This window comes from Propithecus coquereli, unplaced genomic scaffold (assembly GCF_000956105.1).
Source record: "Propithecus coquereli isolate 6110/MARCELLA unplaced genomic scaffold, Pcoq_1.0 Scaffold9, whole genome shotgun sequence".
NCBI lineage: Eukaryota > Metazoa > Chordata > Mammalia > Primates > Indriidae > Propithecus > Propithecus coquereli.
In genome coordinates, this window is record NW_012155284.1 from 11,910,313 (window position 1) to 11,982,401 (window position 72,089).

A 72,089-nucleotide genomic window follows, 5' to 3' on the forward strand; every position below is an offset into this window, starting at 1 on the left:
TTATCATGAGAGCAATACCTTCTGCAATTATGTTCACAAAAGGTCACTCTGTGACCTGCTATTTACCTATCATTACAGCCTTTCCTAAGGTTCCTTCCTTCTCAAATGTCTGGAGCACCTGAAAGCAATGGTCTCGGGTCCCATGGTCCCACAATTCCCAGGTTATCTAAGGCAGCGGTCCCCAACCTTTTTGGCACTAGGGACTGGTTTCATGGAAGACAATTTTTCCATGGGGGCAGGGGGAGCCGAGCTCTGCAGCCCAGTCCCTAACAGGCCATGGACCAGTACCGGTCCACAGCCCAGGTGTTGGGGACCACAGCTCTAACTCTAAGGTCCTCCAAGAACCTCTGCCCCATTCTGCTTCTATCCCCTTAACGTAAGACTGTAGTAAACTCTTTAAAAGTATGTATTTGTTTATCTGCTCAATGTTCATTCTTGCTCATTTTCCCAAATGTCCAAATCTTATACTTCGTATTGACTTCATTTGGTGAGGCCACTGAGAGTCCTAGAATACTACAGCTTTTTAGAAACAATATAATTGTCAAACGTGTAGTTTTATTTCATGTTTATTGATAAATTTTCATTAACAGCTTCGCAACTTCTATGCTATTACAATCTCACTTGGGTTGGGAAGACATACCCTCAGTGCCACCATCCTTGCTAACAAAAACCATCCCTTACCTATGGTCTGGCTGCTAAAATTCCTGTTAGAGCTTGTTTCTTTAGATGAAAGCATTATCCAGTCTGTTAAAACAAATGGATAATCTGAAAACATGTAAGACTTAAGTTATCAATCATTCATACCATGATGGAAATGACTTTCAGATCTTTTCCAGTGGGCAAGTTTGGATAGAGAGAAACAGAGGGGAAGTATAGAAGATTGTTGAGCTCCTGGCTTAGGAGGGAGGAGGAGAGTTGGGGAAAGAGGTTTGGCTTTGCGAAGTTGACAGCTTTTACAGTGTCACTGTTCTTTCTTTCTTTTTCCTAAACACTATATTTATTCTTTGGTAATTATCCATTACGGTGAGTAAATTTCTGGTTAAAATTTGTGCTGTGGTTTCCTTTAGGCTATAATTATTGGAAAAATTTTGATTAAAAATAGTAACTTGAAATACAAACACTTAACCCTGGCTATGTAACCAACCACCCAAACAGACTTGCATCTATTCACATTTATTTTCTATTCAAATATAGAACAATATTTTAAAGGAATAACCTGCCCAAAGGTATCATTTGGCTAAATGGGAGATGCTACTTCGAAAAAAACCATTAGTTAAGTTCGACAGCAGCATGATTCAAGATGATTGACACTTGAGAGTGGGCATCCAAGTTCCTTTCATGAATAGCAGGGGGCGTTTGGCTTCAACTGCACATTTACTTATCAGTGTTTGCGCTACTGGTTTCCAGGCAGTGTATAAATTACTGCTCGCTTGCGTGTGGTACAGAAAATCAAGGCAAATTCCTTCTTCTGGGAGGAAACCAGCTTATACCTGATTTGTTAGATACGGTAACATTGGGCCAACTCGTGAGAGGGATCATATTGAGCCGTGACAAAAATGGCAGCTTTGTGCTAAATGAGGAAATCTCTGGAATTCTGCTGGTACATCAGGGCTCATTGCTCAGCTGGAAGGAAATATGCCGTGGTGGTTAGAAGGAAATGGTCTGTGTGTTCCAAACATGTCTCTGGCCACTTTGAAGTGGTTTGTAAAGTTATATTTCAGGCTATGCAGCTTCACACCAGGTGTTAACCCAGGGGTAACTATTCGTTAAGTTTCCTTCAAAGCCTGTTCAAGGACTTTGAACAAGTGGAAAGTGTCTGATGTTTGGGGACTGCCTACATTGTTATGAATACAAAGTGATTCATTCCCCCTCAGGAACAGCCACTTCTGGACAGAAAGAGGTAAAATGGGTCACTGTGTCAACGATAACCTGGGAACAGAGAGAAACTCAAGATGGCTATGCAGATACAGCTATCAGGGGGCCAGCTGGAACATGAGGGTGGTCGGAAAGTGTCGCTTGAGCTCTGCTTGGCAGGTGTGCACGGTGCCCGATGGAAAGTGGACAAGAGTCATGGGAACGTGAGACACTGATCATTCTTTCTTTCTGCTCCTTAAAGGGAAATGTTAGATCAAAGGAAAAAAAGTCCTTCCTTTATGTGGAGAGCTGGCCAATTGTCCCGTGTCCTGCCAAATGGAGCAAAGTAACAGCTAGTGCGTGTGGTGCGGAGTGAGGTGGAGGTGGGATTGAGGGTGGTCTGATCAGATAATCACTCTGCAAGGGAAGCTTACTTAGTACATTTGATCAAGATTGTGATGATTTTAAAATCATTTTTCCCTGCCCCCACATATCAATCTCCTGTTTTTCAACCAAAGCCTTATGATCCAGCCAGAAATTTTGCTTGACAGGCATTTAAAGAGGCCAGAGGCCAACGGCAGGGGAGTGCCTGAAGGCCCCGGCCTCCCTGCTTCCCTCTGCATTTTACAGAGCAGATCATCTCTGGAGGGGAATCAAATTCCTGTGAATCACCAATAACTATTCTGACTTTGTTAAACATACTGCTCATTTTCTGGTGCTGGGCCACAGCAGGCAGCATTGGAATGAGGGCAAGAGTGGAGCCTGAGGATTGGGAAGCCCCTGCGGTAGACGCCGCACCGGCGCAGGAAGCCAGACGGAGCCCGCACGCCGGCCGCTCCTGGCCAGCCGCACATGGCGCTGTCCCCAGGTAGCATGCCTGCCCTCGTGGCTTTCCTATTATGGCTTCCTGCACTGCTTCACCCCTCCCTCGAGAAGAAGAAAAAGGAGCCAGAGCTTATGAAGAGGTGGAAGTGGGTCTTAATGGGAGGGAGGCTCAGCGAAGCACCTCAATGAAGAGCAGAGAGGCAGGGGCAACACCGGCAGGGTCTTCACTGCCCCCATGACTCCAAATGCTCTTGCTCAATGTGCTCCACCCTCTCAAGCTCCTGCCTGCCTCCCATCGCCCCCCGGAAAGCTCCCATGGGTAGAATTTACCCTGTCTTCATAATATAAGAAACCTCTGGTTACTGCTTGGAATGGGACAGTTGAAGTTCAACCTGCTGTTCCTACTGTTAGGGAATCAAAAGTCTAACCAACAGAGATCTCTCCACATCAATGTGGAAAGAAAGACAACTGGTTTACTGTTGAGTGCACACAACAGAGCATATGCATAGAGGTAGCTGGCAAGAGGCTGCAAAGTCAGGATGAAATTTTATATGATTTATGCAGCAAAGCAGAAGAAATAACAATAGAACATCTTTCTCTTCAAGAGACAGTTACATCTTGAGATAGGCTCCCAGATTAACGCTAAAGGTATGAGTTTGCATTTTGAGGGGTCAGGAGGCCCACGACCTTGAAGACCTTGGCTGCATCTAAAACTGGAGACAGGGCTTATGTAGCCCCTGGAAAGACTCATTTACATTCCAAAAGCTTCGGGCAAGGCCTTAAGCCCATGATGTTTTCAAGGAGACTCTTACTACTAAGAGCAGCAATACCAGGAAGGATCTTAAGTATAGAATCCACTTCTAATCTACCCCTCTTATAATTAAGGGGCATCCTGTTCCTTTTCATACCTCCAGCCCTGAGGCTGCTTGTGGCCCTTCGTGGCTTTCCATGGCTTTTTTCCTTCAATGCAACCCCTCCCCTGAGTGCTTCTGTGTAGAGTGTGTGGTTGGGAGTCAGGCCACAGAGTGCGGTTTTCCCAGGTGACACCACCCTTTGGCAGAAACAGCTCCTTTAGAGATCAAGAAGCCCGTTCCCTGAGGGCGAGGGTCTCAGCAAGCTGAAAGAGGAAAGCAACTTGATCAAAGGAAGCCACCCTAAACTATGCCTGACAGCAGCCCTTCGCCCTGCTCACTAGAGCTTCCAGTGTGAAGACGTAGGGAAGATTCCTTTTAATCTCATGAATCACATGTTAAATCAGCTCTAGAAACTTGGATATGGAGAAGTATGTGAGATCTTCTTCCTACCACTTGCTCGAATTTAACTCCAAACACCCACCCAGTGCATCTCAAACTTAGTTGGATGCTTGCGATGCCTATTTAAAATGCCCACTTCTGGCCCCCTTGTCCAATTCAGCAGCTTTGGGGAGAAGCCAAGGAAACTAGATTTTTGTAAAGCATCCCACGTGATTCTGATGCTAGTGGTACCCAGAAATACTGATCTTCATTGTGCTGATACCAACAGCTACACAGGAGCCCATCTGCCTAGCCAGGGGCTCCTGGAAGGTTGAGGAACATGTGTCCACCATAACCAAGGCCCTCTTAAATTGTGCACCTTGGAAATATTTCCCAAAGTGTATTTTGGACTGTGGGGATCTGGTCCCATGAATAATACTAATAAGCATTAGAGGATATAACATGTCAGAAACTGAGTTAAATCAAGTTTAGCAAGTGTTTTTGCTGTGGGACTTCTCATACCCTTTAACATGCTAATATATTATGATTCTCGAGGAGAAGTATATAACATGTACAATGTTTCAAATTGCTATGGCCACAGAAACTTCTGCTAAATTTGGAGCACATCCTGGGAAAGGGTGATCTATGCCTCTTTAGAGATGCATCAGAGAAGCTTTCTGTTTTACATAAATGGCTACGGGAATGCTTGGTTTTGCTGTATAAAATAATGTTAGATATGTAAATGTGTGTGGGCTGCATCATGTATAATAAGTGTCACATGTACTATTTCATTTAATCTTCCCAGTAATCCTGTGAGGTGGACATCATTCTTCCTATTTGATGATAATGAGACTGGGGTTGCATGAGCTTAAGTAACTGTCCAAGATCACACAATTAATACACAACAAAGTGGAGATTCAAATCCAGGATTCAAACCCAGGTCAAAACTCACATTCTTTACCTTATGATCCACTGCCTCCCTAGCAACCCAGTAATCATTATGGTGGGATCTCACTTTCTATGGGGTTAGGTTCGAAAGTCAGGTGCAATCAAAGGTAAATTAGAAAAACCCTTAAGTCACTCATAAAGTACAATTATACAAGATTCGGGGCGTATAACCCTGCCTGGTATTATGTTTTTATAAATATATAATGTGTATATGTACATAAAATATAATTTTACAGCATTTTTATTTTTAAGTATGTAAAAGAGACAGAACTTGTATAGTTGAATTCATGTAAGTTAAACACCTATATAATGTCTCTCTACATATGCACATCTCTAAATGTGTGCCAGATTAACAGTGGTAACATCTGATAGAGTTATACAACTTTAGAGCCAGAAGGAACTTCTGTGATCAACTGATTTGCTTTACATTTAAGAGAACTAAGGCCCAAAGAGGCTGTCCCTTGCCCAACTTCACTGTCTACTTTTGTTGCCAACAAGTTTTGTGAGCCCGAAGGTCTGCCCCCAGCTAGGAGGGAAGTAGAGTGAACCTGGCCTTCCTTACTTTTTCCTGCTGTGGCTCTGGCTAACCTGACAAATGAAACACGGGGAGCTGCAAGGTGGTCGAGGTCTGGATGTTACATCTTGCAGGGAGGCAGCTCCTTTCTAAGGACAATTGGCTACAGCTTCAGCTTTTTACCTCAGAGCTGTCTGCCCAAGGTGAGGAGGTCCATAGCCAGCTATCTCTTCTCCATGCAGTTCCTGGGATTGTCCAAACTGGGGAGGGGGTGGGGAGCCAGGAAAGAGCCCAAGAGGTACATAAAGGGAGGGCATCTGCAGCTATAGAGCCCAACATGCCCCTTACACACACACACACACACACACACACACACACACACACATGCCCTCATTCCTTTGAAACAGCAAGAAGCCAAACTATGTGATGTAGTCAGCTGTTTGGACTTTTAATTAGAGAGTGTTGAATCTAAGTAACAGGCAAGTTGGCGGGAGGATAGGGACAGTTCCAGCTCTAATAGTAAGGATGAAGGGAGTAAGGATGAAGTGAGTGAGCAGACCTGGCCTTTGGCATGTGAAACCATCCCTGCCCAGGAGTCCTGTGCGATCTCATTAACCCCCTCCCATCACATTATCCAGGTGTTGCCTCCTTACCTGTCTTGATTCTCTCAGCTAGCTGCTGGGGGTTATAAGCAAGCATGCTAAGACAGCAGATGACGAAGTGTGTGAGGTGTACCCTCTCAGGGACTTAGCCCTTCAGGTGGGCAATCTCACTGTTCCCAATGCTTCCAGAGCCAAAGGAAAGCCACAGAAGGATGAAGAGTTAGGCAGACTGGAGAGACTGGGCCACACACCTTTGTGATGCTTTTCAAATCATAACCCAGGCCATGTCTGTTACTTTTGTAAGGAGGAGGAAGTCTGGGTGAGAAACTAGTGAAAACACCTCACCATCTGGCCTGAAGAACCTTCCATGTCTGAACTCAGAGGTGTAAACTGCCTGTCTGAAACACAAATCCTTATTCTGTTCTCATTTTCCAAATCTTTTTTATGTATGAAAATCTTTAGTTTTGCAGAACCACTGGGCCCCCAAAATATGGCCCAGGCCACTCAAACTTAAATATCGTCTTCCTATGCTTTTCCTCAGGGTAATTCATGCCATGACAGGTGTCCCCACCCCCAGAACCTTCACCTGAGGTTGTTGCAAGCAAACTTTCCAGTTCCTTTTCAAAAATAAAATGATAATCGTTAAAAGACACGGTGGTGAGCCAAATCACTAGGGTTAGCTTTCATTTGACAAAGGGACTTTCAGTGTCAGCTCCTCCCATTTTATTTAGCTGGGATGGTGACCTACATCCCATAGTATGAAAGGCCCAAAGCAATGTTTTAGGAAGGATAGTCCTAAGAACTACTGATATCAGAATCGCCTGGGGAACTTGTTAGCATGCCAACTCCTGGGCTGAGAATATGATTTTATGGTCACTGATGCTTTACAACTTCTGGACTAAACGTTGCTTTTTCTCTTGAAGTGGCAACTCCGTTTGAGTGGCAAGTTATCCTGTCAGTCATTACCTAGAGATTATATATAAATTCCCTGCATAGCAGGAAGGTCCACCACACTCAGGGTGTTGAGGGAACAGGGTGATGGCAAGCCTTTGTTCATTAGGGGGGCTCCTCACCCTGTGCAGTCTGAGGACCTCCCACTCACACCTGTACTCAGCTAGGGACACCAAAGCCTCATCCTGGCTGCAGGTAGGTCCTGGGGCAGCTTGGCTCTAAAAGGGTGGAGCCAACCTCTCCAAGAATTCCCCAACACTCCACTATTCTCTGCTCACCCCAGAAGCACATTAGGTTGACTGAGACACCAGTGAGAACATAGGGCATCCTCAACTACCTAAGACTTAACATCATCATCATCAGTTAGTTCTAAACAAAATCATATTAGGAGTCAGCATGGCCTGTGTACCAATTTCAAATCTGATATAAATAGCTGTGTAGTGGTAGGCAGATTACTCTACCTCTCTGTGCTTATATTTCCTCATCTGTAAAAGAGGGGTAATAAAAGAACCTGTCTCTTAGTATTGTTGTAAGAATTAAATGAGACAATGTGTACCACAATCTTAACACAGAGTGTGGCATATAAATGCTCAGCAAACAGGGCTGCAACTAGTGTGCAGGATATCTTTGTGCTAGTTAGAAAAAGGTGTCCTTTGGAAAGACACGTTAGAAAAAGATGCCCCTTCCTCCGGGGTGGTGCCTGGGCCCCTGTCTTGGGAGCAGAGTACCCTGCCCCCAGCTGGCCAGCCTTTGGACCCGCAAAACTGAAAGCAGAGGCCCAGCCAATAAATGGTTGCTATAGTAATTACGCATGAGGGTGGGACCCGCACCAGGACCCAGGAAGCTTCCCCTCCGGCAGCCCTTGCAGAAGCTAGTGCCTTCTGACTATGGGGCCCCTGGGAGGTGGTGGCTGACTCTGACTTCTCAGAACCGCAGTGGTGGGTTCAGCAGACGCTCATCTTGATAAACTTCAGCAACAACAAAGACATGAAGACATGTCGAATTTTCCTTTTCTGAGCTTGGTACCAGCTGATCATGCTTCCTGTTTCTCTAAGGGCTTCCCTGACATAGGCGACTTGCTGCTTTCAAATTTGGTCATGGCCCTCTCGCCTTCTTCCTGTGTGAGTCAGTGTGGCTGCCGCGGCGCGCGCCTCCGGCTGGGCTGTGTCTGTGCGGTCTGCGCCCTGGCTGCAGGGCAGGGGCAGGTGATCCCCCTCGGCCCGCCCCGGTGAGCGTCCCCGCCCACGCCCCCTGCCTGGAGACGTGTGCGCTGGGGCCGTGAGTCACAGCAGCCCGCCTGTCCCCTGCATCTGAAATATTATTGGAATGCCTCTGCACGCAGTACACGCCTGCCTCCCAGATTTCACAGGCCTGTGCTCAAGATGGGCGCACCACGCTGCTCAGCCCGAGATTTCACTCGAGTGATCACGAGGTGGTTTGTTCTAAGCAGGAACTTTTCTAAGAAAGCGGGTTTGTTTAGGCCAGGCATTCTGCATCCTTCAGCAAGTATGCACGGTGTCTCCAGCCTGTGCCTGGCAATGTACCTGCCTTCGTGGCTGGTACAAAATAAATCGTTCTGGAGCTCTGGATTAAGAGTAGAGGAGGACACAGTAAAAGGAATAGCAAGAATGAGCATAGCAAGTAAGAGATGTGGCAAGGGAGAACTCTCTGGGCCTGGGGAGTTAAACCTGGGAAGAACAAAAGGAGAAAGAGAAGTCTGGGAGAAGGAGCATGGAGAGGCAAGCAGCTTGAACAAAGATGCAGAACGGAGAATGAGTTGGACTTGTTAACAGGAACCTAAATGTTGAACTAAATTGTAATTTTGAAGATCCTTTTCTTTTTTCATGCTAGGGTGTTCAATAGCCTCTATTGTCAAGAGTGTTTACTGTTGCCAGACAGTAAGCCTGCTATGAACCCTACAAGGTGTACAAATCCTGTTTCCCTTTTACAGAGGACGATAACTGAGGCACAAAGACGTGAAGTCCTGAGCTCACAGCCACGCAGCCAGCAGGTGGTGAAATGCACACACAGGCTGTCTGCCTCTTAAGCATCAAGCCTAGGGTAAGAATAGATTCCCCCCCACCCCCAGGTGGAGATCTGAAGGGGAGGGCGTAAGTTTGATTCATTGATCCTCATTCTGTGAAATCCTAAAGCAGATCACAGATCTTGCCTCTTGTATGTTAGATCTTGGTTTATGTCCAGCTGGCTGGAATCTCAGGAAAGTTCCGGTGCTTGTTTTAGGTTGGATAATCTTGTGGACAAAGCATAGGTCCTAAGTCCAGGCATCCTAATTCCATGTTGGTCTGGCACTGGCTGAGTTCCTGAGAGGGACAGCAGTTAGCTTCCTCATTTTCCCTATTCAACATGGACATGAGTATATGAGAATAATAAAATAAAAATTTTTGGCTAGACCATTTTCAGATACTAAGAAATAAAACCAAAAAGGGAAAAGTAGCTTCTGGGGCAAAATGGAAGCAGATCCTGGAAGAGGGTGCAGGTGGGTGTGTGTCAGAAGTGCCTTGGCAGTAGAAGTACGGAAAGAGAACACAGGAGAGATACGTCCCTCCTTGAGCTGCAAACACGTATAGCATCCCAGGCTGCCTGCGAGGCCCCTCTGTCACTTCTTCCCCCCCATGACAATGGGAAGGAAGCCTGTGACTCATGTCACCTGGCAAGGTGGTGCTGGCACAGAGCACTTCGACGCATCAAGACCGATTGATCTTATTCTATTCCTAGGTGCAAGTCTTACCCAGAGTCTCTCTCCTTCTGCAAGAGAGGCCACCTCTTAAAAGTGAAGAGAGCACTGTTGCTGGGAATGTACAATATGCAGCTGCTGTGGAAAACAATATGGAAATAGTTCTTCAAGAAATTAAACAAAAAATTACCTTATGATCCAGCAATTACACTTGTAGGTATATACCCACAAGAATTGAAAACCAGGACTCGAGCAGATATTTGTACACCGTGTTCATATACCAGCATTATTCACAATAGCCAAAGAGTAGAAGCAACCCAAGTGTCCATCGACAGATGAATGGATAAACAAAATGTGAAATACACATACAATGGAATATTATCCAGCCTTAAAAAGGAAGGAAATTCTGACATATGCTACAACAAATGAACCTTGAGGATAGCATGCTCAAGTGAAAAGGACTAGTCACAAAAAGACACATACTGTAGGATTCCGTTAGTGAGATATCAGGAATAGTCAGACTTATAATGGATGGAGAATGGGGAATGGTTGTTTGATGGGTACAGAGTTTCAGTTTTGCCAGATGAAAAAGTTCCAGAGATTGGTTGCACAACAATGTGAGCATACGTCACACTACTAAACTATACACTTAGAAATGGCAAAGGTGGTAAATTTGATGTAATGTGTATTTGACCACTACATTTTTTAAAATTTAAAAAGTGAAGAGAAGCTTGGATTTTGTCTGCTACTTGAATGCAACTATTTGAGTTGACTTGAAGGAGAAAGGTTAAATTTCCGCCTTGAAGATGGGGCCAGTGTGGAGCTTGGGACTAGACAAAGGAGAAGCGAAGATTGGGAGCACCTCTTTATTTCTTCATCTGAAAGAGAAAACACATTTTTGTGGTTGTGACAAGCTGAGGGAGACTGGAAATTTCCCCAAGAGTGGGTTACTGAGTTCTCTCCCCACCTCCTCCCAGAGCTGTAGGGTCCTCCTGCCCCCACCAGTCCAGCCAAGCCCTGGTCCAAAGAATGAAAGGTACCTGTCTGGACCTACAATGGTCACATTGTTTGCTTACCAGACATTTACTCGGGCTTTACTGGCATTTTCCAGTTGTAATTCTCTCAGTATCCTTTCAGGGAGGTCCTGTCACTATGTCCATTTTTTTGGATGAGGAAACTGAGGCATAGATAGAAAAGCCTTTGGAATCCATTTTATTTAAAACCCGCTACTTTAATAGGCATTTGGTAAATCCACATCTTCAGAGATTAAATGAATTTGAACAAAAATGAAACAATTCATTTAATTATAATATCCAAACAACCAGCTCTATTGGGGTGAAGACTAAAAGGAATGGGAAAGCTCCCATCAGGGCAGTGTGTGGGTGAGTGATGAAGAAAGGTGAGAACCGAAGGGAAGTGTTCATTTTCCAGGGCATTGGATTGAACTCTTTCGTGGCTTAGAAACAGTGGGTTAGAGCCACTTAACCAAGTAGGGAAGAAACACTTAAAATTACCAGTGACATTAAAAGAACTCAAAACCACTACACTGTTTTTGGCAAAGTAATATAATCCTCAAACTCCGCTAAAAATTAGCCATTTGGTGAGGGGTAGGGACACCCCTGAAACAGAATTTTCTGCTGACACATCTCTTTTGTGTTCTGCTCTTCAGTTTTCCATTTCTCCAAGTTGCAGGAAAAGCGTTGCTCACATACTCTTGGGTATTTCAGACTTTTCGATGTGACCTCCCTGAAAACTTCCCCCACCAATCCCTCCAAAACACAGAACGGGAAACTGCTTCTGCCACGTTAGTTCAAAGTTCACATCAGTTAAGTTTTCAGAGGGTGAAATGGTGTGCTTTGTGTATAAAAAATCATTGTAAAGGAGATGATTTTGAAAACTTTGAAAAAGGAGGATCTGGAATTCTTCATTCCAAAGTGGACTGACAAACATTCTTTCAGTTCATTTTGTTTAAATAATGAACATCAGAAGCCTATTGTTCAGTACTTTTCACAAAAAGTGTAGCATTCCTGAGGTTTTTGTTTTTGTTTTTGTTTAACAGATCTACTTCACACTCCAGATATTCACAGACCTTCCCAAGGCCTCAACAAAATAAAACTGTGAAGAAAAACCTTGACATGAACCCCAAATAAAACCAATCAGCAATATTTTTAATTGAATTTTGAAACAAATCAAAATGGGTTCTTCCCCATAAATCCACCTATAAAAATAGTGCAGAATCAGAACTGAACCTATGCCTTTTCTTATTGAATTAGAATAAATGAGAACACCTAAATATTTTCCTAATTCATATTCCAATTAGTTCAAGTTTCTTAGTTTCTCTTTGTTTCACATTAAACATGAAATAGTCTCATGAGTCAGTAGCAAGAGCTTCAACATCTCTACGACTATTGATACTAAAGGACGGGGCCAGAGCAGGGAAGATGGCTGTAAGGTGATGCTCCTCTAGGGGGTGTCCCACCCAACAGGATAACCCCACGAATGCCACAGCTTTATCCTCTCGACACTGGAAAGTTGAACCTTGGGTTGGATGATCACCTCTGCTCGCACACTTTTGAGTAGTCACATATGACAAAAGGAGCTACTGATTATGGCTTTCTGGGCAAACCCTGGAAACAGAAGCGACTTTGGAACATAGCAGGGCAAGAGTCAAATGGTTTGGAAGAGAGTTCTGACTCTGAGGTGACATCTCCTTGCTTCTGTCACTCTTCCACCCTCTCCATCCAGAAACGGGTAAACACAGCAGGTAAAGCCATTTCCTCCAGAATGAGGATTCATATTTTAAACAGCCCTGTGGATGGGGCTTGAAGAATCAGAAGGCTTGGTTTGCAGTCCTCGTTCTGCTTTTCAGTGGCCTTGAAAGTTCAGGCAACTCAATTATCTCTCTGGGTCAGCATTTGTATCTGTAAAGTGGGGATAGTGATACCTGGCCTACACAGGGCTGTAAAATGAGAGATGGCATGGTGTTACTGTATGTCTCACCTTGGCTATTTTCAAACCTAGTTGATAGTACTACGTTCTCTGCTTCCTCTTGAACTTTTCTGCAGAGAGGTCTTTTAAACCAAGCATTATTCTCTCAGTGAGAGAAAGTGCTAACTAGACAGACAAATGAGAAAGACAAGGGGTGTGTGTGTGCGTGCGTGTGTGTGTGTGTGTGTGGCGGCGGGGGGGTGTTGGAGCACAGCCAATGCAGAAGCAGTCATTTGATTCCTTTAGAAAGGTGAGCAGAGGCATTTTCAGGATTTCAGGGGACAGGATAGAGATATGCGGAAGCCTTCTGAGCCAGTTCTTTATGGTGTGGTTTCATTATTTAGCACATGCTCATTCTCCTCCAAGGTAAAAATATGTATCTGGGGGTTTTCTAGTCTTTTGGATTTTCCAGGCGTCTGCTGGCCTCTGTCATCCCCAATCATTAGGAGGTCATGGGGTCGTAGGATGTCGAGGCAGCCAGGGGCATGAGAGACCCTCTGTTTGAACCTTTTCATTTCACAGGGGAGGGGCTGAAGCTCAGAGACTCAGAAGAAGGGCCCGGCTTAGGGAAGATGGACTTTAGCTCAGAAAAATCTGAAAGAAGGGTCTCCTCTGCTAAACAGGCTTGAAACTGCTTAGCAATATCCTGATTATTTCCCCTCAAGTTTCAATAAGGGTAACTATCCAGTGCCTTATGGCAGAATCCCCGATGCTGCTGCCTCAGAGCAGACACCCCTCCCCTGCCTGCCTGCCCAGGGGGGAGCTCGGGAGGTGAGCTGGGGTGTTGCTTCCTAGCAGAGGAAGACAGAGTGCAGCCCGGGATTTGTTTGTATGAAGGGGCAGAGATTGATGGCCCCGTACTGCTCTAGCTTTTGCATTTGTTGGAGAAAAAGATCTTGAGAAAAACAATAAGAACATCAGCCTGGAACGAAAGGAACAAATAGCATCCAGTCAGAGCCCGGTTCCCTTCCAACCCCCTCCCACACACACCCCTGCGCATATTTCATCCTCCGGCACTCGCCTGACTCGCTGCCTCCAGTGCTTATTTCAACATACTGAGAGAGTTCCACAGGACTCTGCCGTGCAGGCAAACTGTTCAGTCTCCCTTTTGAAGCCAAGGCGAGCCAGACAGAAACTGTGTTAAATTAGACAAGATGGAGAAAGGGAGAGGCCCCCTAGGCCTTCGCTCAGGCCCAGGAGGAATGTGTCACATCTGGCACAAGAGTCGCCCGGAAGGGAGGCCCCGGGCAGCCCACAGGCTTCCGAGGCCCCTGTCCCGTTATCAGCTTCTCCCTGGCTTCTGCCTGAGCTATCAAGAGGCTGCAGGCAGCCTGGACATCAGGGCTGTGCACACAGCAGCTTCAAGTCCGATTAAAAAGGAAGTTGGGCTCCTTCTTCTTTTCTACTGGGGCCTGTTTGGAGACCATCCTGGCCAAGATATGCGTGTGTCACTTAAATCTTTCTGCCCTTACTTACCCCCTTCCACTTCCTCCCTCCCACACACCTTGTGACAACTAGAAGGAAATAGGTTGGTACTCATAACTAAACGGATAGAGCACTTACAAGTGCAATGTCCAATCTATTTTTTCTTCTATCTGATCCTTCCCGTGATGATTTGAGTTTTAGTTCTGTATGAGAAAAAGTACCTATTTTGTGCCCCAGAATTTCTTAGTAAGTATTTGTAAAGCAGATGGCACCTTTCAGCTTGCAAACTAGAAGAAGGCAATAGATGCTGGGGTGGTTAAACGTCAAGGGCCAGGCTTTGGTGTAGCAAAACTTACGAAGCACCTGCTATTCGCCAGTCCCTGGGGTAGAACTCTGGAGACACAAAAATGAAGAGGCACACACCTGCTTTCTGTAAGTTTAAATTATTTTCAAACTTCCACTCAATGAGAGAACACAAATAATTTTAATCAGTGTTTAATTCCCAAATGATATTTTTAGAGGGATAAGGGTGCCTAAGTATCTGTGTACAACTATGCAAGTGTCAGGGATCTAAACGTGTAGCTGATAGCACTTAACAGAGAAGAACAAATCTGCTTTACCCAACTACAAGCCCTAAGCTCTCACAATGCCCCGCTTTGAGTACATGCTGTAAATATTTCCTAGATACCTATTGTGAAGTGCGGAACAAAGCAAGCTGTATTAGATATATGAAAAATCCAAAAAAAAAAAAAAAAATCTAGACAGTAGGAAGAGGATAAAGGGAGGGAGCGAGATCCCTGTGTCACCTTGTGGGGAGGCAGAAGGGATTTGGGTAGGGAGCTAATGAGCAAACCCAGGAAAGCAATGAGGAAACCTAAACGAAAAGGCAGACCCGTGATTGCTACAGTGGCATGTAAAAAAAGCAATATAAGATCTTCCGTTTATATTTATGCTTATTAAAAATAAAAAGCATTAAACTTCACTGATATTTAACAGATCATCAGTAGTACATGTGCATTTTATATATAAACATATACAAAACATGGCGAAGGAGCATGACTACCTGAGTTTGTGCTGTGCAGAAGCCTAAATTGGCCACATGGGCGAACAGAAGCCACAAGACGAGCACCTGAGCACCACACAGGTGTGCGAATCCGCCTTGGATCGTTCAGCCCAGCTAGCCACCACCCGAACACAGCCGAGTGCGTGAAGCCGCCGACACTGCGGGGCAGAGAGCTGCCTGAGCCCCGCCTGAATTCCCAACTCACAGATTATGAAAAAATACTGAACTATTGTTTTAAGCCACTTAGTTTTGGAGTGTAGTTTGTTTCGCAATAAAAGATAATAAAACAGTTATATCTTAACAGTTCAGGAATTAGCTCTGGAAAAAACATATTTATCAAGCATTCTCTTTTTACACGTTGCCACCTTAGACAGGAAAAACAAAATTCTGATGGCCAAGAGTATGTAGTCAGTGAAATCTTAGGGCTAGGCTGAGCCTGGAAGGCAACGGGATAGCCACCACAAATTAACAAAGTACTGTTTTACAAGAAAAATTGTAGATGGGTACACAACTCTTGGGGATTAGGGTATTTTACAATAACCAGGAATCCCTGCACTGGTGATCATTTTGCCTCTTCCTTTGGCAAAAGTTTTCTCCCTTGAAGCATTTGGGGTTGCTTCTTTAGCTATACATGCAAGCTTGTCTCGGGGACTGGAAGCCTGGAAACTACATTTCCCAGCATCTTTGCCAAAAGAATTCCCAATCTCATGCTGACGTGAGATTTAAAAGGCACAAGACAGGCAGAAGCCACATTATGCTCCATTGCAAAAGAGGACAGACGTGTGGGTTTTAGCAGATACCAGATTTCGTATTGGCTTCCAGACATTTCCCTGTGAATCATCCATGTCAGTGCTAGAAGCAGATGATATCATCACCAAGGGGTTCCTGAAGTCCCTGACACTTTCTGTCTCTGAAAGCTGGCAGGAAGTTTGAAAGCTTGTGGCTTTCCCTGACCTTTCACAGCCCTTATAGGAGTTTCGTCACATGAATCCAACTCCTTGTATGAAATTCCTTCCCTGTCTGAAATATCTATAATGGTTTCTAGTTTCCATTCCTAATTTCTCTAAGTCTAATTTAGACTTAATGAAAGTCAAGATAAGGTAGAATATCTCTTTACACACACACACACAGATACACACACATATTTTACAGACAGCTACACGTCTTTTCCGTAAACTCGAACACAAACCTAACAACATAACACAGTATGGAGGGAGATGCGTATGGAGGAATCATAGATGGAAAGAAGGTATAGTTGAGGTTCTAGGGCCAGGGTAATTAGCATTTTTTTCTTCTAATTAATCAAAGAAAGTCTTATAGATAAGGTCACCAGATTTAGCAAACAAACAATAGGACACCTAGTTAAATTTGAATTTTAGATAAACGATATAGTAGGCAGAATAATATCTCACAAAAGATGTTCGTGTCCTAATCCTTGGAGCCTGTGAATATATCAACTTACTTGGCAAAAGGGACTTTCAGATGTGATGAAGGATACAGACCTTGAAATGGCAAAGAATAGCCCAGATTATCCAAGAGGACCTGATCTAGTCAAATGAGTCCTTCAAAGTGGAGAACTTTTGCCAACTGCAATCAGAGGGGGATGTGACCAAGGAAGAAGGATCAGAGAGATGTAACATTGTGGCTTTGAAGATGAAGGAAGAGGCCACAAGCCAAGGAATGTGGATGGCCTCAGAAGCCAGAAAAGGCAAGAAAATGGATGGTCCCCCGCTGCCTCTAGAAAGGAAGGTAGCCCTGCTCACACCTCGATTTTAGCCCAGTGAGATCTATGTCAGACTTCTCAGCTATAGAACGGTAAGCCAATAACTTTGTGTGGTTTTAAGGCAATAAGGTTGTGGTAATTTGCTACAGCAGCAATAGAAAAGCAATACAGACAACAGATAACTTTTTAGTGCAAGTTTGGCCCATGCAATATTTGGGATATACTTATGCTAAAAATTATTTCTATTTTGAAATTAAAGTTTATCTGAGTCCTTATTTTACCTGGCAACGCATTTTGTAGGAAAGTAGGATTCCAGAGCTCTTTTACATCTTTATTCATTCATTTTTATATCAAGTTTAGGAACTAACTATGTGCCAGGCAGTAAACGTTTCCTCCATTTCATTTAATCCTCCCAACTCTTCGGTGTAGGCATTATTATACCTATTTTATAAATGAGGTAACTGAGTCTACAGGAGGTTAGATAATTTGTCCAATGTATGAAGGCAGTGGAGGAGCTGGGGTGGCTCGGGCCTGTCTCGTTTGCTAGGCCGTCACTCCATTTGCTTTCATTGCTGGGACCCCAAAAGGTAGCTGCCACTGTTGCTTCCACTTCCTCCCCACCCACTCTCCCCGGCAGATCAGACATCTGATGTCTGCTCCCTCCCCTTCTGCACCCTGGAAACTGCTTTCTCAAAGGTCATCGATGGCCTCTAATCCGTCATCATTTCTTAGTCATCCTTCTCTTTACCTTCTCAGCAGCATGTGACTCCGTCATCCCCCCACACACAGACCGGGCTTTTAGGTTGTACTATGGAGCCTCCTCTGCTGCTCTGATCACTGCCTGGGTCTCTTTACCCCACTCTTTCTTTATGATTGTCCCTGGCAGCCCTGGTTCTGTTCTTCCTCACTCTCATTTTTTCATTTCAAACTCCCTTGGAAATTGCACTCATGGTCACAGCTTCAACTTCCATCTCTGCTGATGATTCCCTGGTATTCTCTTCAGCCCTGCTTTCTCTCTCCCAGCTCTCTTCTCACATCTCCACAATTGCTGGCTGGAGGAGCCCGGGCCCAGCCCCCAGCCCCACCTGGCTCGCCTGCCCTACTTCCCTGGTACATGAAGGGAGTGGAGCTCTCCAGACGCAAGGCGAGGCTTGCCGGTGTCCTTGACTCTTGCCTCTTTCCCTATATGTAATAGTGTTTTGTTCCTCTTGGCACCTTTTGTGTTCCTTTCTTCCTCTCCGTCATGCTGCTCCTGCTGGCCAAGCTCCTGTTGCTGCACATTTGAACTGGGGCCACCTCCTGTCTCAGAGGTCCTCAACCTAGCAGCACACCTGGCAGATGGTACAGAAGCCTGGGCCTCACCCTCGGAACAGATCCTGCTGCTCTGGGATGGGGCCCAGGCATCAAATGTTTGTGAGTCTTCCCCAGGTGTGTTAGTTTCCTGTGGCTGCTATAATAAATTACCACCAAGTTAGTGGCTTAAAACACACACACACACTCACACTCACACATTCACTCACTCACTCACTCTTATTCTATTGCAGTTCTGTAGGCCAGAAGTCCAAAATGGGTTTCACTGGGCTGAAATTAAGGTGTTGCTCTGTTTGGAGGCTCTAGGTGAGAATCCATTTCCTTATCCTCCCCGTCTTCTAAAATCTGTCCAGTTCCTTCCTTCATGGCCCCATCACATCACCTTTTCTCCCCGCTGCTTCCCTGGTCACATTGCCTTCTTCCTCTTCTGGAAGTCAAATCTCCCTCTTCCTCCCTGAATCAGGCACTGCCCCTAAATGATTACATTTAGGGCCCACCTGGATAACCCAGGCTAACTTCAACTCAGGGGCCTGAGCAACATCAGCAAAGGCTCTTTGGCCACGTTGGTTAATTTTCACAGGTTCCCAGGATTAAGCCATGGATGCCCTTGGGAGCCACGGCGGCCTATCACACCAGATGATTCTGGTTTGCAGTCAGCCTGACGACCACCTCACAACGGAGCAACCTTCCCTCGGGCCCCTTTCTCCAATTCATCTCGCTCGCCACCGTCCTCATAGCCCATCTCTCTGGGGCATGCCTCTGACTCCTCACAGACAAGGTATGTTCTACCACTCTCCCGTGCGGACACTTTGCTTCAGGTAAGCTGGTTTTCTCAGAATATACCTGACGTTCAGATTGGCTTGTTTGTCCTGTTTTACTGACATGTAAGGCTTTCCTCATCCTCCTGTGCGGACTGAGATCTTACCCTGACACCAAGCTGCATTAGCGTCCTCAGGCTGCTGTCGCACTACCACAGGCTGGATGGCTTAACAGCAGAAGTAGATTGTCTCACTGTTCTGGAAGCTGGAAGTCTGACAGCAAGGTGCCAGCAGAGTTGGTTCCTTTTGAGGGCTGTGAGGGAAGGATCTGTTCAAGGCCTCTCTTCTTGGCTTGTAGATGGCCATCTTCTCCCTGTGTCTCTTCACGTCACCTTCCCTGTATGCATGTCTGTCTCCGGAGCCAAATTTCCCCTTTTTATAAGAACATCAGTCATATGGGATTAGTGCCTACCCTCATGATCTCATTTTAACTTGATCACCTCTGTAAGGACCCTATTTTCAAGTAAAGTCACATTCTGAGGTCCTGGAGGACAGGACTTCCTCATATGAATATGAGGGGTGGGGGACACAATTGAACCTGGAACACTAGCCTGTCACAGTGCTATTTGGTTACTGATGTCTTCAGCCTCCTCTGCACCCCAGACTGAAGGTCCCTCCCTCATCTGGATAATACAGCCATCCTTGTCTGCTCATTTGGAAAAATAACAACAAACCAAACCTCGATGGCATCTCCTCAGTTGTCATTAAACAATTACCATGTATGTGTGTGTGTGTGTGGACATGCACATGTGTGTGTTCTCCCCAGATGGAATATGAGCTCCTTGAAGATAGCTATTGTGTCTTATTAATCTCATTGCACTCATGATACCTGTGATATATCAGTAAATGTTGATTTTTATTTCAGAAGACTTGAGAGAGTTTAGTCTGGGGGTGAGGCATGGGCAGAGGTTACCCCAGTCATGGGAAGTGATCTGATGTTGCAGAGCATTGGATGAGGGATCTCTCCCATACCTCCATGGGAGAGAATCTAAGAGAATGTTGTCAGTGGCCTGATGCTGCAATGCTACAAGCTGACCAGAGAGAAAGAGGAGACAGATATTCAAACTAATTATTCTAAAACTGGGTGAGCCTGGGTTCACCGCACTTCACATAAGCTCCCTCACCCCCCGCCCCCCACAGCGCCAGCCCCCTTTTCAGTGGCAGCGCTGTGCTTGGGAGGCCTTACTGGGCTGACGCAGCTGCCCTGAATCAGGCACTGCCCACACCTTGCTGGGGGGCCTTGCCTCTCCCTCCCCACCAGGCAGGGAAGCTCTGGTCACTTCTACAGAAGCAGCGTACAAATTAATGAGCGGTGACCACCAGGTTGAGAAACGTAGAGGGTTGTCAACGTAGGAAGTGTTTATCTTCCTAACATGAGAGTCTGGAGCTCAAAATGGGGGAGTCTCCTGTATTAAAAAGAGGCACTGGAGCATGCGTGTGTGTCATCCCTGCAGAGAGGAATAAATGTGAGCCCCATTAAGAAAATGATAAAGCAGAGACTTGAAGCAATTACTATAAATAAACTCCCTTTACCTCGAAATAGCTCAGAACTGTCAACACCTGTATTTTACCTACATTATCCGGACAATTGCTTGGCTCCTCCTGCTTTCCACCCTGGACTCCATAGGGACCATGTGGTTTTTCCACATTTATTTGACATTCCTGGGCTCTATTTCCTGCTGCTTTAGTCTCAGTTTTGTTTCTTGTTATCATGCCCAGGTCACACCAGCTGTCCCTCCTGGTGTTGATGCTGGGAGAGAAAGGAGCCTGCTCCAGCTTCACCCCAATCTCCCCATAGGTGGGGGCTTTCCAGGGACTTTTTTTTTATCTCGGTGCCCCTGTCACTTTCATACCCTCCCAAGTGGAGCCCGAGGCCCAGGAATGGCCACCTCCTCTGCTGCCATTCCTGTGTGTTTACCAAGACTTCTGCTGGCCTCCTCCTTTCTTGCTGCAGCTGCCATACCCAGAGAGGGGAGAGGAATCTTCAGGCATTAGATGCTTACTTGAGTGGGCTGCCTTTCCTTCTCAGAGCTGAGTGTGGGCTCAGGCTCTTCCCCATGGCCTCTCGCACTCCTGGAGCAGCTGGTGGTTATTTTTGCAGTAGAGGCATTAAAGGAACAAGGAACGCAGTTGCCCAGGGCTTTCCTCCATGTGGGACTGCACAGGAGGTCAGAGGTTAAGGTGGAGAAGGGCAGGCTGAGTCAGCTCAGTGGAAAGTGAGCTGGGTTGTTGTCAGCTACGTCCACATACTTTCTCAAAGGCCCCTCCATCGACTCTTCCCTTTCAACCTCTATGCTGATTCCCAGGCGGACACGGGTCTGGATTACCTCATTTTAGCTCACCAAGCTGTTCAAACAATTCTTGACATTTGACCTTCAAGGATTTATTTGAGCCGATGACCTTCCCTCACCGTCTCTTATGTAGATTTGGAACATATTTCCATTCCCTGTTCTCTATCTAAGGGATCTACCTAGCCTTAGTATGCATGTGCTATAAATTCTTTGTTCACGGATAGATGTGATACCTCTTTTTGTATATTACTATATCTTTGGGTGATCTTCTATATCACTGCTATAAGATGGAAATTTAGCAATTTGCTTCATACCAAATTGCATTCTGTAATTTTAGGTTTGCGTGTAAGGGACAGAAAAATCCCAGATTAAAGGAATTTAAAGAAAATACCTCAAGAAAAATGAGTGAATGTCTCTCATGTAAAAGTGTAGAAGAAAGCAGTGCAGGCCTGGGATGGAGGATTTGCTCCAGGAAATCCTTAGAAAATAGCTCCCTGTTCTACTACCCCTATGGTGTGACCTCATCTTTATGGTTCAAGGTGGCATCTGTTTCCAGGCAGCAAGAAGGTGAAAGTAGTGAGGAAGAAAAGGCAAAGATCATGTGTCTGCCAACTCTCACATAAGGGTCCCAGAAGCCACTCTAATATTTTTATTTCTCATTGACTGGAACTTAGTCATACGACTACACTTAGCTGCAAGGGAAGCTGGATAACGTGATCGGTCTTTAGGACAATCATGTGTCCACTGAAAATTGTATTACCAGAAAATGTGAAAATGGATAGTGTAGCAGCCTCTGCCACAAGAATCTATTTTAAAATAGATTTTGAATGGCTTGTGGTAGAATGAAAGGTATGTGTTCCTAAATAGCACACCAAAGATTAGTCCCTAAAGTGAAAATTGTTACCTGTCTAGATATGTATATACAAACACGCACATTTATATATGTCAATACTTGAGTAACAGAATTATATCTTAAGTAGACAGAGCAAGGAAATGTATTGGGAACATTTTTAAGCTATTTCTGTAAACAGGAATGACTTGTTCTGGAATGTTTCCCCCAAGATTGCAATAATCCCTGAGCCATTAAGTTGGTTAGTGACTTTGAGCAGCTTAGCCAGGCACTCAGATGGTGAAATCTCTGAAATCACTGGGGTCTTAGTTGCCAGAATTGTTTCAACCTAATGCTAGGAAACAATAGCCCGTGTACTACCAAGGCTGTGTATTCTTTTACAGGGCAGTAGGTAGACTTTAGAACCTAAGGCTAAGCAAGCTGTGGGGAAAGTGTATGAATATGTGTGTGGGGACATGAACAGGCTGGAAATCTGTCTATAAGAATTAAATGAAGTACCAGATGAAACAGGCATTTAAGAAAGACTTTTTCATGCCCTTGTGGGCAAACATATCCCTTGAATGATGGTGGCCACCTAAGAAAAATCAAAATAATCTTTTGGGCTTTTAGGTTAACTTTTTTAAAGAAGCATAAAATACTTTTACTTAGTTTTGTTCTTTGTATAAAACAAATGATTTATTCCTTTTCCTCAGAGGTACTAAAATGCCATGAGAGAGCAGACTCTGGCTTGATAAGAAACATAAAAATTTGAAAATAGTTGGTTTGCAGATATGTTAAGTAAAAAATGTAATGTTAAAAAGTCATTACATTTTGATTTTTTTTAGTTTATTTTATCTAAGGCCAAAAAGTAAATATCTACTAGGAGTACTTCTTAACAAAAAAAATAAATAAATAAAATCTTTTTAGCTACAAAGATCAGATGCCTTTATAAGGCTTATTCCTCCACAGTCTCATAAGAGTGAGTTCTCTGTGAGTTCTACATTTCTAATAAATCCTTAAAAGTTAGTTTATTAATGATGTTTAGACAGGAAATCTATTAGCAAGGCCAGATAGTTACAGGCAAAAGAATAAACTAGGAAGATACCGTGCAAACATGGATATGCTCTCTGAGGTGTAGTATGTAGGATTTCTGTGACAGTTTTAGCTTTTCTTTCATACGTGTTACTATAAGCAATGCTGGGCATGAACCAATTACCTTGTAATTGAGTGCCACTACTCAATTTCCATGTCTGAATTTGCATTTGTGTTTCTATACTTTAGCACTACTGAAAACCAAAAGGCATCATAGCATGCTGACTGGAAGCAATGTCCACAATTTAAATGGGGAAATTGAATAGTAGAGATCAAATACCCTCAGCAGTTGGCAGCCTAGCTTAGCTCAAAAGACCTCAGTCGTGGCAGTCAGCACCAAGATTGTGTTGCCAGGAATCACATTAGTGGGCACTCATCTTTGTACTCAACCATGTGGAGCAGTTTATGAGAAGGTAGTACAGGGAGTTATAAAAACACAATGGAAAACTTCCTACTAATTTAATGGTTTTATTCCCCCTAGTATCACATTTTGGTACACAGTTTTAAATGGCCCATCAACTTAATAAATTGATGGTTAAAAATGAGTTAATTTTTTTAAAACAGAAAATAACAATGACTTAATACTTTATCAAAAGCAAAAGAATCAAGTACAAAAAAATGAAGCATAAAACATGCAAATGCACCTTTTTATTATTAAATCCAATCTAGATAATTTAGTTTCAGGCAAAACAAAGTCATCCTTTTCATTAAATTATTTTTTACTAATTTGAACTTACAGATTTTTGTACAGTTTTATAACTTACACATTTCTTTGTGATTTAGAGTTGCATTACAGGTATTATACATAGGTTCAGAACATATAATTATTGTAATTATTTAAGTAAAATGGTAAAATACTTCTCAATGCTGAAAATCCTGAGAGTTTTTTTTTTTCTTTAAAAAGGGACCATACAAAAAGTTTGCAAATTACAGAATCAGGAGGCAAGTTTTTAGTGTCTTCCTCTGTCCACATTTCAGTACCATCTCCCACTAAAACTTTCAGGCCCACCTGTCCCCTTCCCCCAGTTGTTCAGCACCCGAGTTGAACCCAACTAGCCTCAACCTTAATTTACTCAAGGTCACCCTTTCTGCAGAGGAGATAGACTTTTATCCTAATGAGAACAGTGAAATGTCAGAAGGTTAGTTCAATAAACAAGGTACAGTGAATGAAGAACATTAATTCATATTCAACACCAGAAAGCAAAGATGGAAGGGATGTCAGCTGACAGAGGGCCAATCCTGTAGAGCTATTAATTAATGAATTGGACTTGTCATTGTAAGAATTGCAGTATAAGAAGGGCTCTTTGGAAAGTTTCTGACAATCCAATTTAATGGCCCATTATAATTCTGAATCTTTCCTAAGGCTCATAAATGGAGTTTGTTACCCATTTGTATGTATATTTTACTGTCAAACAGCTTTTCATTTTCCTTGACTTTAATGGCTCCATCCTCCTCTCATTCTTTGAGTACATCTATCCCTACCTCTATTGTCCCCAAAGCCCATTTGCTCTATGTGTACACTAAGACTCTCTCTCACACTCACACTCACAAATGGTCCTTAGGGAAGGAAGGCATTGATAAAGTAAATAAAATACTCAAATCAACAAGGAGAAGCAAAACAAAAACTAGAGGCAAGATAAGAGAAAAAATTGAATGCATTTTTTTTTTTTTAGGTATCAAGTAGAAATTTTTAAAAATTACTCCAATTTTAGTTTATGACATTGCATTTCTCCTGAGCACAGATGTGATCGTTGAGCAGTTTTCTCTTCTCTCTCTCACCTTATTTACATCTTTGCATAACACAACCTTCAGCCCACCACTGCAAAGCCTATGCTGTCTCTTTTACTGGAGGAGATCTTGAGTCGTACGGGTTATGGATTGCAGAGCCAACATGAAAGAAGTTTTTTTCCCCCCAATCTCTCAGGAAGCTGTTACATTCTGACACTAGGAAGGCTGATTTATGTAAGTCCGTTGGGGAGGGATGCTCAGTTGACAAAGACAAGTGGAAAAAACAGAATTTGGCCCATGACTTGGTACTGAGTTTTGCAGTGAAGAAAACAGAATGTTTGTGTACTTTCAAAGACATTCCCAAGACACATTATCCCATAAATTTGCAAGCGAGTAATTTGTATTCTCAAAGGCCCTCTGAGGAGTGATCTACGGAGCAACCTTCAGGGATGTGAAGGCAACCAGGGACAGGCCGGATCCTTCAGAGGGCACGTGACTTCCTCAGCACTTTATCACAGTCTGTCAGGACATGGGCAAAACCTCCCCAATAAGTTGGCTTCTCAGTGTAACTTGACTTTTTTTCTTCCTCTCGACATTCTAAGGTTATCTTTTAAACAAAAATATGAAGAATAATTTTTAAAAGATTTTTCAAGCTTCACATTTTTTAGTCTGCTTAATTAGAGGACAAATAAGGAGTTTTTACAGAAGTATAGTAATAAAAACCTACAGCTTATGGCTAAGGAGCTCTACCATTTCCTATAGCAACAATTCAATAGATTGGTCTACTTTGTGTAGGAGAAGAGGAAAGGCAAGTCACTAAACTTCTATAAGGATCATCTGTAAATTGAAGGTGGTATCAAACTCAAAAGGCTGAGATTATGCAAGTAAATCACTTATTCCAGTATTGGCACATATGCACAGCTATTATGAATATAAGTGTATCCAGCAGCTATTGCTTACTTAGTTATTTAAGAAAACATTTGTTTAGCTTATTTAGGCTGAGTTCAGCTAAGTGGTTCTTCTGGTTTTAGCTGGGCTGCCTCGTGAATCTTGAGTCAGTGACAGATCATCTAGGTGTATCTGCTTCTAGGATATGTCTGGCTATTTCCTGGGACAATGGGACCAATGTCCATGTACCTCTCATCCTCTGAATAAGCCAATCTGGGCTTATTCACTTGGTGGTTTCAAAGCCCCCAAAAGGAAGAATAGCATGCAACACCTTGAGGCCTTGACCCAGCACTGGCAGACTATCATTTCTGCTGTATTCTATTGGCCAAAGCAAGTCACCAAGCCAGCCCAGGTTTAAGGGGTGATAAAAAGACTCTACCTCTTTCTGAAAGGAGTTGAAAAGTCATATAGCAAAGGCCATGGACATAGGAAGGCATGACTGTTTGTGGCCATTTATGTAATCTACTACAATAAGTACATATTATTTGTGTTATGTATTTCTTCACACTTTATTGCACAGTGAATTTAGTAGCTTATAGAAAACACAAATATAATGATATGGTAATATATACATAACGTTTAAAAAATAAAATTAGGAGTAATATGAATTAGAGCAGGAGGCCCAAACTAGGATTCTTATAATGAAGAACGTGCTAGTGTGAACAGTGAAGTCTTCATGGAGCTTTCAAAATGTTGAAGGGCCAGGCTTGGCCCAAATGCCTATTAAATAAGATGGTGACATGAGGTGATAGCAATGGAGCCCTCGAAACACTGTCTGCATAGCATATGCTGGGACCGGGCCAAGAGCTGAGGAATCACTGATGTAATTGTCTGGGTCCCTCTCGAACCCTTTATCGCTGCTACTCGGGCAACTCATATGAAGCTTTTGTGATGCAGAAGAAAGGGTTCTGGAGCCAGAGAGTCTGGAAGAACATCCCAGTTGAGAAGCTGGGATTTGAACCTTGTTTTGTGTGGCCTTCTCACTTTTCTCAAATTAAGGCTCATGATGTTTAGTAGATGGAACATACATCCTGTGAAGGAGGTATTTCAGATGTAAGTAATGCCACTTTCCTCCTGGTTCTTTACCTTCATTTACCTTGTCTCCCAAGAAATGTGAACAACTCCCTTTCAGAGGATTGATTCTCAACAATGCTTTCATGTTCTCATCCCCAGCACAGCATATTCATACAACTGAGTGAAATTGGTGAACATTCTGAATCTTGATCCGGTATGAGGTTTCCAAGAACAGTTTTCAAACCCAAAGCAATGGTGCTACCCAGTACATGGAGGAAGGCTGTCTGCTCCTTCAAGCCTTTTTTATTCTCAGGTCTCCAGGTGTTTCTAGGACTTTGGGACATTGAGAGCATTTCGTAATGCAGCAGTTCCCTTGGGAAGGTATGTGGGGGGTGGCGGGGTGCTCTTTACTCTGTGGCCTGGTGAAGCTACATCATTTGCATCTGTCTCTGTGGAAGGACAGGGGACCACACCACAAGAAGGACTTTCATGCCATGACTGAGTCATTTGTATTTTCTATGATCCTCCTATGTGTGTTCCAGTCTCTGGAAATATGAGCAAGAGAGACAAAGTTCCTGCTCTTATGGGAACCCTCTATGACTTACCTCTTATGGATTATAGTTTCCATCTATGGAAACCAAGGGGAAAGTAGATAATCAACAATTAAATATATGCACAAGATGCATTCAGATCATAATAAATGATATTTTTTAAAAAGCAGGGTATTGTGATAGAGTATGATAGTGTTGCTGGGAGGAGAGCTGGGAACTATTGGATTAGGTGCCATGGCAGGCCTCCCAGGTAAAGAGGTCTCATTGGAACTGAGATCTAAATAAACAGAAGGAGCTGACCAGATAGTGCTTTCCAATCAGAGGGACAGCAAGTACAAAGACCCTGAGGCAACGACAAGCTTGGTGTATTTAAGAAACTGCACAGACAGCTGACTGAAGGCGCAGGGGGTGGCAGTGAATAGGAGGAAGAAGCCAAAGGTGGGCAGTAGTCAGATCACGTGGCTCCATCCAGGCCCTTATAGAGAACTAGGATTAGTTCTTGGTAATTGTTTTTTAGTTGGAAGGTTTTAAGCAGGGAAATTAAATAATTTCATTTGTACTGATAAGCATAGTTTTGAAAAAGGCACTTTCTTAGATCACATTTAATCATTTTTTACTTTATCCAGGGAACCGTATGTTTGTCTATGTTCTGGTGAGAAATGTAAAATGAAGATGAACATAACCCTAATTCTAGCCAAAAATGTGATGACATGATTCCAAGGGCACAATGTGGTGATTGTTTATGACATCAGAGAAGACCAGTGCTGCTTTATTTTAGAGAAGATACTAAGGAGAGAGATTATTTTGAGACAAGCAAGAAGTTACTGAGGAAATCCAAAAATAAGAGCCTAGTGGGGAAGAGAAAAGTCTTAGTGCAAATATATACATTTAGCTCTGAGTTTCAAATCTTTAAGTTTGAAGATAGCTTTTTGGGTGTAGTTTACATCAGTGACTGACTCTTTGGTTCAAAGCCAGAGTATATGAAAGCTTTGTCTTCTTGAATTAAATTTCCAATATGCACAGCTAATTCATATATGATGGAAACATTTTAAAACATTCCTTGAAATATTCTGGAACAGAGGACCACAGGGCCTAACTGATAATAGTGACCACTCTGCTATGGAGTAAATACAGTATTAGGATAGTTGAGGACCCAGCTGTACTTATACATGATCAGAGACTTCAGAAATGCTCCCTTTGCTCTCAATCTTCCCTCTCCTCCATTATTTATTAGGAAATTAATACTTTTTAGTACAAAAATCCTGAGTGGGTGATTTATGTCAGTGACAGTGTATGCACCTCTCTCTATGCCATTTGTTAGACATTGGCTTGTAGATTCCTGAACTATTTATGATACATTTGCAAATTTACTACTCACACTAGTAAGCCCTCCCAAAATCAGTCTTCTGTGAAAATATAACTATCCATTAGGAATTGTGGGGGAGAAAAATAAATAAAAGCAATAATCACTGCATGCTTGTTAGAATGGCCAAAATCCAAAACATTTACAATATCAAATGGTGAGAATGTAGAGCAAAAAAGGCAGTCCCATTCATTACTGGTGGGAATGCAAAATGGCACAGCCACTTTGGAAGACATTTTGGCAATTTCTTATAAAGCTAAACATACTCTCACCATGTGATCCAGCATCATGTTCCTTGGTAACTTATATCCACACAAAAACCTGCACAGGAATGTCTATAGAAGCTTTATTCATAATTGCCAAAACTTGGAAGCAACCAAGATGTCCTCCAGTGGGTGAATGGATAAGGAAACTGTGCGTCCAGACAATGGGATATTGTTCAGGGCTAAAAAGAAATGAGCCGTCAAGCCATGAAAAGACATGGAGGAGTCTTGAATACATATTACTGAGTGAAAGAAGCCAATCTGAAAAGGCAACATGCCGTGTGATTCCAACTCTATGACGTTCTGGAAAAGCAAAACTATGGAGACAGTATAAGGATCGGGGATTGCCAGGGGTTGGGGGAAGTGAGGGATCAAAGGTGGAACACAGAGAACATTTTAGGGCAGTGAAACTGCTCTGTACGATACTATAATGGCAGATACATGTCATTATATATTTGTCTAAACCCATAGAATACACCACCAAGAGTGAGTCTTAACATAAATATAAACTTTGGGCGGTAACAGTGGGCCAGTGTGGGTTCATCAATTGTAACAAGCGTACTACTCTGGTGCAGGATGTTGATAGTAGAGGAGGTGCATGTGTGAAGGCAGGGAGTATGGGGTACATCTCTGAACCTTCCACTCAATTTTCTGTGAACCTAAAACTACTCTAAAAAATAAAATCTCTTTTAAAAAAGTAAATGAAAACTACAATTATCAGGTTTTATTGAGCACCTACTATGAGATAAGAACTGAAAATTTATTCTGGGATTCAATAATAAACAAGAAATTTATAACCTAATAGCGGAGACCAGAAGAAACATGTCGAGGTCAGTAGAGGGCTTTGCGCAGTAAAGGGTTCCTCAGTGATATAGAAAGAGAGATCTGTGAAATAAAAAGGAGTTTGGCAATGTGGGGGCCCAGGGAAAAGGGAAGCAGGCATGTTGGAGGAGAGTGCTCTAGGTAGAAGAGGAAACGTGGGCGAAGTTGTAGAAGGGTGTTGGAATGGGGATAAGGATCAAGGAATTGAATGTGGTTCAGGTTGGCAGGAAGTAGATGAAATAAATATTCATGACTTAGTGCTGGAATTTCCACCCATTTTGGAATTCTACATCTTTTCATTGTTTAATTTTAATTTCTTTTTCATCTCCTTCATGTGTCTTGGAATTACATACTTATTTCTCAAATATTAAGTGAGAGTAAATGAGTATATATTTGAGGATGCTTTAGACAAGACTGTGACACAAATCAAAGAAATGTATAATGCTGCAGTCCCCAACCCCCGGGCCACAGACCAGTACCAGTCAACGGACTGTTATGAACCCGGCTGCACAGCAGGAGGTCAGTGGGCGGGTGAGCAAACAAAGCTTCATCTGTGTTTATATCAGCTCTCCATCCTTCGCATCACGGCACAAGCTCCGCCTCCTGTCGGATCAGCAGTGGCATTAGATTCTCACAGGAGCGCGAACCCTACTGTAAACTGTGCATGCGAGGGATCTAGGTTGCGAGCTCCTAACAAGAACCTCATGGCTGATGATCTGAGGCGGTGATGCTAGCACTGGGGAGTGGCTGCAAATGCAGATTATCATTAGCAGAGAGGTTTGACTGCAGAATACGTGTAATGCACTTGAATCATCCCGAAACCAACCCCTAACCCCGGCCCGTAGAAAAATTGTCTTTCATGTAACTGCTCCGTGGTGCCAAAAAGGCTGGGGACCGCTGGTGTAATGTATGTACATGAAGTGATTGAAACTGAGATAATGAGACTGAGTGATGTACCCAGTGTCACACAGGTTCTAAATGGAGGAGCTGGAATTCAGACTCAGGCCATCTGGCTTGAATCTGTGCTCCCAGCCAGTTTCTATGCTGCTTCTGAAGTGTCCATGTCAGAAATACAACTGCAGCCTATTCAAGTCTCAACCCATATTCCCTAGAAAACAGGGCCTGAGTCAAAAACTTGTATGCTAACACTTCATTTAGAAGTGAAATCCTTATTGAGTTGCCCATAGCTCCCAGGAAAGCTACTGCTTGGTCTCGGAGGATGTCTTCAGAGAAACTGCAGAAAGATACTGCATCTTTGAATGGTCCATTCGATGGAAAGAAGGGAGAAGAATTTATCTGCTGATATCTGGCCCCACTGGCCAAAGTTTGTCCCAAAGGGTAGGTAACTCACCCACACTTTTTAGCTTATGCACACATGGATGCCAAGTGGGTCCCAAGGTATCCGATGTCTCAGCAACAACAGAAAAACCCCGGGGCATGAGGAAGGAGGCCTGAAGTGCGGACAGTGGTAAGATGCTGGTGGGCATGCCCGTGAGCCACTGAGGGTCTGGGTGAGCGATCACTGAAGCAGGCTCTGTAGTCTGCAGTGGGGGCCGAGGCAGCGATGACCTGGCTCTGTGAGCATAAGCTGTTGCTCCACTCAAAGCCAAACTCAAGGCCAAAATCAAAGCAAGAGGGCAGATCTGGTGTGATGCATGAACTAGATGGAGGGCACTTATCTTTCAAACTTGTGATGACATTAAATGGAAGGATATCAAATAGTGTATTCTACACTTACGTATAGCAGCATGGAATAGGTAGATCGGGACTTACTCCACAACTTGTCTTCATTCTATTAGCAATGGAGAAGGGTTCAACAAGGGTATTATCCTTCCTGACACAACTGACCAAAAAATTGCAACTTGACTGGGAATACTGGTAAACTGAAACTTGAGACCCAGGCCTGAGGCTCTTGATGAAGTCAGAACGTAGATTGTGAACCTTGGGTTATCCCCTAAAGCTACTCGACAATCCTAGGAGGTCATAAATAAAAGGATTTATTTAATCTCTCTATATACTCCCATAACACTTGTTCCTTATATGATCCTTAGAATCTGCCATATGTTCAAATTACTTAACTTAGAATCCTAGAATGCAAGCCCCTTGAAGGAGGCTCTCCTGTTTCATCTTAATCAGTCCTCATGCTGCTTGGTAAAATCAGCAACTCAATATACATTTGATGACTCGAATGCAATTTTGTATTCAGGACCAGCTACAAAATTTGCGGGGCTCAGTGCAAAATGAAAATGTAGGACCCATGTTTAAAAAACAGGAAAACAGTGCCATTAAAGACACTAAAATATAAACCATTTTCTTTAAAAAAATATTTTACTTATAAAACATAGGTGTAATAGTGACATGTGAGTAACAACAGAAACTTTCAAATTGCAAAAGAAAAAAAAAATTTTGGTACCATCATTTTATTTAACCAATAACTACAACAAATTAATGTATCTTGATCTCAAGATTTTTTTTTGGCTCAGTTTCCTGCAAATTTATTTATTAAGTCATCAAATTTATACTTTTAGAAACTTCATTTTTAAGCATATTGAAAATTCTGTCAGTCATCTTGACAAATTCAAGGTTAAAAATAATTTTTGATAATTAATTTTGAGAAGAATCTGCTAATGCAACTGTTACTGGAGTTAAGAGCATTTGTGAGACTATGATAACATTAGGATAAACTTCTTAAAATTTCAGAATATAAACAGTTTAGCACATCTGATGGTTTTGTGGAACAATTTTTCTAAAACGATTTAATTCTTCATGTAAATCAGTTATGGTTAAGGCTGAATTTATACATGTAAATTTATATAATACTTTTAGTGTTTCCTCTGCTATTTCCTGTAACTTGTGGAGGTCATATAAAAAACCACCAGTGACTTCATGATTTGTATGTAATCAAACACATATTTATGCATTCTATTGCCATATCTTCAATTAGAAGAAAATTTTTAATGTAAAATTGTTTTTCTCCTTAATAATTGGTTATCTAAAGCTTCATATGAAAATAGTGGTTTGTTTGCTTTTCTCATTGAACAATATAATATTTCTATTAATTCCTATGTCTAAGCCTGTAAAGATTTGCTTTGCAATGTTGCAACAATTTTCAAAACCACAGACTCTAAACGCTTTGAAGCATTCTCATAAACAAATCCCCGATGTGCTTTATTTTGATGTTCCTGTGTTCACTTTTGTTTTGTAATAATTTACTGTAACATTTACTGCATTTGCACCGGCAGTTCCTGTTCCAGCACCGAAGCGGAAGAGTTAATATTTTTGCAGGCGCTGCAGGGTCAGGCTCTGGGGACAGATAAGCAAGCTGGCCTCCCACCACGGGTCTCCTGGGTCTCAGCTGGCCCTGCCCCCAGGTGGAGCTCCTCCTTTTTCCTGGGGCTGTGATGCTTGTGCAGCAGCTTCTGCTGGTGCTGAGATGAATCTGAGCTCAGGTCGTGCCCCCATCCCACCCCTCCTCCCGTGGTGGTGCCCCGGACAGCCTGGAGGCCGCTCACGTGCTGTAGACCAGGCCAACTGCTGGGGCATGCAGCTTGCCATGGCCAGCACAGCTGCTGCCGGACTGTGATTTTGTGTGCTTTCTCTGCTCACGTGAATACTCAGAATTGTTAAGAATTCTATTAAATGCAATGGTAACAGCAAAGCATTAAGCCAAGTCTGGGCCTTTCCAAGTGCAGAGCCTTGTGCAACTGCACTGATCAGCTGAGCAGGTCTCACGCCCATGAAGCTGGCCCTGGTTTTATCTTAATTTTAGAAAGACATCTGTCTGCTACCAAAAATATGGGCTAGATCAGCGCTATTCGAATGTTTTTGATCACAACCACAGTAAAAAGTACATTTTACAATTTCACTCAGAGCACACACACACCTATATATCTCTGAAGCAAACGTTTCCTGAAACAATACTTCTAATTAACACGAGAGGCCCTCTGATATTTTCTGTTCAATTTTTTTTTAAAGACTGCTAACAATTCACTGAATTGATTACATACCCTGTTAATCAGTTGTGACCCTGCAGTTTGAAAATCGCTGGGTAGAGGTCGTGCCTTTCGATAGCTCAATGATGATAATAGTCTGCAATTTTACGTTTTAAAACTTTGCAATACGTCCATCATCTAACTGAAAAATCGTGCTCAAAGGCAGTTGATTGTAAGGATAGTTGTAAATAGGAGAGAAGTGTTTTGTGATACACCATAGGACCCAGTACTCAGCCCGGCCTGGTTGAACATTTTCATCAGTGACTCGGATAAAAACATGTTCTATTCCCATTCAACACACTAACTCAGCACAGCTTTTGTGCTGAGTCCCGTGTTCTGGCTGGGGTGGCACATAGTTGGGCGAGCCCAAACACGTGAATCAGTATGAGATTAAGTGCTGGGGCAGAGGTCGCCACCAGGGCTATGGCAGCACGCAGAAAGAAGGGGTGTACTCTTGGCAATGCAGACCAGTCAGGCGCTCTTGGGAACTTTGAGGGAAATCCCCCAAAATATGAATTATAAGTACAGTCAAAATGGGAAAACAAACTTCACATGCTTTTGCTCATCCCCAATACATAGAGACCAAAATGCCCTTCAAGTTAAAAAATGTTCTAAAACAAAAGATAACAAAAATAGTTTGACTTGTTGAGCAATTTAAGAGGCTCAGAAAAGACTTAGTGCAAAAAGAATCTCCTTTCTTGTCTTGATTTCTCTATTTTTTTTTTCAACTAGGGTTTACACAGTACTTTTTTTCCTATTTGTGATGGTTAATTTTATGTGTCAACTTGACTGGACCACAAGGTGCCCAGATATTTGATCAATCATTTTTCTAGGTATTTCGGGTGGGTGTTTTTTGAATGAGGTTAACGTTTAAATCTGTAGACTAAATAAAGCAGATTGTCCTCCCTAGTGTGGGTGGGCCTCATCCAATTAGTTGAAGGTCTGAATAGAACAAAAGGGCTGCCCCTCCCCTGAGTAAGGGGGAATTCCTTCTGCCTGACTGCCTTCAAACTGGGATGTCAGCTTTTTCCTGCCTTTGGACTCGAACTGAAATATCAAGTCTTCTTGGGTCACAAGCCTGCCGCCCTTTGGACTGGAACCGCACCATTGGCTCTCCAGAGTCTCCACCTTGCCAACTCTCCCTGCACATCTTGGGACTTGTCAGCTTCCATACTTACATCCGCCAACTCCCCTCTCTCCCTAAATCACTCTCTCTCTCTTTCTCTCTCTCTCCCCGTATATACATATTGTATTGGTTCTGTTTTTCCAGATAACCTTGACAAACACACTATTTTAAAAATGTTTCAAACTAAAGTTATTTTAATGTTCTTTTTTATAAAAGCCATGTAACTATTGAAATTGAGTGGAAGATAAAGGAAAGCAAAAAAGAAATGAAGAAGAGAGAAATGAAAGAAGGAAGAAAATAACAAAGTCAATAGTTTTACCAACTTTAGCTAACCCCTGTAAGAACCTTGGTATATATTCTTCTAGATTTTTGTGTATATGAATATGTTTATACATATATATAGTATTGTGAAAATTGAATTATATTTTTCTATAAAGTTTTCTTTATTCATTTAGTAATATGCAGTCAGCCCTCCATACCTACAGGTTCCACATCCATGGATTCAAGCGTCCATGGATTGAAAATGCAGTTAAGCCTACAATGCTCGTGTTTGTGCTGAACATGTACAGACTTTTTTTCTTGTTATTATTCCCTAAATAATATAGTAAACATTTACATTGTATTAGATATAAATAATCTAGGGATGATTTAAGGTGTAGAGGAGGATGTGCATGGGTTACATGCAAATACTACACCATTTTATATAAGGGACTTGAGCATCCACACATTTTGGAATCCGAGGCGGGTCCTGGAACCAATTCCCTGTAGATAACGAGGGACAACTATATTTTCAACCTGTTTCTGTGTTAGTAAATCTTTATCTTCTACATCTTTTATGGCTAAATAATATTCCATAATTTATTTTCTAATTCTATGTCGATATTTAGATTGTTTCTAGTATTTTAAAAATATAAACAATACAAACATCTTTAAAGCCATTCTTTGCACGTACCTGTTATCGTTTCCTTGATAAATTCCTGAAGTGGAATTTCTTGGACATGAGAAATGAACATTTTTAATGCATTTTGCCTCTTTTGGGGGAAGCATGAATTGCCTTCCAGAAAGAGTGCCTCAATTTACACTTCTGCCAACACGATATGAATGCCTAACATGCTTTCTAAATGTGTAACATCTACAGAAAATACAAACTACGAGAAGTAATATATTAGATGACAGAATAAAAATGCCCCAAAATCTCAACAGTTTTTATCTTGAAACGACTCAGATGAGCACCAGCAGAAATAAGTAAAAGCTCTTTCATTTAAATTTGTAAAAATAATTTTTGTGTATGTAGGTTGCAAAAAAACCTGTTATTCTGGTTATCTGTCGCATAAAAAAACCACCTCAAAATGGAGATGCTTAAAACAACATTTATTTTGCTCACGAATCTGCAATTTGGGCAGGGTGTGGTGGGAACAGCTCATCTCTGCTCTACTCAGCATCAACTGGGTGGCTTGCAAACTGGGGGCTGGAATCATCTGGAGGCTCATGCGTCACGTGCGTGGAGGTTCATGCTGACTGTTGCAGGGTCTTCAGCAGAGCTTGCCAGTCAGAGCACTTACATTTGACCTCTCCATGTGGTTGCCTGGTGTCCTCACAACATGGTGGTTGGGTTCCAAGGACGAGTGTTCCAGGTGGAAACTTGATCACCTTTATGACTTAGCCTTAGAAATCACGTAGCGTCACTTCCGCCATAGTAGGCGCAGGCCTGTTTGCATTCGGGGAAAGAAGGGAACATAAACCCCTCACTTCTCAGTGGAGGATTGTCAACATCGCATCCTAAGCAGAGCAGGTGGGATGGAATATATTGGTGCAGTCATCTTTGGAAAATACAATCTGCCACATGTCCTGTGAAGAACGTGTTTTAGCTTCAAGAACAATGTGAACATACATATTCTGTATACCAGATATAATTTTAAGTTGTTCTGAAGTACATGTCCCTGAATAGGGAAGCATTTATTTTCCCTTAAAATTACTCCTCAAAAAAAAAGAGAATGCCTTGTGTTTGAGTTTTTCATATAACGTGGTACTTTATTACCATTTGTGTAAAACATATAAACCTGAAACAAATTCAGTATTTGGGAATGTTTAGAGAGGTCATCTGATAAGATTAGAGAAAAAGAAAAATTTTGAGAAGTTTTAGTCATTATTCTTGAGTTGGGACTTCACAGGCATAAATGTTCCAGGCCATTGAAAATAAATATTTTAAAGATCATTTTAAAAAGTCAATGATAAGGAAAAACACTCTAATGTTATAGAAACAGGCACCTGTAGCTTGGGATAACATTTCTAGCATCAATATCATACATTTATCTCAAATAATTTGGACAGAATCGAACATGGTATCTTCTAGAAACTGTGTAAGATGATTCAAATTGGCCTAAATGAAGATAAAGTCAGTGATATCAAAAGTGGATATAAAAGATTTGAATAAAATTATTTTATAAAATACAAGGAAAACAAGGTTTTTAAATTATGTAATATATAATCAGGGTAGATATAAAATTAATAGATTAGTATTAGTAAATAGCTGACTATATCACCTATATGTCTATATAAATACTTGCCTCACATTCCAACATATACTTTATATTTTCAAATGTATTTTTAAAACAATGTTAAAAGAACATTTTAGTTCATTGGGTTTTAGTTTGTTGGGCTATTTTTCTATTCTTGACTATGTTCAATGTTGGATGATTTAAAATATTCCAAATGGCTTAAGAGCAACCAAAACTATATTTCAACTAATATCATCTTTGTGTCCTTGGTGCCTGAGACATACTGGGCCCCCGATAAATATTTGTTGAACTCGAATGGCTTTGTGATCTCCTTGGTCCTCCCTGTCATTTCGTAATTAGTCTGCAGGGAGAGGAAGAACATGAATGAGAGCCAGCATCGACTTCCGAATGCTTGCATCAAAGAGTTCACCGCCAACATACCACATGCCATGTATACACACTTAAAGTGCAGGAAGAGGAAGAATGAAAAAGAACGTCACGCTAACCTTTTGGACGACGTTACCTGCTATAGGAAAAAGAGGACATAAAATAAAATATTATGACAACCTTTTGGGGCTCAGCCCAAACTCTCTGCCAGGTCACCCCTTGCCTGGGGGGACTACTCCGAGGGACTCAGGCACAAGGCCAGTCCAAGGAACACATTTGTCTAGCTTCTTGAATTGAACTTTTTTGAATAATAGACTCTCAAGGCATCAGGCTGATGGTTCACCTGACCGGGCCGCTGTGCTATTGCACGAAGCTCACATTTGAATGACCTAAATTAGAAGCATCTCTGTTCTTGGACTTTGATGGCCACGTAGGGCTGCTGCAAGGCCCGAGTGGCCAGTGTTATGTGCTGCCAATACAGGGGCAACAGACCTAACACAGTCTGCTGGTGAGAAGCCCAAACAGCAGGTACCATCTGACAAATAATATTGACCAATGCTGAATGTGGAAGTGACTCCAAAGTCTGAACTGTTATGAACCACCTGGGAATTTTCTTTGTAAATCCATACTTGGAAACTCTTAATTTCTATTTAGTATTGAGACCATGATAACACCTTCTCCCATGATTTTTTATTTCCTGCAGTTTCAAGCTTTTGAAAAACTCTTTATTGCCTAGATATCAGATAGGGGAGTGTGAACTGGGAAAATAAAAAATTTTGCTCTGAATGACAGAATAGATATGGATTTCTATTGCAGTTTGATTTACTCTCAAGGTATGGTAAGGTAGTATATGATAAGAAGTATTGTGTCATAGGACTACTTCGAGATACTCCCTCTAATAAGAAAAAACGTGCCAAGTAAAAGGAAGGCCAGTCCCATATAAGGTTATTAGCTGGGAGAGGTCTTTGATGTGGTTGCTGATGGCAATGGTATAGATACTGGGGTGGCTCCTAATATATTCATGCATATACATGTATGTGTGTGTGTGTGTGTGTGTGTGTGTGTATATGTGTTGATTTTCTTTTTTTTTTTGAGACAGAGTCTCACTCTGCTGCCCGGGCTAGAGTGCCGTGGCATCAGCCTAGCTCACAGCAACCTCAAACTTCTGGGCTCAAGCGATCCTACTGCCTCAGCCTCCCGAGTAGCTGGGACTACAGGCATGCGCCACCGTGCCCAGCTAATTTTTTCTATATATTTTTAGTTGTCCAGATAATTTCTTTCTATTTTTTTAGTAGAGACAGGATCTCACTTTTGCTCAGGCTGGTCTCGAACTCCTGAGCTCAAACAATCCGCCCGCCTCAGCCTCCCAGAGTGCTAGGACTACAGGCGTGAGCCACCGTGCCCGGCCTTGATTTTCTTTTTAAGCTACAAAGCAAAATGTGTATAAGGAAAAAGTCAATGATATTGTTTGCAGTACTCCAACACCACAGAGTAAGCAATAGTAACAGTTTAGTGTGAATAATTTCATATACATCTATACCTTAGTTGGTTTTTTTCCAATAGAAATTTACAAAAAAAAAGTACTCACCCTACTTTTCTCACTTAGCGTGGACATGGTTAATACTCTGTGGTCAATACATAGAGCTCCAACTCCTTGTAACACCTACATAATATCCATGGTGTATCTCTACCGTATTTGAAATTGTTTAGTCTGTTTTCAGTTTTTTTACTTTTTGAGTAATGTTCCAATGAATATTTTCGTAGCCACATCCTTATTACTGACATAGCATAAATCACTATGATGGATTTCTAAGTGAAAATTATATATATTTCAAATTTTACTGGAGACTGCCTTTCCAAAAGGTTTTAGCAATGCTCATTCTCACCTGCATTGTTTTTAAGAGTCCACTTCCCCTACCCCTCATCTCCACTGAATGTTTTAGATCTTGGTTGTTTAATGTAGTAGCTATTGGCTACATTCAGCTACTGGGCACTTGAAATGTGGTATGTCTGAATGGAGAGGTACTGTAAGTGTAAAATATGTACCAGATTTCAAAGAGAAAAATATAAAGTATCTCAATAATTTTTATATTGATTATATGTGGAAATAATATTTTAGATGTATTGGATTAAATACAACATTAAAATTAATTTCACCTATTTAGTTTTCCTTTTTTAAAAAATATGGCCACTAGAAAATTTAAAATTACGTATATGATTGCTATTAATGCACACTTGTGGCTTCTGTTGTATTTCTGTTTAACAGCAGTGCTACAGATATTTAAAATTTTGCCAGATGACATCAAATCATTGTCCTGAATAGGTTTTTTTGCTTTATTTTGATTTAAATTTTGAATAGGTAATATATGTACGCAGCACACAATTCAAAAGGAAAAAAGGGTGTAAGAAATGCCCATAATATTAATAGTTTTCTATGGCTGCTGTAAAAAGTTACTACAAATTTAGTGGCTCAAAACAATATGAATTTATCTCTTACAGTTCTGGAGGTCAGAAGCCCAAAATGAGGCTCACGGGGCTAAAGGTCAGGTGTCAGCAGGGCTACTCTGAGGGGACTTTGCTTCCTTGCTGTTTCCCAGCTTCTAGAGGTGGCTGGCCTGCCTTCGATCGCAGCCTTGCATCTTCAGAGCCGTCAGTGACAGATCAAATTGCTCTGACCTCTGTCACATCTCTTTCTCTGACACTGACTTCTCTTCTGTCTCCTCCACTTATTTTTAAACAGCTTTACTGAGATATAATTCACATGCCATACAATTCATCCATTTAAGTGTGTGATTCAATGGCTTTTAGTGTATTCACAGAGTTCTTTATTCATCACCACAACCAATTTTAGGACATCGTCCTGACTCCCAAAAGAAACTCCATACTCCTAGCCACCACCCCCGCCCCAAGCCCTCCGTTGGTTGTAGCTCTGGCAGGCCATTAAGCTACTTTCTGTCTCTATAGGTATGCCTATTCCGGATGTTTCATACAAATGGAACTGAACAATGTGTGGTCCTTTGTGATTAGTTTTTTTCACTAGCATGATGTTTTCAAGATTAGTTTATGTAGCTGCATGCATCAGGACTTCATTTCCTTTAGTTGCCAAATAATATTCCATCATATTCCTCTTCTACTTTTAGAGATTCTGTGATTACATTGGTCCCACCAAGGCAGTCCAGGATAATTTCCCTATTTCAAGGTTAGGTGATTCACCTTAATTTTGTCTGTAATCTTAATTCCTCTTTGCCACATAACCTACCACATTCACATGTTCTGGGGATTAGGATGAGGACATTTTGGGGGGCTTAATATTCTGTCCACAACAGTGCTCAAGTCCATGGAATGTCATTCAAAGCAGAACATAAGTACCTTTCTCCCCAGAGACAACACTGTTACCAGTGTTTTCTGTGTCTTTACAAGATATTCTATGTGTATGCAAACATATATATTGTTCCTTTATATACCAATAATATCCTATATATGATAGTATGTACTGTATATGCTATTTTATACCTTATTTTTTAATTCTTAAATCCATCTCAGAAATTGTATTCTTTTCCTGAGGATACTTTAACGCATTACTATAAACTGAGTGGCTCAAAACAACAGAAATTTATTCTCTCATGACTCTAGAGGGTAGAATCCAAAATCAAGGTGTTAGCAGGGCTGCCTTCCCCCTCAGAGGCTCTAGGGGAGATTCTGTTCCTTGCTTCTTCCAGATTCTGGGGACTCCAGGCATTCCTTGGCTTGTGGCTTCATCACTCCAATCCCCTTGTCTGCCTTCAACTGGCCTTCCCCTGTGTGCTCTCACTGTTCATGGTCTCTCTTCTGTCTCTTAAAAGGACACTTGCCATTGGATTTAGAGCCCACACAGATAATCTATGATGATCTCATCTCAAGGTCCTTAACTTAATTACATCTATCAAAATCCTTTTTCCAAATAAGGTCACACTCACGAGTCCCGTGGTTAGGAAATGCACAAATCTTTTTGAAGGCCTCCATTCAACCCACTACAGAGATTATTCCATATCAATACATATGGCCTTATTCTTTTAGGCAAATGCATAGTAAGAATATATTTTGTGTAAGAATATATTGTGCTTAAACAAGTACCCTATTGATAGGCAATTGGTTTGTTCCATCTATGGCCTTTCTTTGCAATTTGTTGTCAAAATATTCTGAAATGGCCTACAAAATTTCATGAAAGTGTAAACTTTAAGAAAAAGGAGGGTTTATATAGACTGGGATGTGGGTAGAATTCCACAAAGGAACATGAGGGAAACTCTCACGTGTGCCCCTTGCTGTTGGCCTGGAGATTCTCTTAGTGAAGACGGTGCTGAGTCTGGAAACACTGCAGCGGAATGTTCTTCAGGCTCGAGAGGGAACCTGAGGTCACTCTCTGGCCAGGGAATAGGAGAGATTCCTTGATGGCTTTTTTCCCAGGATTCTTAACCACTCCAGGGGGCATGTGCTTGCCCGAATAGTGAGGTGATTCTTACAGACTGCTTGGGGGACCCTTGGAGAAAGGGGTGTGGCAGCCAGGAAGCCTCCTTTGGGGAACAGCCGTGTCTCTTTGGAAAGCACAGATGTCCTGGGAGCTGATGACTCTTTCATCTGGCACTTGCCAGTATGACACACGTCCTGCCCAGACACCACACAGTCCGTGACTGGGTGAAGCATGCTGCCTTATGGAAGGCGACGTTTAATTAAATCACCTTTCACATGTGATTTCATGCACTGCATGTGCCCGTTGCTTTATACCTTTACAAATTTTACAGATGAGAATTTTACATCAGAGTGAGTTGCAATTTGGGATTTACCTGCTTCCCTTCCCCCTCAACATACACACACACACACACACACACACACACACACACACACACCCCTTTAAAAGAAATCATGTCAGGTAAACTTGGGCTATCATGTTTCTCAGGTAAGGCTTTTTAGATAAAACCCGAGGTGAGACAAGACCTGCTTACAGTGGCTTCTAGCCCAGAAGTGGTTTGCACAGATTATATTACACAAAGGCATAATTCAGGTAGGGCTCCCAAACAAGGGTGTATTGTATTGTTGTCGCCTTGTTGGGAGTCCTGTTAATGGTTTACATGCACTGTGTCCTCCAGTTTAAACCAATACGTTCCCTTTGGTGGGAACAGCATGAGGATTTCTCCTGGCCATCTGTGTAGACTGAATTCAGGACACCTTAAAACTTGGGTCTAAAGGACCTCCCTTCCCTTCCCCCCACCTCTCCTTACTCTTCCACTGTCTGTTCCCTCCTGCTGGAGCCAGGCTGGCTTCTCAGGTGATTCTGAGCCTTGGGGCCCTCCTCAGGGCTCATGTCTAGCCCAGCATCAGGAGGCCTCAGAGGTGGGGGTGGGGGCACCCCAAATCTGACAGTCCAGAGCAGCGCCCTCGCCCACCCACAAGGAAGTAACTGCTTCAGTGGTTGCTAGGTGTGACTTTCTAGCTTTTTGAGAGCTAGGGGGGATTGTTGTATGTTCCCTACAGGTTGCCCAGTAAGACAGGTAATAAAATAACGCACTATCTGGTTCTTCATGCTGCCCGCAGGGGGATGCAAACAGTCTGCCTTCCCTCCCGCAGGTGGAGGAGAAATCTTCTCACCGCTGCACTGCATTGTGAACAGGGACAACACGAGTATGACACAAGCTAACATTCGATGAGTGTTCACTAATTTGTTCAGCCAACACCAGTGCCAGCCTCTTTTTGGGGATTATGTCAGTCAGTCCTCACAAGAACCCTGTGAGGTGGGTACCACGATTGACACCATTTACACAGAGGAACAAACTCGTCCAGGGTCACATCCTAATAAGCAACTTCAGGGTTAGTGCTCACGGGGTGACATACAGACAGGAGAGGAGTCTGGCCTCGCCACAAGCATCCCTGGTGTCGCTGTTGCCCCTGCTCTTCTTATTGGCCCAAACTTGTCCTGTTTGGGACCCACTGACAAGGGCTTGGAGGCGGAGGTGGGCGAAGGAGGGTGTATGAATTGGGGCCAAGGGGCTGTTTCTACTACAAGGGCGAAGTGGTACCTCACTGCAGCCCCATGCCTGTGAGGCTGGTTGGCGAGGCAAGTTCCGTAGAGGCTAGGAGGGACCACTGATCTTTTCTTCTCTTTGCAAACGGGCCGTTAATATTGAGGATGATAGTTTCTTTAACATTACCCTCACATTGAACATGTATGAAAAGAAAGCAAAAATGTGTCAGTTTTAAGGTGGACCCAAGACCCTCTCTTTTTGCAGCCATATTGGCCCCGTTCTCTCAGAAGTCAACACTGTCAAAAGCCTTTTCCCGAGTCCTTCATATGAAGAGATGGAGTCCAAATGAAGGCTGGTCAATTATTATTTGTGCTGGGCCTCCTGCGAGACTCCCAAGATTCCTTCCTGTAATCATTTATCTCTTTGGAATTTTATCCACTGTTCGGGGCAGTGACTAGCACCATTAATAGCCAAGTGCCAATCTACCCTGACTCTTGGATCAGAACTAAGTATTTACGTACAGAATTGTCTACATTGTGTGAGCAAAGGAGAGGTGGGAAAATCCTCTGTTCCTACATATTTCATCACTCCTTAGGGTCTCTAATGCTCTAAGATTCCACCATTAGATTCGATGTTTGGGTTAAGCATTTTCCTCCCCAGGTCTTTTATCAGTTAAGATTGAGTTTGGCTCCATGTAACAGAAACCCGGCTTGAGTGGCTTAACCAAGTTGCTTATTTTTTTTTAATGTAACAAGAAATCTGGTTATAACTAGTGCAGAATGGTGTACCAGCTTAAGAAACCACCAAGTACCCATTCCTGTTCCAGCCTCTTATTTAAGCACCTTTTGTGTGTGGTTTTTGGCCTCAAGGTTGTGAGATTGCTGCTGCTCCTCCTCCACCCACCGCATCTGCGTTGTCTGGGAGAGAAGGGAGAAAGAACAAAAGCAACAAAGCCTAAAGCCAGCTAGGTCTGTCTACTAGGCAAGCAATTTCCTGCCCAAAACCTCCTATTCCATCTCATAGCCACTTCTAACCAAGAGAAAGTTTGAGAGGATCAGTACTTTTAACTGGGTACGATGCTTCTCCCTAGACAAAGTTAGCAAGAAAAAAGTGGAGATTGGCTCAGAAGTAGGAAACTGGCAATGTCGGCCATGCCATCTCTTGGACAAGAATATGTTTTGGAAAGCTAGCATATCAAGGCATATGTAATATAAATTGGGGTGCAGTAGGCAAACATTGTTTTCCCTCAACTAAAGAAACCAGGTGCAACACAGGGACCCCAAACTCTTCCAGCGTTGGGTTGGCAAAAGGAAAAAGGTTAGGAATAGGAAACTAAAACTTTCTCCTCTTTACCAATTTGCTTAGAGTTGGCCTTGCTTCTAGGACATGGTTAAGTTTCCTCTAGTCTAGATTTCTAATCCCCAGCATTATTGACATTTTGGACTGGATAATTCTTTGGTATGGGGCTGTCCTGTACATGGTAGGATGTTTAGCCTGTCTTCTACCAACTGGAGGCAGATAGCACTGCCCCCCCATGAGCTATGGTAACCAAAACTATCTCCAGAGCTTGCCAAATTGCTCCCAGTTGACGGTCACTGCTCCACTCTGTTCTACACTATAAAAGACTGCTGACAGAACTCACCTTTCTCCTTATTTTGAGTAAGTATGGAATTCACCTGCTTAGCAGCCGTGGACCCTGGCCAAGAGGTACAGTGTCAGCAGCGCTTCCCAGCAAAGTTTGCTCTGCACATCTGCACAGCAGCTGGATTAGGCTCCTACTAGCTTGGCAGGGTCGGCACCTGCAGTGTAGCCTTCCCAGCCCCTTGTATTCAAAGCCCAGCATTCCACGGGTGGGACTGATGGTAGCCAGAGCAGGTTGGCCACAAAGTAGGGTTGACAGATTTGGCAAGCAAAAATGTAGGATGTCCAGGTAAGTTAGGATTTCAGATAAATAATAGATAACTTTTTAGTATAATTATGTCTCATTCAGCTCTAAATAGGAGCAATGTATCCACATTTTCAGTGTGGATAATTCCTAGGATCAGCTTCTGCTGCCAGACTACACGTCAGTTTGCACAGTCTAGCAAATACTTCCTGTTCCTACCACCAAGTGTGCTGGTGGCCAACAGTTCTGACGGAAAGTCATCAGACATCAAATGTGTGCCCTGACCTTGAACCCAGGTGGTGCCAAGCAAAGTCGCCAGGCACTCAGATTGCAACGCTTATTTTTACACTTTCAGATCTTGAATGCATCAAGCCCCTTTCATCTTCCCTGAGTAAGTGACCCCCTGGCTGTGTGCTGCTCCTTGTTCTCCGTATCAGGGTGGTACAGAGAGAGTGTTCCCTGGGCAAGGAACGGGACTGTGTTACCAGAGAAAACAGAGGTCAGCAACAGACTGTCCAGGGCCCAGCTTCTGGCAATGGGTAAAAAAAGTACTTTCCTTCTTCAGATGGAAGCACTGAAGTTCCACCCGAAAACACGCTGAAAGTGTTTCCAACAGAGTGTCCCAAGATGATTAGGCTCCCTGGGATACTGCAGGAGAGAATGCCTGTGACTGCCATGCACACCAGAGAGCTGTCTTAGGGAGTCACGGTGCATATTCACATGTTAAAATCTGAAGAAACCCTTCCTTCAACAAGCCTATCTGACTTTGTCTAAACCAAGGCTTCCCAAAAATATCTGACTGAGAGTCTTTTGCTTGCCAAGTAACTATCACCAGAATAAACTTGGGTGTTAATTGCCCACGCGGATAACCAAAGAAGTAGCAGACATTTGACAAACATTGATTGTTGTATATACTGCGCTGGGCCAAATGCTTGGGATGTGAAAGTTTTTCTTTCACGTCTGTAATTTTTAAATTAGTTGCAAATACTTAATGAACTATAGTTATTTGTTTAGCATCTGACTCCCCAGTAAAAGCTCCAGGGCAGGGAGGATGCCACTTCTATACCGTAGTGAGCTCCTAAAGGTTCTTGGCCCATTGTAAATGGTAAATATTAGTTGAATAAATGGGAGAAGGATACACAGTCTCTGCCTTTCACAACTTCCTGTCTACTTAGAAGGGTTTTCATGGGACTACAGAGCAGAATCATGGGAGGAAATGCTTGAAAATACAAATGTCTCGTCCCTACCACTGGAAATGATGTGACAAGATCAGGAGATAGCACTCAATAGACAGTTTAGGGTTGAGACAATGCCCTTCACTCTTCAGGAAACACACACATACCACACTTTGATTAGAGTCCTTTGTCAAGGCCTCTGTCTATAGAGACCAGCAAGTCTGGGCCTAGGTTATACCCCAAGAGGCCTGGGGAGAAAAGCCATTGACCTGGAAGCTAGGTGCTCACCAGAGGGCAACAGACTTCTCTTTTCAAGGGAGATGAATAAAGCTTATTTAAAACAAAAATAAAATCTAGAACACGTTGGTGTGGTGGAGATGGAATAGGAGGTGTTTAGCATCGGCTTCAACCTGCCTGTTCCTGTCATAAGTTCCTCACCCCTCATACATTTTCCTTTCGGGGGTGCTCAAGATGATCGTACAGGGCGTGCTTTTAGTTCTTGGGTTTTCTTGAAATAGAAAAAATACCTATTCCAGTCTGAGGTAGGTTTGTGTCTTCCCTGATTCCCACCTCCCTTCACTGCCCCTCACTGAACCATATACATAAGTCTAAATATAACCGCATCTCACACCAAGAGTCTTGGATATACAGAAATTTGAATTCATTTAGTGTATTAGGATTTGGTTTGTTATATGTATGGTATCTAACAAGATAATTTAAGGATTTTTATGCTAAATTTTAGTGGGGATGCATGACTTCTTTGTTTACTGATGTGTGTATATCATTATGCAAGTATCCATTCATCAGTTTTCTGAAACATGAAGAATTATTACCTTAACTTAACTTCTGCGTTCTTATGTCCTCAATAGCCCCCTTCCTTGGAAAGGGCTAATTCTTGTTTGTTGTTTATTTATAACTATCTCTTTCTTACACAATGACCAAAAAAAAAAAAAAAAATAGAAAAGTTAAATAGATTTGAAGCAGTTACTAAAAAGCCAGCATTCCCAAAATTTCAAGGCATGGCACTCCAGCAGTAGCTTAAGTGAATGACGTAATATCTACTTAAGTGATTCAGAGCAGGCATTTGATAGAAACTAAAAAATTTTTCTGTCCAGCACATTTTGTTCCATTCAACTGCCCTTGTTACATTAAACATGAAAATAATTCTCACTAGTTTATGTGGGTCCTTCTTCTACTTCTTTTTCATGTAAATGCTTTGTCAACCTTCAACACAGACCCAGCACTGTCTCTGGTAAGGGGACCCTACCTTCAGTTCCCACAGACTTTGTGCTGACTCCCATCATAGCACCTTGCAGCTGAATCACAGCAAAGGGGAAAGTTTGCCTGTCTCCAGTAATAGATCAGCAGCTCCCTGGGGACAGAGTACTTTTTGTTTGGGGTTGTTGAAGAAGTCTTTGAAGCTGTCCTGGTTAAGACCTACCCTTCTTGCTATCTTCTCTCCTGGGCACCACCACAGAGGACAGTGCCAACCCCAGACAATGACACTCAAACTCTTTTTTCCTGGATGACTTCAGGGGAAGATCTAGCCTCATGGGAACCTATTGGCCACTCTAAGGAAATGTTAGTCTTGACTTCTTCAAGGTATTTTAGAATCGATAGTACATTAAGTGCTAAAATTTTCTCCAGTACTGTTTTTCTATTTTAAATTTTATTGATTTCTGCTTTTTAATATATCCTGCCATCTTCTTGCTTTGGGTTTAATTTGCTCTTATTTTTCTAGTTTCTTAGGGTAGAAGCTTTGAATACACAATTTGATAACTTTCTTTTTTTCTAATATAAGCATTTTAGTGCTATAAATTTCCCTCTAAGTACTGCTTTAACTGTATCCCATATATTTTAATATACTTTGTTTTTATTCTATTCTGTTAAAAAGATTTTCAATTTCCCTTGAGAATTCTTCTTTGAACCCTAGATAATTTAGAAGTATGTTGCTTAATTTCCAAATATTTGTGGATTTTTCAAATATCTTTCTGTTGTTGATTTCTGGTTTAATTCTGTCATGGTCAGAAAATGTATTTTATATGATTTTCTAGTCTTTTTAACTTGTTAAGGTTTATTTTATGACCAAGGATATGGCCTCCCTTGAATGGTCCATTTGCACTTGAAAAGAATGTCTATTCTGCTGTTGGTAAGTGGAGTGTATTCTATAAATATCAATGAGGTCAAGTTGATTGATAGTGATTTTCAGGTCATCTTTATTCTTACTGATTTTCTACCTATTTTTGTGTTAATTAATGAGAAAGGAATGTTGAAGTCTCCAGGTATAATGATCAATTTCTCCTTTCATTTCTGTCTGTTTCTGATTCATGTATTTTGATGCTCGGTGTTAGGTGTATTCAAATTTAGGACTGTTGTCTTTTTGGATAACTAATCCCTTTATTATTATGCAGTGTTTCTCTTTATCCCAGAGGTAGGAGGTTTTTTCCTTTACCCCAGTTGCAATGGACTGTCAGTGTTTGTTACCTCCTCCTCCCCCACAGCAGTTTAAAGCAGGAAAACCTGGGCAAAGTGTTAAGCCTTTCTCTGGAAGTGGCTGTTCTTCCCCTCTTCCAGCCTGCAGTCCCAGGGATACTTTCCCAGGACTCTCACCAGTCTTTTCTGTGAGTATCCACTGAAGTCTGAGAAGAAGAGCCTACATGAATTCTCTTATATCTGTGCCACTTGCCACCCCGACCCCCAGAATTTTGTACTGTCTCATTAGCCCACACTTGTCCACTATCAGTCAATTCATTTTAGCTGAATCCTTCTTACTGATGGGCATCCAGTTGCCTCAGCCCTCGGTAGGGAAGTACTCAGATCTCATCTTTCCTTGCAGTCATTTGTCTTCCTTAGATCTCAAGTTAGTTGCTCTGTGACTTCAGCTCTGTGATAAATTTATGAAAAGTTATGAATATACAACTGTCCAGCTTTGTGTTGTTGTAAGGGTAAGAGCAAAGCTTTTCTCAGATTTCTACATCCCATATGTAAACTGAAAGTATGGATTATTATTTTATTGAATACTCCCCTGCTTTCTAAAAAGGAGTTTGAAATGGCGATCTTAAGAATATCTTTCTGGAATGCAGCCTAATGTAAGATCCTTTTTCTTGTTCCTAATACTGTAGCCAGAAGCTTTCTGAAGGGAGAAAAGGAAGATAGGATAAATTAGCTAGTAAAATAATTTCCTGCTTAGCTTTTTCTTCTCTCCTTGATAGAGGTTGAATGGGATAGCATCAATATTTCTCTAAGACTTATTGAGCTAGAAAAGCTAGGCAATACATTTGAGCTAGAAAAGCTAGACAATATCTGGGGGCCAGAGAAAAATGGAAGAAATCTTTATGTACTTCTAAATGAACTGAAATGAAAATTTTGTCAAAACCTCTTGAAGGAATTCAAAAATTTTGGAGAATAATTAATAGTACGTATTTTGACTTCTTTCCATTCTATCCCCAACCTCTGTCCAGTGCAATTAGAGTCCAAATCCACTACCCCTTTGGGAGAGGGCCTTGAGGCAGGTCAAGAGTGGAGAATGAAACGTTGTTCATTCTGCCGTTCACTTCTATTAAATGGTGGCATCCATCCCTTGGCCATGTTTGCATCACAACATACATCATCAGTTTGCTTTGACCCTGACACCATTTTATAGGCTTAATAATAATAAATTTATGTCCTGAAATAGTTTCACAGATTATAGCAATCAATCAAAATTCAAGGAGCCCAAGACCATTAATGTCATCAGCAGTGATGCAGCACCCTGGGAATCCATCTAAATCAGCCATTATGACGGAAAATACACCTTAAGAGCCTGAAGTTAGAGGGAATTAGATGGAAGCATAAATTGCAATTCTATTTTTATCAGCCATCAAGGGATGATTTTCTTGGGGAGGCTTTGCCTGTTCCTGGTAGGAAATGAAACTAGGACTTGCTGGTTCCTTCTCCAAATGACAAATTGTGAAGATTTTGCTGGCCCTGGAACTATGAGTCCTGCAATGCAGCCTATAGCAGCTTGAAAGCCTAAGCCCTGGGGATTTTTTCTTGTGAAACTCCCCCACAAGCTAAATCAAGGTTCTATACTTTGTCTTCTTTGTAGATGGCCCAAATTGCTCACACATTCCCTTTGTCAAGACAAATCCTAAAGGAACACTCAGCTGAGAAGGACTTAAGATGCAGCTACGTGGATGCTCCAGACTACCACATTTGGTGGTCTGCAGTTAATCATTAAAACTATGAGGAATGAGAGGTAGAGGAGAAAAACAAAATTTCATCTTAGGCCTTCTATAGTTTGAATCTTTCTGTAACTTCAAAAATTTATTTCTTGTAAGATAGTATAGCACAGAGAACGCAACTGAGATTGAAGAGTCAGGAAAACAAAATTCTAGAATGGGTTCTTTTACTAGCTAGTTGTATGACCTTGGGCAAGTCTTCTCACCTTTATGGATCTTATTTCTCCATCCGTAAAATGAAGATACTGCTCTAAATCAGTCATTCTAAACCAGTGAGCCATGGACCAAATCCAGATGTGTTTCTTTGTTTGGTTATGCCTTGGTGTGTGTGTGTGTGTATGTGTATGTGTATGTATGTATGCGTATGGGGGGCAGGGAGAAAGGAGAGGAAGAGACAGAGCACTAAATAATGACAAATATCAGTATCTCAGTTTGTTTTGTGCTCCTATAACAAAGTATCACAAACTGAGTGATTTGTGTAATTTATAAAGAACAGTAGTTTATTAATATTTGGCTTATAGTTCTAGAGGCCAGGAAGTCCAAGAGCATAGCACCAGCATGTGCAAGGGTTTTCATGCTGTATCATCATCCCATGGCAGAAGGCAGAAGAGCAGGAGAGCAAGAGAGCAAGCGAGTAAGAGAAGGCCAAACTCACTTTTATAATAAACCCACTCTCATAATAACTAACCCACTCCCATTATCATTATTGGCCTGATTCCCATGTCATTATTGACATTAATTCATTCATGAGGGCTCTGCATCTCAAAGCTCCCACCTCTCAACACTGTTGTGTTAGGGGCTAAGTTTCCAACACATGAACTTTAGGGTACACATTCAAACCACAGCAATCAATAAATTTCACATACAATCGTTTTATCTTCTGAAAATCAGAGGTACTAGCCATACTGGGCCATACATGGCAGCAGTGGTATTGCTGGGTAACGGGTGCCTCTCGTGATGGAGCCCGCCTTCCTCTCCAGGACCCCCAAAGCCCCACCTATTGTCCCATTTGCCACTACCACCATGACTCTTTCATATTCACTGCCTAGCCCCTGGAGGTGCAGGTGTTGGCAACTCTTAGTTGAGAAGATCTATGTAAAGAGTAAAGTAATATTTAACTTTTATCTAATAAAGCAAAATTTACATTAAAAGACTTTGAAAATAAAGTCTATTAAAAATATGATGGAAGGTGGAAGGCCCAAATAATCATGGGGTTATCTGAATCCCACATTTTCATTCTCTGCAAATAACCAATATGAGTACAAGCAGCAACAGGTCAATAACTAATGGCTGGCTTCTCAGCTCACAGTAGAAAAATAAGAAATATTTTATTTTTATAGGCTCTTCCTTTTTATGCTCCTTCCTCACATACTAAAATGCCTCATCATAGGCCTGAGGAAACTGGCAAAAAAAGTTGGAATGTGGAACTTTTCACTAAACATCGAGTTCTTGAGCCAACAGGATTATGGGACTACTCAGGACCGCACACATCTTACTCTTCTTCCTCTGCTGGCAGCATTTACTGCCTAAAAAATACTTTTAGTCCATATCCTCAGACAATTGATTGGATGGGCTCCTCCAGCTGCTTCATGTGTGCATATTTCTTCTCTGAGCATAAACTCCTTGAGAGCAGGGATCAGATATAATGCTTTTGTAATTCTCTTCCTTTCAATTTCAGTGCCAAGCAGAGTAGAGCTATGGTAAGTGGTCACTCAGCACTTGAGTGGTAAACTGACCTCCTTTTGCAGTATTGATTATAGTGAGAATGTTCCTTCCAAGGAATCAGCCAAGTCCAGGGCTCTTAGCACACACTCATCCAAATGCAAGTTGAAGGTGACCTGACTATCAACAAGTTCTGAGATTCCAGGTTCACATGCAAATAATCAAAGCTAGAACCCTGGAGACTAACTGTGGGGTTGATGATTGATGATGTTCCTGGACTTGCTGGGTCATTTTACTGCCTTTTGGGGCTAAACTGTCTTTAATAGGTAAGTCCCAGTCACCTCATTCCCTTCTTTCCCCTCAAAACCTCCCCTTCCTTTGTCTGCACTGTGAATTAATAACAGCAAGTTGCATGGAAATTTCCCTCAACTAAATGCACATAAAGATGAATCATCTGCCCCATTCCTTTCTTTGCCCCCGTAACCATTGTCTCAAATGGAACATATGACCCTTTATGCCTTTTCTGATTAAGAAAAAGATTGATTCCATGGCAGGGAGTGGTGACCTAGACAATGTCAAATAATTTAATACACCATGGGATGCCAGGCCTGTCTATTGGGTTCATTTGCAGTCACTGCCGGCACTGTTTTCTCTGTGCAACATGGCTGTTGAACTGGACCAAGGTGGTGGTCTTCCATGCAGCAAGTTGCTGAAGGAGCCTTTCAATTTCATTTTTAATAGGAAAATAAAAATCAGTTACTGTATCAGCAAAAGCTTTTCAGAAAAATCAGGTCATTCTATGGTCCATGGCTCTTTTATTATGATCGGAATCATGTCAGTAGATACACACGTAATAAAATGCTGCTTCGTGGATCTGGGGAAACAGGCAAGAAAGTTCAGTTTTCAGAAGTTTCACTAAATATTACTTTCTTGAGACAACAGAACCATGAGAACTCTAGGAAGAGAACAGCCTTGACTTGACCAGGCAGAAAGTTGAAGCTATTGGGGTCTCTTCTGTGAAAGAAGAAAAATGAATATTATGAAAATACGCAGCCTGCTTCCTCTCATTGAGAGACAAGGCCATGGTACTTGGCCCATCGCTGTCCCTCTAAATTACGCTGGCCACTAGCTCTTTACCTGGGCTTGACATTAGGCACACTTGATTTTGCACCTGGGCTTTCCCACTTACTAGGTGACCTTGGGCAGATTACTTAATCCTTGTTGAGTCTCTATAGGAATTAAATGAGATCATACTTGTAAAGTGCTTCTCACAGTGTCTGGCTCAGAGCCAGCAGTCAATAAATGGTAGCTGTGATTAGTATCATTATTATTACTGGGCTTGGTCCTCGGTGCCTTAATTATCTGTGGGCCTCACCCCATCAGTGTCTTTCTGCCTCTCTGAAAAGCCTTCTGTGTGCCCAGGTTTCACTGCTGGGCTGTTGCCAGCTTCTCCCCTGAAAAGCAGTGAGGGAATGGCGTCCTCTTCCTTTCTCTGGGTTGTAAAGTGATAACCTCTAGGCACTTTCACATTCCTCGAAGCAGAGCTGTAATCTAACAACACGTGCTCCCTGAACTGTGGGCACCCAGAGCCCCGGGGCACCTGGCAGAGCCCAACCTGGCTGAGCACTTTGGACCACCGGGGTAGGAAATGACATCTCTGAGCCCACCCAGGAGTCCCCAGCCTCTGCAGGGCAAATTGTGGCACAGTAATTCTTTGTTCCTGCACAGAAATGTACTTCCAAGGTACACACACACTTTGTCTATAATACCTCTAAGCACCTGCCAGCATTCCTTGGACACAGGGCTCCAGACTACCCTAGTTGCAAATGATCTCCTGGTGGCTAATTAGGGCTGCCCACAGCCTGAGAATGGGAGATGTTTTGTGTCTGCATAAGTTCTGTTGTTGAAATTTGAATTGCCAACATTAAAAATCATGACTGTTCAAATGTAAGTTGGAATTTGGGACTTTTCTTGAAAAAAAAAATCAGAAGATCTGGCAACCCTGGGCCAGGGTAGTTAATGGTAGAGGAAAGAATAGTGGTCCTGCATGTTTAATTGCAAATAAGGTACTTAATATGCAGACATTCTACTTCACTCCTTTATATTAACTCCCTGACCCACTGAATATCTGAGTTTGCAAATCCTGAACTAGAGGTTACTTTACTTTCATCATAAATCATAACATCTTAAAACTGGGGAATCCCTAGGATTGACTAGTCCAGGAAGCTAATCCCAGAGAGTTTAAGAGACATGTCTAAAGTTCACAGAAAATTTGTGGCAAAAGGGAAGCTGGGGTTCCTGGGCTCAGCATCCTTTTTCAGGACAACATGCTTTTTCTACATTTAGAAAAAAATAGCATGGAACCTCTGGCTTGGGGAACCTCTTCTATAATATCAATACTCTGCAAGTCTTCAGAGTGTGATCCAAGGATCTGAAAGAAACACTCAAACTATAATCTCCCTTCCATCTTCCTCAGAGCCCGGAATTCCTACCATTCATACCATATTGCAACATTGATCTGATAAGTAGCACATTTTACCAGCCTAAGACATTGTTACCTCAGAGTATATTATTGAGAAAATGTACCAGTCAGAATTTTTCCCTGAGTACAGAACAGGGAGCACAGAGGACACACTCTGGACAGCTGCAAGTTGAGGCGGGAGTTGTGAAAGACGGACTGGTAAAGTGGAAAGGACGTCGGTTGTGAGTCTGTGCAATTCAGTGCTCTCTTGTACTCAGTTCCCCACCAATGTAAAATGGGGGCATTCGACACGATAGTATCTGAGGACCTCAGCAGCCCAGGCAGCCCATGATCCCATGAACAGAAGGGTGCAGAGCGATGGTTGTTCCTGGTCTGGAAGAGCAGCACAAGAAAAGTCCTGGGAAGGCCAAAAGCCGTGGGATTCTAGGATCCGAGGGCTGAGGGCGGAAGGGGGCTTGCCCATGTGAGGCTGAAAACAATTATTTTAGGGGGAGGAGAAAGTTAGGCTCATAAAGAAGTAACTAAGAAATGTACTCTGATTTAGTAGGGAATATAGAGAGAATGTTGCTGATTTTGAAAGCACTATGACGTTGTAGAAAATGGCCATTGGGCTACAAGACTTGGGCTCCAATTTCCTCCTGTGATACATAGGACATGATATATGAGACAGAAGAGAGGCTTTGAGAGGTCGCTTCCACATTCGGAATCTAGGCAAGGGTCCCAGTCATAACTGTAAAGTCCTTCCCATAGCAAACTTATTTTTGAGTGCATGCCCTGTTGTAGGAAGTTTTCAGTCTTCAAAAGTAGCCACAAGAAAATTACAAGGCAATAGCTAACTCTGATGGTTTCAAAGACGAGAAGATCCTTGTGGATAGACTTACGGCCGTAAAGTGTGATACAAATGATCATCGGAGAGTCATGACTGGTCGGGAAACCTGCCTGAGTGTACTGAACAAAGAAATGCCAGTTTCTCAAGGACTCCACTGCTCCTATGAGCATGTGTGTGTTTGGCAGGACAAACAGCAGCAGCGCCTGAGGTCTGGCATGTCTTCCACCGTCACAGCCTATACAAACGCCAGGTGGAAAATCCTGTCTTTGGGGCCACTCATCTCTTGGCTTTCAGCGGACAGACCACATGTTGGTGCCTACACTCCTAGGGCAATGGTGGATCATACTCACATTCTTTGGGACAGTCTTTTTCCAAAGTGAAGACTGGGTACTCTCGGGATTAACTCTGAATATGGTTTCAGACCCTCCTTACAGTTGCCATCCTATGTTGGCCACTTAGGGTTTCAGAGTCACCATAATTTATCAAAGCTCACTCAGTCCACTGAACAGTCTGGCTCACTCACTGGGTTTATAATACGCCAGGGCTCTAGCTCCCAGGCAGACTTCATGCCTGGTTTACAGGCAAAGCTCCTTTTTGGAGGACTCAGTCCCCAAGTGACCTGCTGTAAACTCAAACTCCTGGTGCTAGCATCGTGTTTTTTAAGTTGTTATCACAAGTTTGAATTGGCATGAGAGATTATTACAAATATCTGTTTTTTAGGAGTCTCCCATCCCCAACCCTCCTTAGAGAACCCTCATGAGAACCCTCTCCATTTAAGCATCTCTAGAGAAAAAAAGTTCTACAGATGTTTTCATAGACCTTTTCTGGTACTGAGCAACCTTCACATCCATTTTCTCCACTTCTGGGCCTCTATGAAGATGGAGAACTGTTACCATAGTCTTATCAGTGACAATCTTTCATGTGCTTAGAAACGCTATCGTGACTACTGTGGTTTCCTCTAGTTACAGAAACCAGTGACTGAGTCAATGGCATTGGCAGGATAGAGAATCCATTGTTTCTGATAAGCCCAGAGATGTAGGAAGCGGAAGAGGTGGCCCGATTCTTGCCTTCAAGGACTTTTAAGTTCCACTCGGGCAAAGGTGCATGAACACACTTACATCAAGAACTGAATATAGTTGGTCCCCTGTATCCGTGAGTTCCGCATTCGTGGTTTTAACCAACTACAGATAAAAAAATATTTTTTTAAAAAATTGCATCTGTATTGAACATGTACAGAAGTCCTTATTCTCTAAACAATACAGTATAATAACTATTCACATAGCATTTACATTCTATCACGTATTATAAGTAATCTAGAGATGATTTAAAGCATATGGGAGGATATGTGGAAATTATATGCAGATGCTACACCATTTATATCAGGAACTTGAGCATCCTCTGATTTTAGTATCCGGGGACGTCCTAGAACCAATTCCCCATGGATACCAAGATACAACTGTTACTTGTAAGTACCCCTTAATTATTACCTGGAAATGGATTAATTCAAGAAGTTTGGTCATGTAGCCCCTGGTGAGTAGGAGATATTGCTGATAAATCGCTCTAGAGTTTGTCCGATTATTTCCCTTTGATTCTTCGTAGGTGAACTGTGGCAACATTGCAGGGGTTTAGTTGCATTTACAGCATAGACGTTCGTGTCCAAACTAAACAGCATTGGGAACACAGCTTATTCATATGTCCACTACAGTGCAAACTCCAGGAGGGCAGGGATGTTTGTCTCTGGTTCACTGCGTGTCTCAGAGCCTGCCACAATGCCGGCACAACAGAAGCATCCGATAAATAGTTAATGAAGGAAGAATTGGGAAGGAGAAAGATCAAGCATAGATGTTCACTCTGCTGGGCTGGTGATAGCCTGGTTCAATTTCTTTTCCACCTGAAAAAATTACTAATGAAAAATCACTAAAGTTCTTTCTTTCTTGATTTAATTGTATAAATAAGAAAAGACGAAACCACTCCCATAAGTAACCCTTTCCAGCTATGTTACCTTTTATCACCCCTTTTTTTGTTTCCCTTTGGGAAGCATTTTTCTTCACATTAAGCTATTTTACCCCCTACTATGATTTGCTGCCAGAGGCAGTTGACTTTAATGTGCAATCTTATCAAATGCTTTTTGAAATTTCAGGTAAATATAATCCTAGGGTTCCCCCCACACACACCACCTTTTGTCTCCTGTAACAGTAATTCCTCTAAAAAAAATAAAACCAAAACAAACCTAACAAGTTCTTTCAAGCCAGACCTGCCCTCACAAATCCACACTGGCTACATCTTATCAGACTCTGTTACTGCAATTCCACAGCGCAAGTGGCTGCTAGTGTTTTCTTAGCCAATCTGATATACACCCTCTTCTAATTCTGACAGTTTGGTAATAAAATGTGTTGGGCTCCACATTCACTCCTTCCTAATTCTTGGCCTTTCCCTCCTCCTCTGCCATTGGCTCGGGAGGCTTATTAGCTGGAGCCCAGCCCCGGTGTGCTAAGTAAGGGGCAAGGTGTCTCCCTTGAACGGAGTGACAAACTTTGCTAGGATTACCAAATTTCGCTGTATTCCTAGGGCAATAATTTATAACTGCTTTTTGGGCAGCAGTCTGGGTGAGGGTCTGGGAATTGGGAGGAGGCAGGATCTAGGAAATCAATTTGGGATTTGTCAAAATCACTCCTACTTCCCCCCCATCCCCATTTTCTCAGCCTCCACGCTCCTACCTCCCTCTTCCACATTCTGGGAGCCTTGTGATAATCCTAATCCTGGTTGAAGTTAAGTGGTGCTTTAGGGTGGAGAAGACCCGGGCTTGAACTCTGACCTTGGGTAGTATACTTCAGCTCTCTAAGCCTCAGTTTCCCCACCTGCCAGATGGGGGTAATAGTACTTTCTTGAAAGGGCTGTTATGAGAATTACATGAGATAATGGATATGGAGAGCCAGGCATGTAGGAGATACTAACTGAAGAATAGCTGTTATAGTGTCTGTATTCAAGCCCATATCCTCCAGGAATAACAATAGCAACAACAACATTGATTTATAAAGCACTCATTATGTGTGAGCCACTGCTCTGCCTGTATTCATTCATTCAATCCCAACTACTGTTGTTTACAGTGACCTTTCCCACCTCTTACCCCAGCTCTTCTTGGATTTGCTTTCTTTCCATTATTTTCTTTTGAAAAAGACCTTTCTTTAAACTTCTGTGGAGATTTCTAGGTGAAAAAAAAAACTAGACCAAGAATATAAGCTGAACTTGCTCAGGTCAGGGTCATTTGCCCAGGGCTCTCTTTTATCAGGGCAGGTGGCCGCACCCCCAGCTGTGGAGCAGTGGTTCTCCGCTGCGGCTGTACTTTAGAATCACCTGGGGAGCCCTTCAAAGTCTCTGCCCAGGCCACAAACCCAGATCTATTAAACCTGAATCTCTGGGAGTGGGACCAGGCACTGCCTTTCAGTTGAATGTGCACGAGAATCACCTGAAGATATCGTTGAACTACAAATTCTGCCTTTCTAACGAGCTCCCAGAAGAGGGTGATGCTGCAGTCTGTAGGGGACATGGCCCAACCGGACCCCACTCACTTGCTGCTCATGGCTTCCTACTAACTCAGCCACAGGCTCTCTCCTGACTACCACTTCTCGTCCTCCTCTGTCAGCCTGAAATAGACTCTGACCGTGCTTGAATCCCAGTTCCCACAATAACAGTAGATACGACCAGGGCCAGAACAAGGTGGTAGCTCACACACGTAACAAGCCAAACTTTTTCATTTAGGAAATTCATCCACAACCCAGGGTTTGGGAATCGAGACCAATACGTGGAAACACCTTAACATAGGCGCACTTCTCAATCTAGGCTTGTTTCTAAATTGTGGGTAATTTTTTATGGGGCCCTTAAAAATAGCCCATGAGGGAGTAGTGAATTCTGATTTTGTGGCTATGTCATTTTCCTGCAGCAATCCATACCAAGATTGCCCTTATTCTGACCTCTTAACTGATTTTGACAGTGACCACCCAGTTTGCCCTCTGTGGCTCCATGCCCAGTGCTGGGAGCCGTGACATAGTCATGGATTTGCTACCTGAGCACATTTGTTTGCAAGACTTCTTGAGTCATTTAAGTCCTATGATGGGAAGCAAACCTGAATCACCCCTAGGGAAATGGCTGGAAGGACAGGATGCCCTCCCTGCCTCGGCTGCTTCATTATAATAAAGGGAGAAGCTGGTCAGCCGATCTCTGAGGAGTCTTCCGCCAAACTCGTCTATGTATTTGGAGCTGAGATCGGGGCATCAGTCATCTTTCAGAGGCTTAGACAACCAGGACTTCGAGGGTAATGATAATTTCCCAGATGTACATTGCCTGGTTCTCTTCTCTATTAAATCAACCTTATCCTTTAAAGATGACAAAGAGGTCTTGCTAGATAGAAAAGTGGTTCTCCTGTATCACTGTGGCCAATAATACAGGGAATCTTAGTGAATGGGGAGCTCAGGTTGCAGAAAGAGATTGATTCCAGTCCTAAATCTGTTACAGAGATGTCCAGAGAGGAACAAAATCAGGTTTTTAATAAATGAAATTATTTTTCTCTTCATTGAGAACTTAGAGGTCCCCACTAGGCAACAGCTCCAGTCAGGTAAAAATAAAAAACAACCTACAGAAAGAAATTCATGCTACATGTTAACTATACCACCTATTGGCCTCTCCATTTGGGATAGTTTAAACAGGAAGCTAATAACTTATTTCTTTTCCCGTTTTCTGTTTACCAGAAGAGCAGCAGCTGTGAGGAACATTTGCTGTCGGATGAATCTAGACTGTCCTGAGGAGCTAAGATTTAAGTCCACTCTTTCAACATTTCCATAGTACCCGGTTCGATTTCAGCTGTGTGCATGTTTAATCTTGTTCAAAACCAAGCTCCTGGGAAAGACGGGAAATGCTGGGAAACTAAACTCATATTTATTTTGGAAGCAAAGGGCCATTGCATTCCAATTTTCATAGCAGGGAGGCAAATCTATATAATGTTGTAACACTGTAGTTACGAGTGCAGAGAAGGAAGAAGAGGTATTTCTGCCAATTTAGCCCCTGGATTGAATCCTGGATTGGGCTCAGGTTGTTTCACAGACTGAGCTTTCTGATAGCAGCAGCTATATTGGTTTTTTTTTTTTTAAGATACACAATGGAGACTTAATAAGTAGGTGTTGATTTGATTTTGAAGCCTTGATTATAAGTGCAGCCACTTTTCAAAGCAAACACTTTCTATTATCTTACCAATAAGTACAGCATTTTTCTGACCACTCCAAGTTTTAGCAGCCTTTCCACCTTCTCAGGGCCTACCCCTCCATCCTACAACCCTCCACGCTCAGCAACATAATTGAAATGTCTATTTTACCGCTTGGGTGTTGTGGTTTGCCTTGGTAAAGAAGAAATGGTTACCTGTAAGATTGCCTTGAATATTAAGCATTATTAGTAAAAGCAAATAATTTGACATAGAGGTGACTATAAGAAAGATTCAGGTGTGGCAATTTTAAATTTGAAGGTATATTTTAGGTTTTGCTTCCACTTTCAGAGGCCAAATCCAAAGTTAATGGTAGGAAATCCTATGCCCGGAAAACTAAAAAGAAAAAAAAAAAAGATTTTATTCTGCTTATATGTTGGTGGGGGGGGTAGGAAGAATACTCAAGTTTTTTAGGTTTCAGTTTCCCTTTTCTCAAAATGAAGATAATAAAATATTCCAGCATGTTGTGTTGGTAAAATGTCTTACTTCCCTTTAGTTAAAAAAATTATATAAATACATACTTTTCAAGATTAAATGTATGAAATTCATGATCTGACTAAAAAGCTTGGAAGGGTTACCAAGAGATCCTAACTCATTCCCTGATCTAGTGCGAATCGCATTGTGACGGAACGGAAAGGAAACCGCCCATCTGAAATACGCAGTGTGTGGAAAAAGAATCGAAACCATCTTTGCCAATCCTCATGGTTGGAGAAGTTTTTCTGTCTCGACTCCGCCCATCCTCCTGCCACTGGAGCACTTTCCTTACTGAGGCCTTACGGAGGGAGAGCGCGTGTGCTCTGCCACTCACACAGCGCGAACTACGCACCCTCTTCTCCCTCCAGAAGGATTAGGGCCTCCTCACAAAAGTTCTCTTCTCTGTAGGATGGAGTACCCTCCTGCATTCCTTCCAGGTACGGCTGGCTTCTAAGCACTTTCCTCCCTTTGCACTTTCACCGGCTAGTTCCCTGGCCCGCCCTCTGTGTGGGGCCCAGGTAGGGAACACGGGGAGCTGGTGAAGCCCCAACTGACTAGAAATAGAGATGGGTCCCTTGTGACTCTCGCAGTCTACATAGGCTGCCGGGTGGGGGCGGGGTGGGGAAGAAATCAAATGATCTTGAGAGGTTTTTGCTTTTTATTGAAAAAATAGTAATAAAATGTAAAAATCACACCGTTCTCTGAAATGCTGATCGTTCATGAATGTGCACAAGCATGTACCAACAGTATAAAAGGAACCGAAACATTTGATCCATCCCCAAAAAAGAAAGAACCTCACCCCCACCACAAACACACACGCAGATCAGCCTGAAGCCCTCCCCTTCTCCCCCCAACCCCTGGGGACCCAGACGCCTCGATTTGCATCGATTTGCACCACGCCCCAGTCCATGTGAACGCTGTGTTTATTTGAATGCACGACCAACAATGGCTCTTTCTCTTTTTATTGTCTGTGCCAAAGACAACAAATGCAAATGGAGAGGTATAATCGGGATAAGAGGCACCCAAATAAGCACTAGCAGAGCATTAAAGTTAACTGCCTACATGGTAGTCTCCAAACAATCGGAGGGAGGCAAGTACCTTACAAAAACTGTGCAGGCCATAAATAAAGGTTCTCTGACTTTTATGCATGCAACGTCTCAACCATAAATGTTACGTTAATATTGTTTTTGCATAACCCATGGGAGGCAAGTTACTACCCTAAAGACTTTGTCCTTTTGTTGCTTGTACCTAAGGCGCCTGGAATCAGACTTTGACTTAAAGTTTTGAAAGTCCTTAAAATTGGGTAATTACTTGAAATATTGGGGTGACTTAAAAAAAGTGAGGGGGGTGGAGAGCCTGGTGGTCAGACAAAGAGCCAAGAGAGAAGTTTCTCAGAAACTACTGGATCTTTTCTCCACCCTGCGGGAAATACCATCTCTTTTCATTGAACTTGTCCATGATATGAGCTATTGTTCTTCCCAAGTAAAGTTTTAAAAGACAAGGCATCACTTTAAAGCTGAGATACCCAGGGTTTGTTCTATAATGTACAAATTAAAATAGGAATGAATATGTAGGAAAAGCAAGGTTGGCTCTTTGGCCAGAAGCTTGCTCATAGTCATAAAGACACAGACAGGTAGATCTATCATTTTAATTTAAAAACGAAAACCTCTTTAGAAACTGGCCGACTTTCAGCCCTGGCCAAATGGATTTGAAAGGATCGTGATGTCTCCTGCTGTCAGCTGGCTCTGGGAGAGTTGCTGCTGGCAGGCCCATTCATAGAAGGATGTGCAGTGGGGCCACTGACGTACCATCACTCTTGACTTTGAAAGAAGAAGGTAGGGAAAGTTGAGAGGAGGATTTAAAATAATAGCATTTATATGCAGAGTATTTGATAAATATTATGTAATGTATGTTACTTGCATTGCTGCAGTAATCAGATAATAGGTACTATAACTAGATTTTATAGATAGTGTATTACTTTCCTACTGCTGCTGTAACAAATTGCTACAAACTTAGTGGTTTAAAATAACACAAATTCATTATCTTATAGTTTGTGTAAGTCTGACACTGGTTACACTGCACTAAAATCAAGGCATCAGAAGGGCTGCGTTCCTTTCTAGAGGCTGTAGGAAAGAATTGTTTTCCTGCATTTTCCAACTTCCAAAGGTCACGCCCATTTCTTGGCTCATGGACCATTTTCTCCATCCTAAAAGCAAGCAAAGGCTGGTTGAGTTTTTCTCATGTCACATCACTCTGACCTTTTCTTCCTTCCTCCTCCATTTGTAAAACCCTTGGTGGTTACATTGGACCTGTATGGATAATCTAGGATAATCTCCCCATCTCGAGGCCAGCTGATTAGCAACCCTAATTCCATCTGCAGCCTTAATTTCCCCTTGCTATGCAACCTCACATATTCACAACTTCTGGGGGTTAGGATGTGGACATCTTTGCAGGGTGAGGGGGACCATTATTTTGCCTCCACAGACAGCAAAGGAAGAGTGGAGGCTAGTTGGTAACAGGGCTGACACTAGTTTTGTGTTAAAGCCTTATCTGAAAATAAATAGGAATAGAATCAGGGGAAAGAAAGAAGAGAGAAATAAAGTTGAAAGGAAATTCTCCGACTATGGAGAAAATAGACTTTTTTTTTTGCAATAAATATACTGTTGATTATGAATCAATCGATAAAGGAAGAATGTGTGAGTTGAGAGCTTGCCTTTGCTAACCATTTTCCTCATTCCCCCACTTAACCTGTAAATAGCTCGCATAAATCCTAGTTCACCAAATGACATTGGCCTCACTCATAATACTGGTCTTTCTGGTGTCAAACACATACACACATTGAGGCTGACCTCAGGATGGAGCACACGCAGCCACAGAACGCCAACGTGGAGGTGTGCGTGTGTGCACGGACACACGTGCCCTGCACCAAAACTCCTCATCGAGGTGCAAACTAAGCAAGTAGACTGGTTCCATAGAATCCTAGTGGAGAGGATTTAAATTAATAGCGAAAGGTACAGGGAGATTAATGTGGAGACCAATTCTGACAGGAAGAGCAATGAGCAATCCAACCATGAGACTATGCCTCAGGGACCATGCAGCAGATGCTGGGGGACCCTTGACTCCACCACCGAAAGCTATTTAGTGCTGATCGTCATTGGAGACTCTCACCTCTCCTGTCTCACCTCTCACATGTCTAGAAGGCACACGCAAGGAAGGAATAAAAGCAAGAAAGGGCAGAAGCTCTTCAGCAGATCCCCTGTGACAGGTATTTCCTATAGTTCCTCTCTTCCTGGAGCGGAATGACAGAATTTCTTTAAAAAAAAAAAAAAGAAAAAACAATGTCATTTCACATGGTCCAGCTCTCTCTACACACAGATTAGAAAACTGAGCTTCAGGATGACTAATCCCATCAGAGTCACACAGCGGATTTCAGCAGAGTGGCATCAAACATTGGCCATAGGTTCTGAAGTCCAATCAGCAGGCCAGAGTCACATGAGATTTGTGCTAACATCCCTAGGAGGGTTCCACGCTGGAGACTGAGACATGCTTTCTTGAAAACTCCAGCACAGCTTTCCTTCCAGTCCTGAAATAGATGACTCTTTTCCTTGGTGCATTTCCAGGGCCAGGTTAGATGAAAAACACACGTCTTTAAATGTGAAAACCACTTTTGGTCCAGGAAGATGCCCTGTCACAGGCACTTAGGAACTGAAACGGCAGCAGGGCTGGTGGATACGCATCCCTACCTCACACGCACATTAAGGCCTACACCATCCCTGGGTGGAAAGCCACGTTCTGGGAGATTTGCAGTCATCGTAACATGCAGTGTATAGAGCCCTCAGGATTAGGAAAAACATAACAATTTGCCTTTTTCAAGCCTGTTTGTTGTGGGTTCTAAGAGATTGTACAAGTGGGATCGGGTTCTCACTTGATCTCAGAGGCCTAAATTGAAGGACTAGGTCTCCTGGGAACTATCAGGTCTGACCTGTGGAAAGGTGAGCCAAGCTGGGAAGAAGAAGGGCTTTGACATGCCAGGTACAAAATCCTCTGGCAGGGGTAGCCAACACCAAGGTCCGCTCCTTTTTCTGGCCTTTACCAGATTACATGGGCAAATGAGTGGTTTTCAGAAGATCCCAAACCTTGAATTTGCTGTAAAGCCTCTTGTATGTAAATGATGTTGTCAGGTTGAGTATTTACAATTCATTGTTCTGTTCCATTTAAAAAGTGCTCATTATGAGATTTCTGGCATTTTGTCATTTGTTGTATACAGGTGAGTATTTTATGTTTCTCTGGCTTCTAATTCACTTACCTCCCTTCTCACTGCTCTGCCAACAGATCAGTACATCTAAGGCAAAGAGGACCCTCCCTCTAGGGACACTAATGGCATCACAAAAGCTGTGGCAGCAGGAGTAGAGATAGGCGGGGATCGACCTTGGAGGGTCAGCAAAAAGGGAATTTAACAGGATCCCAAAAAGGAATTTAATGGGATCCCACTGGAAATCAAGGGCCATGATGTCATCAGTGCTAAAGGCATCGCATCAGCAGAAGCAGGCTTTCCAGTGAGGCGGGTTCCCAGACACAGGGTCCGATTGTTATCCAGCAGAAGCAGAGATCAGCCGGAAACCCAGCAGGAGAAACCACTGAAGGTGGGTGAGTTCACTCTTTGCTTGGGCCTCACATTATGATGCAATTGCTGCCCATTAATGGTGTCAGCATCTGAGACAGCTGCCTCCTCCTCCACAAAGGACTGGTAGAAGGATGGGCCTTAACCCGAGCAGGAGGTAAAGCAGGGTCGGGGGCTCAGGGAGCCTGCCTAGCCCTGCCTGATCTCAGAGGTTATGGACTCCTCCTTTAAAAAGATGGGAGACCTGAATGTATGTGGTGTGGCTGCTGAAAAGTAATATGGGGGTTCCTTAAAAAATTAAAAAGAGAGACATATGGTCCAGCGAGCCCACTTCTGGGTACACATCCAAAAGAATTGAAGACAGGATCTTGAAGAGATATCTGCACTCTCATGCTCCTAGCAGCATTATTCACAATAGTTAAGAGGTAAAAGCAATTCAAACGTTCTTCAACAGATGAATGGACAAACAAAATGTGGAATATACACAGAATACAATGGAATACTACTCAGCTTTAAAAAGGAAAGAAATTCTGACACATGCTACAACATGGATAAACCTTGAAAACATTACGCTCAGTGAAATAAACCAGTCACAAGAACACAGATACTATATGAGGTACTTAGAGTAGTCAAATTCATAGAAACAGAAATGATGGTTTCTAGGAGCTGGGAGGAGGGGGAAATGGGTGTACAGAGTTTCAGTTTTGAAAGATGAAAAAGTTCCAGAAATGGGATGTACAACAATGTAAATGTACTTAGCACTACTGAAATGTACACTTAAACATAGTTAAGATGATAAATTTTGTGGGTTTCTTTTTTTACCACAATTAGAAATTTTTAAATGACAAAAAATAAATTTTAAAAAGATAAGAAACCAAAAAGTGATAAAACAACAACAACAAAAATCCCTAATCTTAACAGCTTTGAGATCAACTTCCCCTTCATTTTCCCGGGAGAGAAGGCTTTTGGGAATATCAGCACTAAGAAAGATTTCTTGGAGTGCCTGCCCTGAAAGGCAGTGAGTCTATTTAATCAGGTTATTCTGGAAGCTAGCCAGCATATAAGAATTACAATAGTTTAGATACAAATGTTCTGTTATGTTTCCCTCTTAAAAGAAAAATGAATGAATGACTACATAAGTAAAAGATGACTCAAAACTCCCTGGCCTGTTTCCAGGATCAAGCCTGAGGAACTGCACTGAAGTGCCCACTCTGAGTTGTACCCCACACCTACACGCTTCTCCGTTCCTGCCAGGTGCTGCCTAGGAGACCTGGGAAAGTTAGCACGTGAATGGACGATGATGGATAAATGAATCAATCTTTCTCTTTTGCTTCGAAAGTACAGCTCCAGCTTCATGCTCTCTAGGGCACCTGCCCTGCCTCTCTCAGGTTGCATTAGAGCCTGCTGCGTGCACCTCTGCTCTTCTATGCATACTCGTACCTCAGCATCTCCCCTGCTGTATTGTTTTATAGTAACTCGGCATGTCTCTCTCGCCCACAAGTCTGTGAATTCCTTGAGAGCAAAGGGTTTTTGACCACTCCAGTAATGCCCAGAATATGACTGATGCTTAATAAGCAAATGTCATATATTGATGACATCAGTGATTGCTTTTGCACTCTCAGGATGATGATGGCCTCTTTGGACAACTACCTATGCATGTGGAATATTCTGGCCCCAGTGCTGCTCCCACGCTCAGAACATCTTTGAGCTTCACCTTCCATGACCGGCCTCCTTTCTCCAATCACTCATCCTCTCCCTAAATATGCATGTGTGGTTTCTGTTTGATTTGTTTTGGGGCATATATCTTTATTAGTCATGTGTGGGTGTTCCTATGCCTCTATTATCTCTCTATTACCTTCTGAACTTCTCAAGGACAAAGTATCCAACACATTCTTTGCATTTTCCCAAAGCATCACGCACCGAGACACTGAGGTTAAAACCCGTTACTGTTAGAGGAGTGTCTGGCATGTTGAACTGCTGGGTTGACACCTCCCCTGCATGTTCTGCCAGGACCTCAAAAGGTGAACTCATCTTTTCCCCATCAACCAGCTCATTTTTCTGAATTCCTTGGGGGGTGGTTTATATGTTTTCATTTTTTGAGAAATGGTGCTTTTCTTAACTGTGTATTATTTCACTTCCTACAACTTGAAGCACTACTATGATCTTTGACCCTGACTTTCTTCATGTTTGCCCCGTCATGCCCCCACCAAAAATCTGGGTCCTGACTGCTACTGATTATTTCCACAAAATTTTCTGAGTAGCCCCTCCCTTTTCACCTCCATCATCATTGCCCTGTAGCAACTGACACCTAGACCAAGGGTTTTGCGTGCCAGTTTCTATCTGTCAGAGTGGCTGTCTAGGTAGAGCAGAGTTTGGAAAAGATTTGGATGCCTTGTCTGGAATCAGCAGGAGGGACTACTTTAATCGATCAGAGACATCAATCATGGGTATAGGAGAGGAGTTGTGGTCCAGATGTTGAGATTCTGTCACCTCTGGCCAAGATAAATGCAAGTCTTGTTTTTTTCTCTGACTCCTCATTCAGTGCATCCTATACACTGACCCAAATTTGACACTTTGAATACAGCACTATGACATCTTGCCTCCTAAAGAATAAGTGATTCCCCACTGCCTGCACCAGCATCTGTCAAACGTCACCCTTCTTGCCACTCGCAGTGAGGGTCTCCAATGTCTTCCCCCCCAGGCTCATTCATGCCTAGGAGCTGAGCTGGTCTAGACGAAGAAGGAAATGTATCAGCTGCCTCAGCTCCTCCAGATGTGGGGCCTGGAGTTTATCTCAGCTGCCCACAGACCTGGTATCTGCTGTGCTGAGCATAAACTCTGGGTGCCAATTTAGCCTCCAGGTCATACCATTTGTTATCTTTTTTCCACTTCCCCTTTCCCCACACCTTCAGACACCCTGGCCCACAGATGGGTCTGAGCTTCTGCCAGGTTACTGTCTGCTCTTACATTTATGCTTTAAAAATGACCCACTCATTTGGGCTCTCAGGAATTTAAGAATTGCCTAGGCTGGGTTCTGGCTGTATGTGAACAGATTCCCAGAGTGACAATGAGGATTACAGGAATCTTCTCCTACTGGGTGGGCCACATCACTAATCTCCTTTATACTATTATGAAGCGTAGCTTAGTCCCTGGATGAGACTGCCACACACTCTCGACACTGTGTATAGGACCACTCAGCTCAGCCTAAAGAAGCCAATCATTTCCCTACTCTCCTGGCCCACATTCCTTCCTTTTCTCAGCAGACCTAGCATATCCTGTGCTTGAGCTGAGTAATTATCAGGGTATCATTTATTGAGCACTTACTATGTGCCAGGCCCTTGAATAAGTACTTTGGATACATTATCTCATTCCACTTTCACAAGGAACCTGTGAAGCGGGAACTTATTATGCCCGTTTATACAGAAGGAAATAAAGGCTTGGAGAAGTTAATTTCTTTGAGGTCACCTGCATGGTAAGAAGAGCTGGAATTTGAACTTACACTGTCTGAATCTAGAACTTATGCTTTTAATCACTGTTAGACATTGCAAACTAATAGCCCATGGTAAAATGTTGGTTACAGTTATTCTTGGCCACCAGAGTATTTTTTGCAATAATGGCCAATACTTAATCCGAAGATATCACATAAAAATTCAGATGTGTGAATTCTCTTTACAGTATTAGAAGGTCTGGCAACATAGTTTCCATATCCTATAAGGCAAAAATCAAATGAGCTAAGAAACGTCTGCCCTTGACATGGGGCGTGAACACACCAGTTTGCCTCTGTTTTCACCATTTCTTATTGCAGCAGTTCTCAGACGTTACTATCAATCAGCACCATCTGGAGGCTGCTGGACCCCAGCCCAGAGTTTCTGATTTAGTAGGTCTGGATAGGGCCTGAGAATTTGCCTTATTAAAGTCCAAGTGTCAGTTGCCATTTCTCATCACATTAATGCCATTGCTATTTTTCCATTGAGTCCACCCACCCACCCACTTCTCTTGCCTTCATGCTCTCTGCAGGCATTCGAGTTTGCAACCCAGGCACAATGTTACACTAACACCAAGGAACTCAGGGCCTTCCCATCTCTTCCTAAATTCCCACTAATCTGTGACGTGAATCTTAAAGCTAATCTGGATTTCTTATTGTTATGACTACTTCTTTCAACTCTTTTAAAAACGTAATGCAGCTTCTTTATTCGGTTGAACAAAGGCAGTAGACGACGTAATAAAAAGTATTAAAGCAGGCGTGTTATAATAGCTTCTTCCCCTGAGCTGGAATGGACCAGCAGAAAAGAGACATCTCATGTACATAAAAGCTAAGAGCTTCTGCTGACATAAACTCCTGCAGTTTTAAAAGCCATAGAATTCAGACAGAAGCAACCACTTCATTCATTCAGGTTTTTCAGTAGCACCTGCCGCATAGTCTCAACAAGCTTTCTTCTCTGGTTATAGAAAGTCAATCTAACTATTTCAGGAGAAATCTATTTGGACAGTTATTTAGGAAACACAATACATCAATTCAAAAAATGTTCATTAGGTTTGCATTCTGCCTGGAATGCCCTACTGTAATCTGCAGGACCTGTCTCAGATGCCATTTGTTCAAATGCCCCCTTGATTAGGTTAGGCAGTTATAATCCCTTCTTCTCTCAGAATTTATATTAAATATTATGGCCATTTCCACGACACTCATCCTGTGCCTTGTTGAAATATAAAATAGTTACGGTGTTCCCATATCTCCCCTAAGAGATGATTAAGCTCTTTTAGAGCATAAAATGGGACCTACACAACCTTACAGGCTGCACCATGCCAAGCACAGAGCTTTGCTCTCAGGCAACACTTAGGTCAGACTCACTGGGTATTTGGACTGGAGCACAAAGTCATAGAAAGGCAAAGGGAAGAACAAAAGTTTTGAGAGATTGGACCACTTGAAGTTCTCAGTTATTAATTGAGCACCTATTATATGTCCAGCACTAACTCAGCCACTGCTAAAAATAGGAATAGAAAATAATGGTCATGGTAAAGCTTGCAAGAGAACCACACATGACAAAAATTGGGAGCCATCTATAGTGTGAGTACTAAACTATGTGGTGGTAACTAAGAAATGAAGAGAGGTGCATTATCAGAGTGAGCTAGAATAAAAGGAGATGACTGTGCAGAGCAGGTCAGATATGTATGTCTGAGCTAGATAATAGGGGTGATGTTCCAGTTTTCTGCTGCTGAGGTCATGAAGATGTTCTCTTTTGCTACGTTTTAGAAGCATCATTGTTTTACCTTTGACAGTTGGATCTATTGTCCATCTGGAATTGATTTTCATATATACTGTGTGACACATGTCAGGGTTTAGCTCCTTATGGATATGCAACTTACCAAGCATCTTTTACTGAAAAAGTTCCCCCTTTCTCCCACTACAGTGCTGTGGCCTCTTTTTAGTAAAAATGTTGCCATGTATGTATAAGTCCATTTCTGGACTCTATTCCTTTCTTCATCTATTTTTCTATCTTGCACTAATACCACACTGTTGTTTTTGTGTTTAAATAACTGCAGCTTTGTACTACTTTGATATTTGGTAGCCTAAGTTCTCCAATTTACTATTTTCCAAGTTTGTTTTTCACTACTTTTAGTCCTTTGTATTTCCATTTAAATT